The 72,089-nt window shown below is 38.6% G+C and overlaps 1 protein-coding gene across 2 annotated transcripts; it reads left to right on the forward strand.

The window, feature by feature from the left end:
- Window positions 1-10,628: 10,628 nt before the first annotated feature.
- Window positions 10,629-44,168, forward strand: TIPARP (TCDD inducible poly(ADP-ribose) polymerase). 2 transcript variants are annotated; one of them, XM_003830647.8, is made up of 6 exons: window positions 10,629-12,248; window positions 15,107-16,064; window positions 31,445-31,613; window positions 33,280-33,440; window positions 40,827-41,105; window positions 42,083-44,168. In XM_003830647.8, exons 2-6 carry the CDS (start codon window positions 15,148-15,150, stop codon window positions 42,528-42,530), a joined length of 1,974 nt encoding a protein of 657 aa, XP_003830695.1. In that variant the 5' UTR covers window positions 10,629-12,248; window positions 15,107-15,147; the 3' UTR covers window positions 42,531-44,168. The 2 variants fall into 2 exon arrangements, with proteins under 2 accessions (XP_003830695.1, XP_054966589.1); XM_055110614.3 differs by having other exon boundaries at window positions 12,042-12,841.
- The last annotated feature ends 27,921 nt before the right edge of the window (window positions 44,169-72,089 follow it).

The following is a 72,089-nucleotide window of genomic DNA, read 5'->3' on the forward strand; positions in this document are numbered from 1 at the left end:
TATCACACTCAAGAAATTTAACATTGATACCACAATATATCTAATATTCAGTACATCTGCAAATTTCTTCAATTGCCTAAATAACATCCTTTATAGCATTTTAAAATATCCTGTATCTATATTAGGTTTAGGCATAGCTTTTACTTTCCTTTCATCTAGAATAGTTCCATTGCCTTTTTTTCCCCTCTCATGACATTGATAGTTTTTAAAGAGTTCTGTAGAATGTCTTACTATTTGGATTTGTCTAATGCTTAGGTTTAGATTAAATATTTTGGCAACAACACTACATAGATGATGGTTTGTCCTCCCTTATTCATTAATATCAGAAGGCTCGTAATGTTCATTAGTACCATCAGTATTCATTTTTAAGTTTGATCATTTGGTTAATGTGATATATGTTGGATTTCTCTATTGTCAGATTATCTCTTTGTGTTATTAATGAGTAATGTATAAGGAGATACTTGGAAACTATGACTATTTTCCAACCTCTCACCTATTGGCATTAGTATACATTGATAATCCTTTCATTGTCAATGAAGAGCCATCCCTGGCTCTTCAGTTTACCTCGTATACCATTATTATTACTTTTGTGATTCAAAATGGTGATTTTCCAATTCTATCAATCTGTCCACATTTATTAGCTAGCATTCTTCTATAAAGAAAAGCTTTCCCTCTTTTTTTGTATCCCCTCCCTCTCCCTTTTTTTTTTGTTTTGTTTTTGAGAAAGAGTCAGGAGTGCAGTGGCTGCGATCTCAGCTCACTGCAACCTCTGACCCCAGGGTTCAAGCGATTCTCCTGTCTCAGCCTCCCAAGTGGCTGGAATTACAGGTGCACGCCACTATGCCTACCTGATTTTTGTGTTTTAATAGAGACAGGGTTTCACCATATTGGCCAGGCTGGTCTCAACTCCCAGCCTCAAGTGATCCACCCACCTTGGCTTCCCAAAGTGCTGGGATTACAGGCATGAGCCACCATGCCAGGCCCCCCAACTTTTTTTGAGTATTTTTATAGACTCATGGATTTTCTTTTTATTCACTATTTTTTAATGAATTACCATCATTATTCTTTTTATCATTTAAATTGCCCTATTTTGGCCTGTAGGAGGACCTTCAATTTGCTTTCTTTGTCCTTTGACTTGTCCCACCAGTTTGTGAATGCTTTCTTGGTTATTTTTTATGAATGCTAGATATTGCATTTGGATCATTGTAAAAATAGTTTTAGACCAAGAAGAATGTTATCTTTCTTCAAGGAATTTTTATAGGTGCTTCTGGTAAGAGATTAAGGCCAGTAGCAATCCTACATCACCTTAATTCAATCCAGTTGGAAGGCCTCAGAGAATATGAAGTGGGTGGTTCAACCCTCCAGGAGGGTTGGCCTATTTCTATGTTACCCTTACTCTCATGTAGTCCTTTGGGTCCCAACCCAAAACCTGACATCACTCCCCTTTACCTTCCTTGAACTTCAGTTTTATCTCCCTATCCTTGTTAGTCTGTTAAAATTTCTATTCAGCTTCTCAGACTCCTCTTCGGAAAAGTGGTTCTAAATGCTCTACTCACCTCTCCGAGTTTCTTTCTCCCAGATATTATCCCAGATGTTGTCATGTTAACTCTCAGAGTAATTTTCAAAATATTTTGTCCAACTTTTGTGGTTTTACTTGGTAAGAGTGTTAGCCGAATTGCCTAATTCATTACTGGAAGTGAAAGTTCCCCTCATTACAGCTTTACTTTTAAAAATTAAAATATAATCATGTCATTTTCCTAATTAAAGCACTTCAATGACATCCATTTTTCTTCAGAATTCTTACTTAGGAGGCCTGAAGGTCTACATTCCCAAATAATCTCCAGCCACTCTCCTTCTCACTTTCTATTTTGCAGACACAGTGGCTCTCTTTGGCATGCCACAACTTCACAATTCTGGCTTTGCACTTAACATTCTGTCCCCTGACCACCATTAGCTGCTCCCACCCATATCCTTTTGACCTAGTTCATGCTTACTCCATCATCAGAGCCAACCAAATGTTTCTTCACCAGGAAAGACTTCTTCCAAAGCACTTATTAAAGTTTACGGTTGTAAGTTGATTTGAGTGGTTATTTGAGTTAATACATCTTCTTCCATATGCAACACGAAGGCAGAGATCATGTCCGTTTTTTTCACTACTTGCGTGCCCAGCAACTACTTGTAGCAGACATTCAACAAAATAGAGGAATAAATAAAAATCATGTCAACCAACAAGTTCTTTTCTGGGTCACTTATCTGTGTAACCATACTATTTATTTTCACCAACTCCCTGTACCTAGGGTTCTGTCAATGCAGCTAACATTTCCTGCCTTTCAACTTGAGGTCTGATAAAAAGTTTTGGTTTCCATTTCTCTAATGCTGACATTTATTTCATTTCAATAGAGAGTTATTTTTAACCAAAGTAACATTGTTTTTTGGTGACTTTGCAAAACTTTCAAACCAAGAGGTTATCTTTGTTTCAATGTAAACACACTGATAATTGAAAAAAAGCCATTCAGAGCCTTGATGTCTAATTTAGCTAACTCTTCAGAAAGTGAAAAATAAAAACCAAAGAGTCTCAGGCAGGTGATGAAGTAAAAATAATGCATACACTAAATAATGCTGCAAGTGTTTTATTTGGCTTAGTATAGATTTCCCTGGTACCATAAATTTCCATCTGTTTTGCATTTGAAAATAAATGACAGCTGCTTCTTTAAAGTCTGTAGGCAAGAAGCCAATAAATAATAGGAATGCTAATTGATACTATAAGTTTTTGTTTTAAGGCCAAATTTAGGCTTACATTACTAGAAGCTTGCATGAGCCTGTATCGATTTTTTATTTTCATATGCTTGGCCTGACTATTTTTTCTTTCTTTAGTCACATAACATACAAATATCAACTGTTTGATTTCTTTAGCCTCAAAGTCATTTCTTAGTCAGCTTCCCAGAATGGGGTCATGAGGTCACAATTGGGTAATGGGAACTTTAAATTCGCTCATGTTTATAGGGATTACAGCTTCCTTCTGCTAGAGAAATGTGATATGAGTGGACACACTACTGGGCAACACTTCACTCCCAGACTTTGTGAAAATAAATCTCCCTCCTCTGCAAATGCAGAATATGGCCCACTGCTCCTCTTTTAAAAAACACACTTTTAAGACCTCCTAATTAACCTACATGTAAAATGGATGAATAAACATGTTTGCTATGTAAGTTTGACAGTGAGGACTTTCTTAGGTATGGTAGCAAGTGGCTCCAGCGTCTCCCCTAAACTTTAGATTTAATTATGCAATATCCTACTAACTTTCTCACTTAAATATCTAATATGTGTCAATCTTAACAAGTCCAAAACTACATTATTGTTTCTCCCTGTTCCCCAAAACATGTTCTTCCTACAATCTTCACCATCTAAGTGAAGGACAGATCCATTCTTCTAGTTGCTCAAGCCAAAAACTGAGGACTTATTTCTGGCTCTTCAGTTTCCCTCATACACCAAATCCGCTCAGCTTTACCCTCAGCATGTGTCCAGAATCTAACCACCTCTCTCCATTATCATGATCCAGGCCACCATCATCTCTTGCTTGGTCTATTAACTAATCTTCCTGTGTTCACTCTTTCCATCCTCTCCACACAACACCAGAGTGATCCTTTTAAAAAGTAAATTATATAGATTTCTGTCTCAGGGTAAAATCCAAAGTCCTTACTATGGGCCAAGCCTAAAAGATTTTATGAAATCTGGCCTCTGGTCATCCCTTTGACCTCATCAACAGTGTTCTTGTTCATTCCACTCCCATCAGACTGGCTTCTGTGATTTCCCTCTAACATGCCAAGCTTGTCCCTACACATACTATTCCATCTACCTGGAATGCTCTTTCCCTAATAGCTGTGTGACTTATGCCTTCGTTTTCCTCAGGCTTCTGCTTAAATGTTTTCTTTTTGGGGAGGCCTTCTAGTAACAGCACATCATATTTTTTAAAAACACTTCATTTCCTTTTCCACAGCACTCTCTAACACCTTATGTAGAGTGACCACACATCTTGGTTTTTCCATGACAGTCCTGATTTCAGCTGTACTATATTGACATAATTGTGAATAATTATTCTCAAAGTGTCCTTTTTTGATAAAGTATGTGGTTGTCCTACCCTTACCATGTCTTATTTTATTTTTACAGCTTTCATCGCCACCTGATACCACCTGTCTTCCTCTTATTAGAATGTTAAGAATTGACCATTTATTTTATTCTCTACTGTATTCCTAGCACTTAGAAGTACCTAGAACACAAATGCTCAAGAGTATGTGTTGAATGAATAAGTGAAGTCATTGATTACCTGATGTATGTCCAGTGCTCTACTGGGAACCAAAGAGGAGAAGACAAATACAACACAGTCCCTATTCAATGCATAAGGCCCATGAAATTTAAATATATATATTTATATATAATAAATATATATTTATTTATATAATAAATAACTATATTTATTAGTTATATAAATAAATATATTTATTATACAATATATATTATTTATATATATTTATTTAAAGTGGCTCAAGTGATTCTCATGTGCAGGCCAGTTTAAAAACCCAGGAGCTATCTGCCTAATGGAGGAGTCAGAGATGAAAGGCAGGTGAGCATCAGAATGATCTCTCTTTAGTGAATGGCTAGGATGTCCAGTCTGCCAAAATCACCGTATTGAATTTGGACATCCACATGAAAATGTATGCTGTGTACAAGAGACTGCACAGTGAGGCTGCCAAGGGATATTAATGAATTCAGTTCCTAAATTCTATTACTGTGCTGGGGAAAACAAAAACAAAAACCAAAAAAAAAAAAACAAAAACCTTCTTTACTATAAAAACAGAGTATTGGCTTTTCAGTGCCTGAATAGCAAAAGTGGGAACTCTTCATGGCCCAGAATGTCTTTGACAGTATAAGAAGTGGGGAGAAGAAAGCTTTCCCACAGAGAACTGTGTCTGGGGCTGGATTAAAATGAGCACTCAGTCACAATTTATTTGTTGTAGGAAAGAGATTTGTAACCAAACCCATGCACATAAACTCTAATTATTTCCTCAGGATAAATTCATACAAGTAGAAGTGCTGTTAACTCAGATGATCTCTGCACACGATTATCAACATCTTTTAGTTGGGAATCCACTTGTTTTTTTTAAGTAGAGGTTTTAAATTTTTTTTCTATTGGATTTTAGATGTACCCCAAGTAAAAAACAGCTGAGTCTCTTAACATTCTAAAGAATAATACTTCCAGCTACTTTAAGAAATCTGCTGATGGTAATCCTCTTCTCTGACAATATAGTTAGGCTTAATTCATCATCTCTATGCAACTGTTCCTCAGGGACATGGTTCCAGGAACCCCCAAGATACCAAAATCCGTGGATGCTCAAGTCCCCCATAGAAAATGGCATAGTATTTGCATACTATGCACATCCTTCTATCTACTTCAAGTAATCTCTAGGTTACCTATACTACTTAATAAAATGCTATGTAAATAGTTATTATATTGTACTTTTATTTGCATTAATTTTTTATTGTTTTCTTTCCTAAATATTTTTGATCTATGGTTGGATGAATCTGTGGATGTGGAGTGTGCAGATGCTGAGGGCTGACTGTATTTGGCCTTGCATGTAAATCTCTATTATGGCACTTACCGTGCTAGTGTGCTTGTTTTCCTACTTGGCCACACCCATAAGCCACCTCCTCCCCACCCCCAAGTGTTTTAAAAGACTATGAGCTCTTAAAGCAGTAGTGCCTAGAGAATTTCTGCAAAGTGCAGATACTCCTGACCTGTTCTCTGAGATTCAGGAGGACTACGGTGGGACTGGGGCATCTGCAGCAGGCTTTCCCAAGTGATTCTGGGTGGTCAGTACACAGACTTCCCTACAAGAAACTAACAAGTGGAGACTGTCTTAGTCACCATTGCATAACTACCGCTAGATAAATGTGTGTTGAATCAATTGATTGAATGATCAGGAAAACATCTGGGGATTTCTCTGAGGAAATCATCACATACAGACCTAAAGCCAGTTAGATCAGACAGTACTTTCAGTATGTGCTGTAAGAATTACTCAACAGGTCCAAAACTGAAGGGGATTCAAGAGAATACTTGACTGTTAGGGATCTTGAGAAAACAAAACAGTCAAGCAGATGATTAGGCAATTTACAAATGCAAATCTTAGATAATCAGAATAGTTTGTGATCTTGCTTAAGCATTTTAGAACTTGTCCTATTCACACTTTTATCTGTTTCATTTTCTACTAGGCCTTTTAACCCTCACCTTTCCTAAACAGAAGCACTCTGGTGCCTCGTCAGAGGCAGAGAAAAAAGCGAGTTTCAAGAGGGAGGAAACTATAACTGAGAGATATTTTTAAAACTTGGAAATGGTCTGCAAGGTGCATGTTCCATCACCTTATGAAAATATGAATTTTAAGTTTACATTTATCAAAGCATGTTCATGACAGGCTCTAAACCAACCTACCTTTGAGGTTACCTTTAATTCATTAATTCACGTTTGTTAACTTCCCTACCTTGTTGCTTGACATATTCCCTAGGAGCATTTTCTAATCTTCTCTCGCCAACATCATATTTGAAGTAAATAAATTACACCCAAATCTTATCTTGTTCTAGAATCCCACGAGTGCAGAACTCCTTCTCAGGGAAATAGGAAATCTTCCTTTGTGTAAGTTCCAGGAGTTGGTTCATTATAACAACATCAAGACAGTATTTTTAATAATAAATTTTATAGGTTTAAAAACAACAGTACTTCAGTTGCCTAGAGAATAATAGTTTCATTTTATTTATTTATTTATTTATTTACTTATTTATTTAGACAGGGTCTTGCTCTGCAGCCCAGGCTGGATTGCAGTAATGCGACTGCTTATTTATTTATTTATTGAGGCAAGGTCTTGCTCTGTTGCCCAGGCTAGATTGCAGTAATGTGGCCATGGCTCACCGCCACCTCCTTGGCTCATGTGATCCTCCTGCCTCAATTGCCTAGTAGCTGGGACTATAGGTGCATGCCACCCTGCCTGGCAAATTTCTTTTTAAAAATTTTTGGTAGCCAGGCGCGGTGGCTCACGTCTGTAATCCCAGCACCCTGGGAGGCTGAGGTGGGCGGATCACGGGGTCAAGAGATCAAGACCATCCTGGCTAACACGGTGAAACCCTATCTCTACTAAAAAATACAAAAAATTCACTGGGTGTGGTGGCAGGCACCTGTAGTCCCAGATACTCAGGAGGCTGAGGCAGGAGAATGGCGTGACCCCGGGAGGCAGAGCTTGCAGTGAGCAGAGATCATGCCACTGCACTCCAGCCTGGGCAACAGAGCAAGACTCCGTCCCTGCAAAAAAAAAAAATTTGGTACAGATGGGGTCCCACTGTTTTCCAGGCTGGTCATAAACTCCTAGCCTCAAGCAATCCTCCTTCCTTGGCCTCCCAAAGCACTGGGATTATAGGTGTGAGCCACTGCATCCAGCCTCTTTCACTTTAGATATATGAGATTCATGCACATACGCAACTTTGAGTTAAAGAATAAATTACTCTTACATATACACTCATAGAAAATGTTATAGCTTGGACTTAGCTCTCTTAGATAAGGAGTTGTCAGTCTGCCATTTATACAAGTTGGCTGTATTTCCCATATACAGCATGGGGAATACTGTCTTTTAGAACAGCAAAGCTACTAAAGCCTTTGTTTTCAAATCTCAGGTTTTTCATTCTGCTCTGAGTCATGTTATTCACAGTTTCCTTATGTGGTAACCAAAAATGATTATCTTTCCACAAGAAGGATGTTAGGAAATTAACTAACAATTATGAAAACAGAAAGCAATAGAATATTGGTATTTACATTTGATAGCACTTACTGTTAATGAAAATGAAAACCGGAGGCCTTGGGTCACTTGAAATTCAAGTAAGAAGGAATGGCTTTTATATTAATAAACTGTTCATTGTAAGTACTCTACTGATAACTGATCAGTAATGCTAAAGGGAAATCCAGCAGATAAGAATGACAGAAATTATCAATAAAAGGAATTGGAAATTAAAATATTTCCATTCTATAAGCATATTTAAAGATAATTTGGCCAGGCACAGTGGCTCATGCCTGTAGTCTAGCACTTTGGGAGGTCCAGGCAGGTGGATTGCTTGAAGCCAGGAGTTTGAGACCAGCCTGGCCAACATGGTGAAACCCTGTCTCTATTAAAAATACAAAAATCAGCTGAGCACAGTGGCCCACACATGTAATCCAAGCTACTCAGGTGGCTGACGCAGGAGAATCACTTGAACCTGGAAGCGGAAGTTGCAGTCAAGATTACGCCACTGCACTCCAGCCTAGGGGACAGAGTGAGATCCTGTCTCAAAAAAAAGAAATTAAAAAAATAAAGATAATTAAATAGCTTATTAAATAGCTTAGAGTCACATATAAAAAGTATACACACGCATATGCCATATATACATATATATTGCATGTACATGTGTCTTTTGTAGTTTTGAAGAGTGCTCAGGGACGAGCCACATCTTATTCATCTATGTGTACTTATAATATTTAGTCCAGTTACTAGAATGTAGTAGATACGCAGTGAATAAGTTATGAAAAAAAGTGAACTAACATGTGCAATTAGAATGAACTAAATAAGCAAAAAATACTATAATTACTTGGAATATTGAACAGCTATTTGTTTAAAAGACAATATTAACATAGAAAGCTGTTTATGACATGTTAAGTAAAATAATATAGAAAAATACCTTGAATAAATAAGACAGATTATAACTATATCAAAGTGTTAAAATGAGATTTAGACAGGGTCCTGTTCTGTTGTCCAGGCTGGAGTGCAATAGTGTGACCATAGCTCACCGCAGCCTTGACCTCTTGGCCTCAAGCAATCCTCCTGCCTCAGCTTCCGAGTAGCAGGGACTAGAGATGCATGCCACCGTGCCCAGCTAATTAAAATTTTTTTTTCCGTAGAGATAGGGGTCTCACCATGCTGGCCAGGCTGCTCTTAAACTCCTGCTCTCAACTGATCCTCCTGCCTTAGCCTCCCGAAGTGCTGGGATTACAGGCATGAGCCACTGCGTGGCCAAAATGAGACTTTAAAAGGTTCAACTATGGGCATCGTTATTTCTTCTACTTCCTGTTTTTAATTAACATGTTTCTTAATCTTACAATGATTTGGTATATTTACAGAATTATCAGGAAATGTTATAGGAGTTGTTATAGGAGTTGTATTGCTTTGTGACAGCTCTTGTATTTCTGACATACCAACTCACATTACTATCTAACTGGTAGAGCCTAGAAGACTAGTTAGGAGACATGATAGTTTATTAGCTAAGAATGTGTTCATATATACATAACAGATAACAGTTTAATAAAATTGGGATTTACTTTCTAAACATATTAAGTCTAGAGGCAGCCAGTCTAGGATGGCTGCAGCAGTTTCAAGATGTCATGAGTAACCCAGGTTCCCATCTTTCTGCCCCAGCATCCTTAGCTTGTTGCTTCCATCTTTGTATTTTCCACATCATATTCACCTTCATTTTTGTCATGAAACTCCATCTCCATCCTGTTATTATTCTAGAAGAAAGAACAAAAGGAAGAAATTCAAGGGGTGACTCTGTATTAGGAAAGGAAACGCTTTTCTAGAAATCTTAAGCATGTGTCTAGAAGCGTATCCCATGGCCATCCATAACCCCATGGGCTCTAGGGAAATGAATTTTTCAGCTAGGCACATTGTCATCCCTCCTTCAAAAAACGATGGGCCACATCCGAGGTAGAGATTGTAGAGGATACCTTTTATGGAGCAGTAAAACTTCAACAGTCTGAGGGGCCTAAATCCAAGATTTTGAGTCGAGAATTTGGTGCCATTTTTCCCTTCGAGGCAATTAACATTCAGAAAGCAGTAATGGAGAGAGGCTGAGAAACTAGCCAGAGTTTTCAACTGCCTCAAGGGGAGTGGGTGTGGGATTGGGTGGGTAAAAATATTGAGTTCAGGACCTAAGGAGGAAAGATTTTAAGTTGGAACTGGGCTATACCCTGAAAGTAACTTTTAATTATTCTCTGATTGGATTAAGGTGGTCTGTCCCTAGTCTAAATCACTACCAATATGTCACACCTCCCAATATTCACAATCTTGTGTAGTTCCTTCCCACACTGACGCTGAGCTTGGCCATGAGACTTGCTTTGGTCAGTGACACATTAGTAAGCATGATAAAAGTAAAGGCTTGCACATTGAGGCCTGTCTTTTTGGAATGTCCCCTCTTGCAATCCTAAGATTATGATGCTGTGAGGAAGCCTAAATTAGCCATATGGAGAAGCCATGTAGAGAAAAACCAAGGTATGTAGCTAACAGCCTTCTTTCTGTTCCAGCATCCTTAGCTCGTGGCTTCCATGTCCATATTTTCCACATCATGTTCACTTCATTTTTGTCATGAAACTCCATCTCCATCCTTAAGTCCCAAGACTTACGACCCTAGTTAAGCCATTCCAGCCAGGCCCCAGTATGCCCACGCTAATTGAAGCCCCAGACATCATGGAGCAGAAATGAGCCACCTGTACTATGCCCTGACTGAATTCCTGTGCCAGAGAATTCAGAATCATGAGTAAATAAAAGAGCCATTGTTTTACGTCATTATATTTTGGGGGTGGTTTGAACACAGCAATAAATAACTGAAATACTACTAAAAGCATAAAGAATGTATAACAACCTAATTGTTACAAGGGAGTGGAATTAATAATCTACAAGAAGGCACAAAAGGACAGAAAAGAAACAGAACAAACGAGAAAAATAGAAAGCCAACAGTAATATGGTAAACTCAAATATTAGCTTCTAGGCAATTCTATGTATGAGTAGACACTGACCAAGATCTTGTCTCAATAAGACTTTAAATGTAAAGATTTTCATCTTTTACCTATTGTCCTCTGAATTCCGCCCATATCATTCTCACCTTAGTTTAATGGCCCTGCCTTGATGCAATTTGAAATAAGCTGCTAAGGAGATAACACCCTTAATCTATTCATTGCTGGTGCGCTTACCCAGTCTGGTTTAGAACAGTTTAACAAAGGCTTAGAATCATAATGTCTATGATTATTACCTCTTAGGTCCTAGTTTTACTGACTTCCATGTCTGGAATTACCAGCACTTTTTTTTTTCGTACATATGGATTATATGAACTAAATGTATTGTTTCTTCCCTCACCACTGAAAATCTATTCAATATATGGAGTTACAATTCAAAGTATTTTACAACCCAGAAAATATGGCCATTCCGTATGTGGTGTGTATTTCAGAGGTGCTCTGCAAGCTCCATGAGGACAGGCATGAAGTTCAGGCTACATGCCTGGTACGTAATAGACGCTCTGACAGACATTTGCTGAATGAATAAGTTAGTCACTACGGCGTTTGTGGGCTTTAAAACACAAGTAAATGCGCTTCTATCGCCAAAACCTCACAGCTAGGTTTCCCTTCTGCAAGGTGGCGTACAAGGCCCACGAAATAGTCGGCCGCCGCAGGTGCGCAGCCCGTCCAGCCTGTCCGGCTCGGAGCAGGCGACCTCGTCTGGTGGCAGTGGGGGAGGCAGCCGTTTGCTTCCTCACAGGGTGTGCCGGAATCAGAGGCTGGAGGCGTCAGGGGAGGAGGCAAATAAACAAAGCCAACCGCACCGAAACGGGTCGTTCCGTTTCACATCCTCCCTCGGGTGCCTGGGTCTTCTCGGAACAAAGTGACCCTCCATCTGTCCGCAGGCAGGTGGAGCCCGTCCCACGCGGCACGCGCCTTCCTTCCTCACAGCCGCGTGTAGACGCGGACCCTCAGGGACACTGCGGGCGCGAGAAAGGACACGCCCCCTCGCGGGAGCACAAGTCCACCGCACAGAACTCGCGCACCTCCCCTCGAACGAACGCGCACGCGCGCGCAGGGGGCGGGTCTTCTTCCCGACACCCACTGAGCGCCCGGCCTCCTCACCCCACCCCACCGAACTCCGGCCGCCCAGGCTCCGCCTCCGCGACGGGCCGTCGGGAGGAGGCGACCGGAAGCCACTTAAAGCAGAGATCGAGGTGACAGGCGAGCTGGCTGGACTCGGAGCGCGGTCGAGGCTTTCTGCGTTCGCGGCGGCGGAATGGCCCGTGCGCGGCTCGCCGCGTCGCGGCTCTGTGGTCCCTAGACGTCGGCTCCCGCCCTCGGCGCTGATCTCCGGCGCGGACACTGCTTTCCACTCGGCTCCTGTCGTCCGTTCTCTCAGGCTCCCGTTCAGGTAAAGGGCTCCGGGAGGGCACTGAGGGGCTGAAGAACCCTAGCGGGGAGTGCGAGCGCCGGCCTCGCGGCTCCGGCTCCGGCCCCGGCCCCGCGCCGGCAGTGTGCGGGGCTCTCGCGGATCGGGGTGATAGATTTTGAGACTGCCCTTTGTACCGAATTCACTCAGGTCCCGTCAGCATGAAGATGGAATTGGTTTACACTTCTTAGGCACTTAGAGCCTGTGGCAGGTGTGTACATCAGACCGAGGCGCCGAAGGATTTAGTTGGGGTCGCCGGCGCCTGCCCCTTCCCCGTTCGTCAGGGTGGGGGCGCGTCTATGCGGCCTCCCCCGCGGGCGGACCCCGGGTGCTCTGAGGCGCCTAGGAGCCCTTCCCAGACCCCGGGGGAGGGCACGGCAGCTACGGGAGCCTTCCGGCTACCCCGCGTTTCGGGCTGCAGCACAGAAGTTTGGAAGATGTTTTCACATTAACTTTGAGAGCGCACAAGTCTTCGTCTTCCTCCCCGCCGCCGCGGGAAGCGCTCGCCGCCTTTCCCCCGCGCTTCGCGGCTCAGTTCTGCGAGCCCCCAAGACCCGTTGGACGCTCCTCGGGAGGTGAGCTGAGGGGGTAAAGAAGAATGAGAGAGAGAAGGCGCTGCGAGTAGTCTCTGGGATGCAGGGAGGCCGGGGCGGGTCGTTGGTCCGAAGGAGGCTGGACAGGGGTTGGGGGGCGCCCAGGCGCCTGCTGAGGGGAAGGCGGGGGCGGGGACGCCCGGGAACACCCGGAATTGCAGAGCCGGGCGGCGCCTCAGCTGCGCTGCGCGGATTTGGCGCGGCCCGGGACCAGGAGCTGAGCAAACCGCCGCGGCCAACAGGAGGCGTCGCTCGGACCCGGGCTCGGCGCCGGGGTGTCGCGCGGCGGCGGGCGGGCAGGCTTTGGAGCGGCGGTTTTTTCGGAAAGTGCTTTTGGCCGGGAGTGCCGCAGAACCCCGGCGTCACGAGGTGAGGGGTGTCGCGGTGTGTCGCCTGCCGCTGGAGACCGGAGGATGTGTTCTTCTCATCTTTATTTTTCTGTTATGAAAATTAATTGAGGAACTAGGTTCTAGTGGCTTTCCCCCTCCAGCCACTTCTCCAGTTCTCTGCTTCTTCCTCCGAGTTTTGTTTCCGAGTTTGATGAAAGGGCAATAATAGGAAAAGTTGCGCGCGCGCGCTTGCGTGTGTACGCGCAGACACACATATAAATAAAATCGATTTAGTGTCTATTTTACCTTGATTGGGTTTGATAGGAGTGGTTAGAGAGTGTGCGCGTGGGGAAAGCACAGGCCGGTTTGGTATGGTGGAGAGGGAATACCACAATCTGTGCCAATTGTGCCTTGAGGCAATAACACCAAATGATGAATAATAACGCCTGGCTTGGCTCCTTTCCAGTTGATTTATGTCTCATGTCAGATCCCTCCTTCTTCGTGAAGCTTTCCCTAACAATGCCAGCTTACAGTGAACTCTCCTTTTTCTGCCTTTTCCTTTTGTACTTATCATGTAAATTTAATACTTCGTTATAAACTGCTTTGTATTTTACTTTTCTGAATTTGATGGACTTCTTACACATAGATTTATGACTCTCCAATTAAATTTTTAATATTCACTTTTGGGGACACTCAGTTTTACCTTTTGTTGTTGACCCACAAACAACAAAGAACTAAGCATTTAATATGTGCTTTTCTTAACTAATTCAGCCAACAAAATATATATGGAACACCAGCTGTGTGCATTGTGGTAGCTAGGCACTTTATTGGGCACCTAGGATGCATATTTGATTAAGTCATGGGACCTTGCGTCACAGATCTCTTTCAGTTTATTGGACAAGAGAGAAGAGGATTAATTGCTCATCACCATTCCTTTCTCACCTGGCACAATCTCAGTAAATGTTTTCAAATTTCAGTTTTTTTCAAGGGGTCTGATTCTTGGAAGAAAGGACTTTTTCGTCTCTTTCAGTAGTTGATTAGGAATCTGAAATTTGGTGTGTGTTTTATATTGTTTTTTTATTTTTCTATAGTATGCCTTCATTTGCTCTTTAAAAATGTATATATGTAACTTTTCTGAAGGCAAGAACTAGGAGGCTTTTTCTGTGTTACCAAGTTGTGCTTGTCTTCTGACACATCGTGCAGTGGTTGTTGCTAATGGGGCTTCTGTTACTAAACACACCCTTGTATTCCATCAGAAGTGGTAATGTTTTTGGGGGTTGTAAAAGTAGACTCTTAACATTCTTGGATAGTATATTAGAGCTTTCTGAATATAGAAATGCTTAACAGACTCCTGGCTTTCTCCCATAGAACATTTCAATTGAGAGCCCCTGTTACTTGTGTATATTCTTATACCCTTAAATTGACTCACTGTTTTAAGTTTGAAGTTTATCTTTCATTTGATGAACTTTTAAAGAAACTTTTTGTCAACTCATGAGATAGGTGATACATAAACAACTATAAAGAGAACCGCAAAGCTGAGTGGAAATGTGGTTTCCCTGCTGTCATCATCTAGATACAGTTATTTCTACCTCCCATTTCCCACCCCACTCTAACCTTATAGTAGAAATTCTTAACCTAGCAGAATTGCAAACTCTTATGTATTCAGTCCACAAATGCATGCCAATGGCCTGTTGAAAGACTCTTCTACTTTTACCTGCTGTGTGCTTTTGAATAGCCTTGGGTGCTTTGGAGCCTTAATTTCTCAATAAAATTTAAAATTGACCTGTAAAAACTAAATATAGTATAAGAGGAATGGTTTCAGGGAATCAGTCAGGACAAAAACAAAACATTTTAATGAATGAATGAAATCCAGTTGCTGTCAGTTTGTAAATGATCATCTTCCTTCCTTTCCTCGTAGGATTTTTAGACTCTGAGGAGCAGTTGGAGCTAATCCACATTATGGAAATGGAAACCACCGAACCTGAGCCAGACTGTGTAGTGCAGCCTCCCTGTCCTCCTGATGACTTTTCATGCCAAATGAGACTCTCTGAGAAGATCACTCCATTGAAGACTTGTTTTAAGAAAAAGGATCAGAAAAGATTGGGAACTGGAACCCTGAGGTCTTTGAGGCCAATATTAAACACTCTTCTAGAATCTGGCTCACTTGATGGGGTTTTTAGATCTAGGAAGCAGAGTACAGATGAGAACAGCTTACATGAACCTATGATGAAGAAAGCCATGGAAATCAATTCATCATGCCCACCAGCAGAAAATAATATGTCTGTTCTGATTCCTGATAGGACAAATGTTGGGGACGAGATACCGGAAGCCCATCCTTCCACTGAAGCTCCAGAACGAGTGGTTCCAATCCAAGATCACAGCTTTCCATCAGAAACCCTCAGTGGGACGGTGGCAGATTCCACACCAGGTCACTTCCAGACTGATCTTTTGCACCCAGTTTCAAGTGATGTTCCTACTAGTCCTGACTGCTTAGACAAAGTCATAGATTATGTTCCAGGCATTTTCCAAGAAAACAGTTTTACAATCCAATACATTCTGGACACCAGTGATAAGCTGAGTACTGAGCTCTTTCAGGACAAAAGTGAAGAGGCTTCCCTTGACCTCGTGTTTGAGCTGGTGAACCAGTTGCAGTACCACACTCACCAAGAGAACGGAATTGAAATTTGCATGGACTTTCTGCAAGGCACTTGTATTTATGGCAGGGATTGTTTGAAGCACCACACTGTCTTGCCATATCATTGGCAGATCAAAAGGACAACTACTCAAAAGTGGCAGAGTGTATTCAATGATTCTCAGGAGCACTTGGAAAGATTTTACTGTAACCCAGAAAATGATAGAATGAGAATGAAGTATGGGTATGTATTTATAACAACTTGTAGAACTGTTGTTAAATGCTATAGAGAAGGTAAAGAAGCTAAAAGCTTAGTAGGGTGGTTTCTTTCAGTAGTAACAGGTTTTCTTTTTTTCCACTATTATTCTTTTGACTGTGCTATCCTGATTTTTCATGGTGGGTGAATGCAGGCTATTAACTCAACCGGACAATGAAAGTTTTATGATTTGAACAATTCATATGTCAGTTCAACGTGCGTGTGACTGAGAAGTTGCACATACATTAAATATTGTGAATCAAATACTGTTTTAATCACCCAAGGAAAGCTGGCTTTTGAAAGAAAGTCTGGCGAATCTTACTATAACATAAATAATGAATCTCCTAATTTATCTAATTTTAAAGCTCTGCACATTGAGTAGCTGTTATTTTTTAAAGAAAAATAGTATTGTCGAGAGATGTTTGTGACCCTCTTCATTTTGAATGGTATAAACATCTTTTCTGTGAATGATTCAGAAGTTCCTCCCATACTTCTGGATCTTTTATTAGTTTCCTTGGAACTTTTCACCATTAAGTTTATATTATAGATAAAATAAATTTTTCCAGAATTTAGGGTATTTTTTTTTTAACCTGGAAGAGTCCTTTAACAATCCGTGAAGGGATGAATTTATGGTAAGGTATGTTTAATACTCAAACAATTATCCTTGAGTTTTGGTACACAAGATGTGTGTATACACATAACTCAGTTCTTTTAGTATGGATGTCTAAGCAGCATTCACTGGCAGGGAACTGGTATTTCCACATCTGAATTCTTCTTTAAACTTTAAAATGAAGAAAATGATAGTTGCCTCATGTAAAGTTGCTAGTGCAAAAATGGCTATATAATAAGCATTAATATTTACATCTGTAAGTTATTTCTCCTGTAGCATAGAAGGAGCTAAAGTGTGTGGTGTTAATAGCTATTTGTGTATGACCAAGAGTAAGGATTAAAATTAAAAGGGAGAGAAGAACACTTCTGTCCATGCTCCCTGATTGGGGAGGCCATGAAGGCAACCTAACAGCTTCATACTAATGAATGGCCTGGTATAGTACTGAGATGACCCATATTGGAGGGGAAAATACACTGAATATACCATCCCAGAAGTCCAAGAGAAAACAATTCCTTGAGTCATCTTTGTTCACAGATATGTTGATTTACACTACCTATGTGTCTAGAGAGTCAGCAAATGGTTGCAGTAAACCATTTCCAAGTTGTCTGATTCTGGTAGTCTTCATGTCAACCTTCTGAATTCTGACTGGTGTCCACAGAGCTTGTTCGCATTCCAGAAACATGGTTTTTGTTTTGTTTTGTTTTTTTCATTTATCTCGTTCCCATTCAGTAATGGGTAAATGGTTGTCTTTTAATAATTTTAATATTTCAGTTATATAGTACATAAATCCATGTGTCTTTTTAGCCACTTAATTATCATGAGACTAGAACTTTGCATCTTGTGTTTCAAAAGGGAAGTGCCGAACAAGAAGAGAAACAGTATAAAGCCCACATTGAAAAGTATTACATAGAAGACCCTATGAGATAAAAGTAAGGTCACATCAAGAGTGTAGTTTTCCTGACTATAAATGTATTATCTTGATAATATATTACACTCAAGATTCCACCTTGCTTCAGTAGTGAAAATCTTATAATACAGCTAAGTACTTTTAACTTATTTTTTTAAGCCGGCATTGGAAGAGAAAAATGTTTTTCCATTTTATCTTAAAAATCTTTTTAATAAGGTATTTTCCAAAATCTCTGTTGCCCATGAGCTAGCAATTCTAATTGCTATGTCAAGGGTAATTAATTTTATATACTCTCAAAGCCACTCTAATCCTTCTATCTCCAGATTGCAAAACTTTGCAGAACAGTGGCTCCCACTTCACCTTCATGAAGCAAATTTCCAGTCTGCTGAGTACTTCAGCATCTTGGTACATTAAGTTTCTATCTGTTTGAATTGATCAGGAAGAAACTAGCAGGATTATTGGCCAACACATGACAGTCTGTTACCATGAGAACAAGGCAAGATAATCATTTTGATCCCAGAAAATCCAGGAATTCTTAGGTCAGGAGCATATAGGTGTTTTTTATCCTTTGGTAAGATTGTTTTGCTTAAGAATAGACATAGATATAGGCCCATAAGCCTGCATTGTTGTATTATGAGGTAGTTGCAATGGGTGCTTGATTTCCAAATCAGTTTTAATGAAGTAAACTAATGTTTATCTGACACTTGGGAGAAGAAAAGTGTGAGTGAAGTATTATAATTACCATTGCTCCTACTACATTGTTAGTGGTAATAAGTGGTCCTGTCCTAGGAAAATAGCAAAAAGTATTAACTGTTAAATTACTAGTAAAGTGAAGTTCTCTGAAGATTACAGGAAGAAATGTTGTAATATAGTAGATAGCTAAGTGTCAAAAATTAGGCTTTTGGGAAGTTGACTTGTGGTCATTGCAACCTGGTTTTCCTTGTATTCCAAAGCGATGTTGTGTTTCCTGGCAACAAGATGCAGATAACGGCATGTTGAGCCTTGCTGAGAGATTCACAAACAAGCTGGAGCAGCCCAGGTTCACATGGTTACCACATTATTTGGCTAAAGCTATTAATCTCTGTGGTCAGGCCTGTAAAGCTGGTCTATCTGTGCAGATTGCGCATAACCAGGAAGTGTGTGTTCAGCTGTGTATATGTCGAAGTTGGAACCAGCAGTCTTTGGATTCAGAAATAATGAATGGCAGTTGTTTATCCCACTGTTTTCAGTAGTTTATATGGCTTGGTAAATCATTATCATATTCTGTATCCATAACATCTTCATTGTGTGATACTTGGGGAAAGTTCATAGTTCTGGGTCTCTAGCAGAGATGAAAGTTCATAGTTTCAAACTGTACAGACAAAATTTTTTATTTAGCTTTGCAAATGTATTGGATTTAATACCTAAATCTAAATTATATGTATAGTGTTCATTTTGTTCTCAGGAATGAAATTGGAAAGGAAGTTGAACTAGATAAATTCACAGGACCTTTCCAATTTTTTAGTCAAGATGCTTAGATACTAAAAGCACATTAAAAAAGGATTTCAATAATACATGCTTATTTGTTCCTTGTAATGAAATTATGATGTAATCCCACTTTGCTTTCTCATTTTGCTTTTGTACATCTACAAACGTTCATTGCCAACATAAACTGCATACTAGTGTGTATGTACTTCCCAGATATAGATGCTGAGGCTTTTTTGCACACGAGATGAGCCTTGGAGAATTTCCAAATTCCAAATATACAGTTGAGAAACAACATTGAGTGTTGTGTTTTCGATTAAGAAAACAGAGTCTCGAACAGTGTAGGCACTCATCTTTAGTAGACGATGACATTGGATGGCAGAATTAAGCAGTTTTAAAAGAGCCTTGCACACTGTGGAGTACTGTTGTGGATAATTGAAATTATGGAGGTTGTGCAAATCTCTCTTTAGCAAACAAGATCACCACTAGTTTCATATTACATTCATTTTAAATCGAGCCAGAACAATTTTCTATTTATTTCCACCTGTCAAGAAGGGACACACTGCAAACCTTATTTTGGAGGCTACCTGCAGGTGCACACGTGACCAATGATTATTTCTAATTCTGAATTTATTGAAAGAGAGTGGAGGTGAAGAGGAAGAGGAAAGTTGCAAACCCTGAATCCATTATTAATTTTTTTCAGAGGACAGGGTTTTTTTCTTTTGGGATTAATGCTCACTGATAAAAGAGGGAGCTTTAGTTGCTTTAAGGCTTAAGGCTAGAGTATTGTCATAGTTTTAGTTGCTGAGTGATTTTGATTGCTAATTGCCCTTAGAAGTCTATTTTTAAACTCTGTCCAAGGGACAATACCATTAGATGACTTCACAGAAACTCTATATAAAAGAGAAATGTATATTAATGATCATAAAAAGCATATACTGTTACAGTCCCTATATGACTTGCATAGTGAATTAGCTAAACTAGAGCAAGCTCCTGACTGAACTCTACTGGAGTAGTTAAATTAGCCAAGTTAGCTCTGGCGTGCACAGCTGTGATGATGTATGAACTAACTCATTATGTGTTATTGATAACACTGGAGAGAGGAGAACAGCTGAAACTTACTATGCCTTGTGACTTTTTGGTAGTTCTTGAATATACACAGCTGGATGAGTTTAAATTTATTTTAAAAATTTCTGCCTAAGAGAAAGACAGCTCCATAAGCAAGAACTGTGTTTGAAGTGACTTTCAAAATGTGTGCCTTGTGCTTTAGGATAAAGCAATCCAATGAATTATTTTTTGTACTTCTTTATGCTACTATTTACATATGAAATAAAACTAATTGGCTTCTGTCTATACTAACCCAGAGAAGTTACTGGATCTGTGTAGAGCTATCATGGCAATCAATAGCAATCATTTATTTATTCCCTTTTTGGTTTTTCATCAATAAGCAGATTAGACTTTTTGAAGCAGCTGCCACCTGGCTTCAGGTTGGGGTCATTCTTTTCCTGATGTATTTATGATAATGAAAATGAACCTTGTCAAAATGATTTATAACTTTTAAATCAGACAGTTGGAGGAAATAGCTTGTAAGGTTATGTGGCATTCCCTAAAAATAATTGCATGATACATTATATATTTTATCATTGAGTTGAATCCAAAGCTCTTACTTTTTATTGTAAGTAAGAAAAAAAAGGAATACAAGTTGAATATCCCTTATCCAAAATTCTTGGAGACCAGAAGTGTTTCAGATTTTGGATTTTGGAATATTTGCATAGTACCCCAGTTAAGCATCTGAAATCCGAAATGCTCCAGTGAGCATTTGGGTATCATCTTGGTGCTCAGAACGTTTTGGGTTTGAAGCATTTCCGATTTTCAGATTTGGGGTGCTCAATTTATAGTAGTAACTCCATTCAGCATTTAAAATTTCATTCTGCACATAGTGGGCATGCAAAAAAAAAAATGCTGACTTTTGACTGATAACTCTGTTGTGTCCCTGTAAATCTATTTCCTATTATACTAGAATTATCCTATTATACTAGAATTTCTAGATCATAGATTTACAATCTACCATAAAGCAAAGATAAACTTCATAAGTTCTTCTGTGTATTTCTAATCATGGTCAGTGATCCTTAGTTTTATTCTGGGTTTGGGTGCTATTCCTAAAGGATAAAGCAGTATGTAGTCCATGCAAACCTTGACTACTCAAGGAATGCTACAGAAATACAGCCATTTGAGATTATGACTTTTTTCCCATGGTCTCTTTTATTTTTATCTCCTGATTTGAGACCACCAGATTCTGCATCCTTTGTCTGATGGTGATGATTCTGGATTGCATTTAAATTAGGACCTTAAGTCCTCTTAACCTTAGCCAACAACCTTTAATAATTATCAGTCTCCAATTTGTGAGTTGCAATTGTCTTTTTGTGGAAGGAAAACTTAGTACATGTGTATATCACTTTTTGCAAAGGAAAAAACAAATATATTTCAAATTGCAAGATAATTATTTTGGCACAACTTGTATGGCTAGTTCAAATTGGACACTGTAAAAGTTTTGAAAGAAACTCACTTTGTAAAAGTAGGAGAGTTTCTCTTTTATAATAAGATTGGGGTCTTAAGGTAAAGTGAGTTCGAGAGATTTTGTATCTTTGAAAAAGACCACAGTGCTGAAGGTTAAGCCATTTTCCCTTTGATTCTGGGTTTGAAATAGGTGATAGCCTGAGATCTTGATTTTACCTCTACTTTGCAACACCTTAAACAGAAACTGTACAAGGAATAAAATACTTCTGAAGTTCACCATTTCTAGGAGCAAACAAGCCACATTTTAGATGTGAAGGAATTCCTTTTTTTTGAGACCCAAGTTTCAGGCTGGAGTGCAGTGGCATAATCTCGGCTCCCGCAACCTCCGCCTTCTGGGTTCAAGCAATTCTCCTGCCTCAGCCTTCCTGAGTAGCTGAGATTACAGGCATGCGCCACCATGCCCAGCTAATTTTGTGTTTTAGTAGAGACAGGGTTTCTCTATGTTGGTCAGGCTCGTCTCGAACTCCCGACCTCAGATGATCCACCTGCCTCGGCCTCACAAAGTGCTAGGATTACAGGCGTGAGCCACTGCGCCCAGTGATGTGAAGGAATTTCTTTAACAAAACTAAATAGGGCTTATTTTTATATTTATAGATTGTTTATGACAGTGCTTTCTAGGGACTGAGAATTATACTGTATACAGACTCACCCCAATTTAAAATTTCTTCCTTCAAACGTTAAACCTAATCCACCCCAATCCCTGACACAGTAACTGAAAGCTTCAAATTTTTGAGATTAATTCACTTGTTAATAGTGAATTTGAAATTACAAGTGGTAGGTTCTGAAATACATTTTGAAATTTTTGAAAATTAAGGATTTTATGTACAATAAATTCTGTTTGTAAAGATTTATATTCAGTCTGTGAAGAGGACAGTATTGCAGACTTGAGCTAAATATAATCAATTCTGTGATTAGGAACTCAAATTTTAGAAGTTGATGACATTAGTAAACTTCTAATTGTCATTTGTGAAACTTCCAATTTTCCTTGCTGACTTAGCTAGTTACTGTTACTAAGGCAAGCATAGAAGAGAGTTAACTAAGCATTCCTATTTGCCGTTTCCACACAACAAAATGTGTCTGTCTCCTGGATCTTTCTCTGCTCTATGCTGTTTACTTACTGGTAACACCCACTTGACAAGTAAAGAACCTTTGCATGGTCATCACAATGAAAGGATAAGTTCTTACAAGAGTGAGAATGCTAGAGCAACTATTCCTTTTCACCTTCTACAGAAACCAGTGACTTTCGAGTATGTGTATCACAAAAAGTTGTGTAAGGAGTGTATTGAGAATCTCCCATGACTAAGTTGTCTGAGGAAGAGTTCAGTAAATTTGTATTCTTCATGCAAATTGAAGTCCTCTGTTTTGGTGCTATTGCCTCTGAGTATAAGGAAGGATTTGTGAGTAATCTTACGTTGAAACATAGTACTTCTGGTAATGATTAGAAAATATGTTTAGACCACACTTACAAGAATTTCTCCTTATTACATTAGCTTTTCTTTTTGAATTAATTGAAGAATTCTTAAATTGTCCCACTTATACGACATAGCCAAAGAGTTTGGATGATCATCTTTGGTCTAAATTTTCACTAGCACTTGAACAGTCAGTGAAGAATGGCAAGGGTGAGGACCAAAGGGTGAACTTTGCTTGCAGTAGTGCATGTGCTTTCAGAATCTTGCATGCACCCTGTGATCTTCACAGTTCCTGCAGCTGATCAAGGTGTAGAGAGGGCAAATGGCACAAAATACTCTAAATAATTTCCTGCTGTGGTTGGTCTTTGGTTTCTGACTGTCACCTGGTTTAGCTCTTTCATTACCAGGCATTTAGAGAGTAAAAATTAGCACAGGATAAACACTGGGTTTGCCTTCTAAGGTTTAATTACTCATCCTAATAAAAGAAAGACATCCTTGAATCTGGGCAGAGTATGTGAAACAGAGTCAGGGTAAAGTATGTGAAACAGAAGGAACTTTGCTTGCTTGCTTTCTGACATTTGGATTATCCAAATGCTGGCAGACATCAGAAGCATTATGTAAAGTGTTCTACAAATTTGTTACTCAGAAATAATTTCGACTCTCTTAACTAACTGATAAAATTGAATCTATCATAGAAACTTGGCTTTGTAGAATCCAACTCCCTCAGAAAAAGTTACCAATTTAAGACGATGTTTGAAAGGTTTTGTTATAGCTTATAAAACCTAGACAATAAAAAGACTCTTTGTCTTTTCTCTAGGAAGTCTTTTTCTCTAGCAATTTGTTTAAAGAACTATCAGAGTGATGAATTCTCTATATATAGTTTGCTTGTATGCATTCAGATCTCTAGTCTGCTGAAAGCTGTTTACTCTTCTCTGGGTTCTTAGCATCAAATACGTAATAAGTCACCAATGAGTATATTTCTGATTCTTTCATTGATCAGTTAGTTCATCTGGACTAATTGGGGAAAAAGCCAAAGCTAAATAATAGAAAATTCTGAGTAAAAACCTTTTTATGGGTATCATTTGTAATTTAAAAGTCAAAGCAGAAATAAATTAAGCTAATAGTTTATATCTTACTAGGCCTTATTAGAAAATATTTTTATGATAACTATAACTAGTAGTTATGTGTAAATGAGTGCTGAATTGTATTTGAAAGCAACTTATTTTTAAGTAATTTTATCATTTACATATAGTATTATATTTATGTAGAAAAAATTATAAAAACGTTTATTTTATCCCTTTTTAAGGGATGTCAAAGTCTATATTCAAAAAATTGAATTAACCACTATTTGTGCCTTGAATATATGGGAGGCATTTTTTATTGTTTACTTTGAGATAAGATAGAAACCTCTCAGTTTTAAAAATATTTTTCTTAACAGAGGGGATATCTACTCTTTATAAAAATCAGTGATTGCATAATTTAAGGTAGTATAAGGCATGCTACCAATTTATAAAAACTAACCTGTGCCTTCTATCCCAGCTGTTCTTACAGAAATTAAGTTTCACTTTCTCATCAGGCCATGGTTGAGAAGTATGTCTCACTTATAGTGCCTTCTGTGATCTTAGGACATGTGACTAAACTTGAATAAAAGTTAAGGCTGTATGACATTTCTGGTACCTTCATGATGCAAAATTTAATCCCACACTACCATAAATAGATGGCAATGAGATCTTCTGATCTCATAAGTGTAATTTTTATTTATGAAAGATTTTAGACTTATCCACATTTTATTGGAAAGTGTTTTTGTGTTCTTTGCTTTGATCTGTAGTTGTGTAATAGAAAACAAACAACAAAAAAGCCAGCATAACAATATTTTAGTAGGTTCTTTTCCTTAAGTAGATACTGTAATTTGCTTTTAGTGGTTGCATTGGGGCCGGTGGACTTCATTGTATGGTATTATTTATTAGGGGTTTAGCAAACATCTAGATGTATTCAAATGGCTATGTCTTAGTATCAGTGTGTTTTGAGAATAAACTGTGTTATGTTTGTTTAGCTCCCCACATGCTTTTGGAGAATATACAATTAAAAAGCTTAAAAACAGATAATCTTTTTCATTTAGGAAACTTACCTGCCTCTCTTCATTTCACTGGGTTTACTTCTAGAATGACTTTTAAGACTACAGATGTCTAACGATTTATGAATCAGACATGAGGTTTGGCACACAGATAAATGTGATTTCAGACAGCATCCTTCTCACTAACTTGCTGCCTTCTTGGAATAAGAATTTCCAAGATGTCTCAGGAGGTACCAAGGGAGCAGCAACAAAGCCTAATGATCACTTCTGCAGGAATTTATCCCAAGAAATGCATTGTATCTTAAGGTGGGGAACACTTTTACCTACTCAAAAATCTATTGAGGTATTCAGATAAATCCATGATCTGAGTTTTATGTTAATAGTTTTACAGTGTCATAGTGTGGTAATTAAGTGTAGAATTTTAACCTCTGAGGCTGGGCGCAGTGGCTCACGCCTGTAATCTTAGCATTTTGGAAGGCTGAGGCAGAAGAATTGCTTGAGACCAGCCCAGGCAACGTGGCGAAACCTTGTCTCTACAGAAAAATACAAAAATTAGCTGAGTGTGGTGGATCATGCCTATAGTCACAGCTACTGGGGATGCTGAGGTGGGAGGGTAGTTTAAGCAAGGGAGTTTGAGGTGGCAGTGAGCCTAGTTGGCACTATTGTACTCCAGCCTGGGTGACAGAAGACCCTATCTCAAAAAAAAAAAAAAAAAACTGAAAGAAAAATAAATTTAATCTCTGGTGAGTATTAAAAGATGTTGCTTTGGATGTAAGCATTTATGAATAAGTTTTATTGCCGCCCCCCCCCCCAATAAGTAGCCCTGTGCTACTTATTTGAGGCAGTGTTAGCAAAAATCTTAAGTAGCAACAGAATAAACAATAGTTTTGCTTCTAAAGAAGAAAGTTACGAATACATATCTGAAGTTTAATAACTACACTGTTTTCACAAAATGTGTTGGTATTGTGTATGCCATGGCTTTGATTCTCATCACCTTGTAACATATTTGAAGGGATATAAGCTGCCAGATATTCCAGCATTGCTAAATGAGTCCTGGAAATATCAAAGCCAGGTATCAAAAGCCAGCTATATTTTGTTCGCCAGTGAAATTTCTTTAGCAGCGGCAAACATATCCCATCTGCTGTGCCTGTCTCAAGCCAGTAGCGGAACCTCAAGTACTCTCCACATTGCATTTAATCTTTATCTTTCTATCATTATGACACTCCGTGTTGGGAGATATTTTCACTTTACATCATAATAATAAAATAAAAGGACACTACTAATTGTGTATGGTGAGTCTAGCTGATTAGGGTGTGTGTTAATTAGTTTGAGGTCACAGGCTTATCCTTGGAGAAACCAGTTAACTCTTACAGGCAGGAAGCCAAGGTTCTGAAGTCTAACTGATCTGGTTAAAACTGTACAGAGTAGGATTCAGAAAACTTTGTATTTAATCAACCTATGCCAAAGTCTGAGTTCTATGTTTTATTTCTATCACCTTCCCACTTAAACCTGCTGTACGTCTTGTAATTTGTCTTGTTAATAGCACCATTATCCAACCACCCAGACCAGAAACATGGGACACATCCTAGACTCTTTTCACTCTCTTCTGCCCCACGTGTAATTATCCTTCATGCAGTTAAATTCTAACTCTTAAATACTTCAGCTCATTCCTACATTGCCTCCTTAGTCCTCTTTCATCATATGTCTCTTGGGCAGTTCTAATAACTATAGATGGCTGTTCATAGAATAATATTGATAAATATCCTAATATTTAGCAGATGAATGGTTTTTCTCTACCTGTCCACTGCCAAAAATAAATAAGTAAATCATTCTTCTATACCACTACAACTGGAGTGACCTTTATAAAGGCAAGTCTGGACTTTGTTGTAAATTCACTGGTGTTTCCTACTGCCCATAGAATCAAGACCTAACTTCTTAACACAGTAAACAAAGCTCTTCATTATCTGGCCCAAGCCAACTTATCCAGTCCAGTTTTATCCCTTATCTCTCATAGATACATATACCCTAACCTCCCACATGAACTGGGTGTGCCTCTTGCACACTATTCTTGTGTGCCTTGTTTGGTTAGCTTCTACACATGGAGTCACTCTGCATGTGGTGTCCTGCCTCCCATTGTTTGCCTGGTAGCTGGACCTGGCTCACATTTTATCCACTCTGGAACAACTCCCTTGACCACCTTCCTTGACACCTTTTCCAGCAGAGGTAAGCCATCTGCTTCTGACCACCTTTGTGCCACACTTCACACTATGCTGCAAGGTTTCCTTTTCCCACTAGATTGGTGCTCTGTGTCATTTTGCCTTTTTCATTTTCTTATGGCCAAAGCAGAGCCCAGTACCAAATTAATGTGTCTACTTTAAATTACTTTGCTTTTTTTTTTGGTCTCATTTTCTTCTTGGTTACAAACACTTTATAAACAGAGAAACTGCCTAAAATGGTTACACGCTTTACTGAGCTCCCAAATGTATAAACCCAAGAGCTATTTATCTGAGAAAGAAGTCGTGTTCTTACTATTTTCTGTTTCATTTAGCATCTTTTTCTTTTTTAGTTTTGGTTTGCATTCCAACTGTTTATTATTCATGTCATAGGTCCTTTTTACTTTCTTTTCAGGATCTTAAATACTAAGATATTAGTATACTTATTAAAGAAATGTGTGCGGCATACTTTCTGACTTAATGTGGGTGTTGGTGCTCTATGCATTGGTAATGTATGTCGGAAGATGTTGGCTTAATTGGTATGTGTAGATATTTGTTGAATAAGAGGAGAACCATTGTTATAAAGCATCTAAATTATGAGAATGGGCGTCCTTTTCAGCATTTTAAATTAGTGTTGTATATGGATTCTTATAGTGGGATGTGTGGTGGTGAGATGCGGAAAAACAGAATTGTTAATATTTCAGCGGTTCAAGTTCATTCTTCCCTTAATAGCAAAAATCAGCAGTCTGTTCACAAGGTTTTGTTTTCTTCTGGTTCATGATAGGGCTGTATCTTAGATAAAACAATACTGATGGATTTAGCCATCTGATACAAATAGCAAGATATAAATCCTACTGTACAGTGGCTATCACCCATACTCTTTTTTGGCTGTCCCTCAGTAGAGATGCCTTTAGACCAGATGGGGTTTTCATCCACAAGGATTATTGCACCTTGCTTTTACAGAGACACCCCCAATCTCTAGCACTGTCTCTCTTGCTCAGTTTCCAACATCCTGTATTTACTGCTTTGACTTCAACTTCATCTGCTCAATACTGTAAATTCCTAACCTTATATCTTAAGGCTCTGACACCCTGGACTTAAACGTCCACAGTTTGTTGCCTGAAGTCTCTCACATTGCTTGTTTTACCCCCTTATAGGAATTTACAGGTTCCCATTTCCTCATCTCTCAGATACTCCTGTTTAGAAGGTCTCCTTTTCCAACTACTTGTACCAATCCTGTCTCCACCCGTCTTTCAAGAAGCAAAGTGCTTGGAGACCTCTTTTTCCTTGTTCTTACAGCTCTTTACTTACAGTGATATTTCCTGTTATTTAAACTGCTTCTAAGATTCTTCTTCTTGCAGAAAGCTATCTCGGATTGATAAAGTAAAACCTCTTAATTTTCCTGACCTTTATCCATTACTGGATGCCAATAACCACCTCCTCTCCCATATTGCTGCATGTTTATTCTTTGTCTCTTATTTCCTGAATGTACTTGCCACTGATGAATTTAGATAGGCAGATGTACTGCTTCTTTGGCTTACATTTTGTTAGTTATTCCTTTCTTAACGCCCCTGGAAGACAGGGACTACATCTATTTAATTCTTCGTGTATTGCCCAGTAGAGCCCACCATCACGATTATCATACATAGATGACTCATAATTGCTTTCTGATAATAGGAAACAGTAGTTTGATAAAGAAGAATGTGGTGGCTGTTGAACATTTGGCATCCATATTGCACACATTTATGCTGATGCAGATTGTGGAGAAAAAAACCTCTTGGCTTTAGATTTTTAAAGCATTCCCTGTTTAAGGGAGAGCAGGTGGTAAAATTAATCTTACAAAAAGATAATTTAATGTTTTTCAAATTTATGATTTTTGTCTCTATCAAGTTTAGAAAAAGCATATTGAAAATCAAATAGAGCTAAAACAGTACTTTGATACATCAATCCAAAGAACAGTTGATTGTAGTAAATTAGGATTTGTCGTAGAAACTTCATAATGCCCAAAGGACTGACATGCACAGAGAATGTAGCAAAAGCTGCAGTTGTAGATGTCTTTCTCATGCAAATCATTATCTATGAAGTCTCAGTAATACAGGCTTAAACAGAAATTGCTAGAGTGATGTCCAGAATAAAATCTGACACTAAACAGCAAAAAGCATTGGCTGTTTATATTATAATGCATGTTAACATAATGACTGCTGTTCTAAGAACTCCTTAAAGGAAATACTGAGGATTTGTGACTCATAATTGGGAACAGTTGCTGGGCGATAAGCTTAAAGGGGGAAAAATATGTTTAGAAACTTGAAACAGTCTTAACAGGGAGAAAGTTTTTTATCTCACTTCCCAATCATAACATCAGATTCTCCTAAAGTTAATGAAAATTGCTTAAGGCAACTTGATATGAAGTTTAATTTAGGCATAGGAGTTCCAGTTTACAGGACTTTTTTTGTTTTTTTGTATTGTCGTGTTTGTTTCACTTTTTAGGATTTCCCAGAAACATTTTTCTATTTGAATTAAATATTCCCACTTACCATAAATCATTTTAAAACAGTGGCCAAATATTATTTTAAACTACATTATATTATCTTATTTCATACTTAATTAATATTATATGTTGTTTTTGAGACCATATCCAACTAGTTAGTACTCTTACTAAGCAAGAAGTTTGGGGTTTATTGGCAAGATCTTTAGGAATTTTAAAGGAGTATACTGCTTTTTTGTAAGTTCCATACTTTTTGGCTTCATCAGTTGGTTATATGATTGTTTTTTCAGTGTAGAACCTGATTCATAAATTGTGAACATTGGGATAGAGGATGGCAAGTATTTGTATAATCTGTTTTTCAAATATTTGACTGCAGAATCTTTTGTGCACAGAATACCTGTTAATAGTTTTTGAAACAAGTATTCTAAGAGCAGATTTTGGAAAATGTGCTAGCTAGCAAAACCCATAGATCAAAAATTTTTTTTTAGACAGTTTCACTCTTTTTGCCTAGGCTGGAGTGCAGTGGTGCAACCACAGATCAAATTTAATATCCTTTTCAAAATCCTAATTTACAGCAAGGAAATAATTATTGGGAAAATCTGTCTCAACACCTAGACTTCACTTGTACCAGTCTTTCTGAATGCCTGTAGATCTAGAGTATTTCCTGTGTTGTAGACATCCATTTAGAAATCTGTGGTACACTATGCTACAATATCTGTGCTGTTATCATATATTTAATTTTTTATATTTTCTTATAGTAACTTTCAAACATACACAAAAAAGAGAGAAGAGTATAATGACCATTATGCCAGTTATTTGAAATAATGGTTCAAATGTTTCAAACTCTAGGTGAAGTTCCATAAAAGAGGAAACACAAATGTTTTTATTGGACTACCTTTTATAAATTATTAAATGAGTCTGATTCATATAGTGGGACTTCCCTCCAACAGTATGGAGACATTTGTAAAGGAATGATTCAGCAGCAGTCGACCAGATAATAAGATGACCAAAATATTCTCAAAGCTAAACCTCATAATAATCCAAACTTTTTTTTTCTTCATGTTTTGCCAACATTTTTCAACCCACAGGATAAAAGATAATATTGATGTTGGGTGGATTAATACTGGCTTTATCCGGATTCATTTTATTTTTCCCTTCTTTTATTCTGTCTTTGATCAGGCAATACTGTGTATTCCAGTATTGGCTCAAGTAAACTGATGGCCTCTGAAAAAAAGGTCAAGCTTGAAGAGAAATTTTCTGTTTATGTTTAATTTCTACATATAGCATCATAGTAAAACTGACTCCCTGATTGGCTGAGGCCAGCCCACTGTAGAGTGGAGGGTGGGCTTATTTTGATTGGGTTAGGCCAGTGGTGCTGTGGGGTTAAATCAATCTTACTATAATTCCATGGCCTAGAAATTTTGGTCTTGATTAGAAAGGGCATGTAGGAAATGGATGCTGTGGAAACAACCGGCAATAAATATGCTTTTACTCCAAGTAAAGCAAGTTTTGAAAATTCTACAACAGGCTATGCTATGTATTTTTAATGTCCAATGATATTTTTAGATATTTCTGTTTTACAAATTTATTAACAGGTTTTTGGTTTGTTTTTGTTTTTGTTTTTTTTAGAGGACAAGAATTTTGGGCAGATTTGAATGCCATGAACGTGTATGAAACAACTGAATTTGACCAACTACGAAGGCTGTCCACACCACCCTCTAGCAATGTCAACTCTGTTTACCACACAGTCTGGAAATTCTTCTGTAGGGACCACTTTGGATGGAGAGAGTATCCCGAGGTATTTACAGATTCTTTGTTGACAAGTACATTTTTCAAATTTATTTTTTTCTTCCTCTATTCTTTTATTCTTTCTTTACAACAATGACTAGGCAGAACTATGCATATAATCAAACAGCTTATGAATATAAAATTGAGTCTTATTGATACAAGAAAACTTTTCTCTTTTTCTTAAAATTTATTTCTTTCCATTAATTTGAAATCCAAAGATAGCATACCACTATTATCAGATAAACAAAATGCTTTCCACAGAATCTTGCATTATAGAGATGAAATACTTTGACCTGTTGCCACCTGTGGAGTAATTTTCACGACATGAGAATTGGTATAACTTTTGATTATATCTGGCTCCTGGGCTTATGGAGATTGGATCAAGTGTTACACTTAGCATTTTAGAAGCCCAATGGAAACAATCACTCATGTCTCTGGAAGAAGTACTTGAAAATGTTTATTGAGCTGTGGTCAGGGAAATCAGTTATTTACAATTTTCTCCTATGTGCACTTGCATCCTTAGTCTGAGACAGTGATAATAGCCCTTCAGTCTCAAAGCAAGGTTTTAAAATGATGATGGTTTACTTTGCTTCTGAATGACAATTCTGAGTCATTTAAACACCCTCAAATGGACTTTAGAGATTAATTTCACATTCCAAAGATCTGACTTTTTCAATTTAAGTTTGTTTCCAGCATTACAAAAGGGGGGAACAACTTATCTACCTTACTTTTATTTTTAAAGACAATAGCAAAAGAAGAAAACCTAGTATGTTAATTATTGTTAAACACAATATTAAACTAAGTAAGTTTAAGTAATCACTAGTATCTACCTTCCAAAGAGAATACAAGGCTGTTTAAAATGTACTCTCAGAATACTTGGTAATCACTAGTTATCTACCTTCCAAATAGAATACAAGGCTGTTTAAAATGTACTCTCAGAATACTCAGACTGTTCCTGTGTTTTTCCTCTGAGAAGTTTTTTGGGTTTAGAGCTTGAACTTTATATACCACCACCTTTTCAAATTTTATTTATTTATTTATTTTGAGAGAGAGGTCTTGCTCTGTTGCCCAGGCTGGAGTACAGTGGCACAATCATAGCTCACTATAATCTTGAACTCCTGGGCTCAAGCAGTGCTCCTGCCTCAGCCTCCCAAATAGCTGGGACTACAGGTGCATGCCACCATACTCAACTAATTTTTATTTTTTATTTTTTGTGGAGACAGGATCTTGCCATGTTGCCCAGTCTAGTCTCGAACTCCTGGCCTCAAATAATCCTCCTTCCTCTGCCTCCCAAAGCGTGGGGAGTGGCTCACAGGTGTGAGCCACTGATACTGGCCAACATCACTATCTTTAATTCCTCTTTTGAAAACTCCCTTAAGAAATATGAACGAAAACTCTCTATGATATTATTAAGGCTCAAAATAGAATAAAATAGTTCCCTGGGCCCCACATGTTTTGTAAGGTGGAAATCCATGCCTTATGAACAGGGAGCATCTTTCCACCCTACATACTTGGAAGGGAAAAAAAATCTTAGCATATAAAGGGAGTTATTTAGACTCACTGTACTTTATTGAAATTCCTGTGAGGTTAACTTTTGCCTTTGGTTAATTTTCATTTTTAACCATGATTATTAACTTTCCTTTTTTTTTTTTTTTGTTCTGTTTTCTCCTCCATAGTCTGTCATTCGATTGATTGAAGAAGCCAACTCTCGGGGTCTGAAAGAGGTTCGATTTATGATGTGGAATAACCACTACATCCTCCACAATTCATTCTTCAGGAGAGAGATAAAAAGGAGACCCCTCTTCCGCTCCTGTTTTATACTGCTTCCATATTTACAGTAAGTGTCAAGTATAAAGTTGCAATATTTACTCTCATTTTATGTAAATGCATTCCTGAATACTAGAGATAAAAAATAAATTAAGAGTCTACCTTGGTTAGTACCCCTAGAATGTGAAATTCCAAATTAGTCTTTGGATTTTAATTCCTCAACAAATTGAGTGTAAATAAGCTACAATAAATCCAGTTACACTAGAAGAATGAGTAACTTATTGGATTTTTTAGAGTTAACATTTTTCCACAACTAAATATAATTGTGTCTGGAATGAGTCACAGAACTTGCATTTACCTCCTTCATGGAAGATTTTTTCCTTCCATGAAACTACTTTCAAGATGAGACCCTTCTATGTTACAGGACAACTTAGCCAAACTGCCGGGGCAAGTGAGGAGAGTCCTACAAGGTGATTTCTTGTTTTCCTTTTACTTGAGGGAATTTGAATGGGGAAAGTTCACCTTTTCAAATAATTTACATTCTCATTTGCTAGGTAAGCCACCTCTTCTTGTGATACTCACTAAAATTACTTGTCATACTTACTAAGAATACAGTTTCTTAATGTAAGGTTAGGACTGAACTCACTCTTCTGAATTGTAGGTGAGCTTTTCTTCCATTTTGCCAAGAGTTGTTTCTTCCTTTGGTCTCCAGACAACCCAGTGGCACATCTTTATAGATACCAAAAGGTGGGGCACATTACCATTCACATGGCCACCTTTGAAAATTAGTATCTCTAGGGAAATCATTATCTACTCCAGTCAGATATGCTATTTTTAGAGACTGATTTTGAAAATGGTATAGGTTTACTTGGTTTTATGAACTTTAGAAGTCTAGCGTAATGGTTGGTTTTTTTGTGCTGATCTTTGAGGAAAAGATACCATTTTTATATTCCTACTGTTTTTATTTTAGCTCAAACTGTTTTCCCTAAGTTGTTATGAGAAAATCTTAGTGATTCTAATCCCATGTTTGGAAGGGGAACAGTAAAAACAAAATACAAATAAAAATCCCTGAAATGATCAGTATCCAAAAGAAATTTGTAGTAAGATTAATCTTAGAAATATATATTGGATTGGGTTAAGTGTGTTCTTTCTTCTAAGTGCCAGTTAGAAAAATTTTACCTTGTAGGGTTTCTTAAAAAATTAGAACTAGTAAAAATGCCATTTCTGTGATTTTACTAGCACAGCTGGAGATAGTGTCAGTGTCCAGTAGTTAGGAATATATTGTCCTCCTGGTGAGATAGTAGAACCCATTAGTGAGACCAGCAGCTTGGCATGCTGAGCCAATCAAGCAAGATAGAACTTCTGTGTGAGGGTAAGAATGCAAGTTCTGCATTGTTGGAAAGTTTCAGTGAATGGTGAAAATGCATCTGTTTTTATCTCATGATAAGTAATTATGGAATATGCCCTCTTTTTTTTTTTTTTTGAAACTTAGGCTTGTTTTGTAAAAGTATGAACTATAAAGATAATATAAGCAGCAATACAATTAATGCCACAAATATGCCTTCATTATACAGGAATATCTTGTTTTATGGTGCTTTGCTTTATTGTACTTCCCAGATAATTGTGTTTTTTACAAATTGAAGGTCTGTGGCAGCACTAGGTCAAGCCAAATCTATTAGTGCTGTATTTTCAACAGCATGCGCTCATTTTGTGTCTCTGAATCACATTTCGGGTATTCTTCGGATATTTCAGGTGTTTCATTATTATTGTATCTGTTATGGTGATCTGACCGGTGATCTTTATGTTACATTTGTTTTGGGGTGCCAAGAACAGCACCCACATAAGATGGCAGAGTGTTCAAGTGAAAGGAAGAGTTACACATCTCTAAGTCAAAAGCCAGAAATGATTAAGCTTAGTGGGGAAGGCATGTGGAAAGCTGAGATAAGCCAAAAGCTAGGCCTCTTGTGCCTTAACATTAGCCAAGTTGTGAATACAAAGGAAAAGTTCTTGAAGGAAATTAAAAGTGCTACTCTAGTAAGCACACGAATTATAAGAAAGTAAAACAAGCTTCTTGCTAATATAGAGAAAGTTTTAGTGATCTGGATAAAAGATCAAACCAGCTACGACATTCCCTTAAGCCAAAGCCTAATCCGGAGCAAGGCCATAACTTTTTTCAGTTCTTTCAAGGCCGAGAGAGGTGAGGAAGCTGCAGAAGAAAAGTTTAAACCTAACAGAGGTTGGTTCATGAGGTTTAAGAGCCCATCTCTCTAATGTAGAAGTGCAAGGTGAAGCAGGGAGTGTTGATGTAGAAGCTGTAGCAAGTTATCCAGCAGTCTAGCTGAGATCATTGATGACAGTGGCTAAACTAAACAAGAGATTTTCAGTGTAGACAAAACAAACTTATATTAGAAGAAGATGCCATCTAGGACTTCATAGGTAGAGAGAAGTTGATGCTTGGCTTTCAAGGACAGGGCTATCTTGTCAAGGGCTAATGCAACTGGTGACTTTTAAGTTGAAGCCTAGGGCCCTTGAAAATTGTGCTAAATCTACTCTGCCTGTGCTCTATAAATGGAAAAAGTGTGGATGACAGCACATCTGTTTATAGCATGGTTTACTGAATATTTTAAGCCCACTATTGAGACCTGCTCAAGAAAAAAAGATTTATTTCAAACTATTACTGCTCATTGACAATGCACCTGGTTACCCAAGAGCTCTAATGGAGATGTACAGATTAGTGTTTTCATGCCTGCTATACAACATCCATTCTGCAGCCCACTTATCAAGTAGTCATTCTGACTTTCAAGACCTCCTATTTTAACAGTATATTTTGTAAGGCTATAGCTGCCATACATAGTGGTTCCTTTAATGCATCTGGGCAAAGTAAATTGGAAAACTTTTGGGAAGGATTTACCATTTTAGATGCCATTAAGAACATCGTGATTCATGGGAGGGGGTTAACATACCAACATTAACAGAAATTTGGAAGAAGTTTATTTCAGCCCACATGGATGATTTTGAAGGGTTAAAGACTTCAGTGGAGGAAGTCACTGCAGATGTGGTGGCAATAGCAAGAGAGGTAGAAGTAGAAGTGTAGCCTGAAGATGTGACTGAATTGCTACTATCTCATGATAAAACTTGGATGCATGAGGAGTTGCTTCTTTTGGATGAGTAAAGAAAGTGGTTTCTTGAGATGGAATCTACTGGTGAAGATGCTGTAAAGATTTTTGAAATAATAAAGGGTTTGGAATATTACATCAACTTAGTTGATAAAGCAACAACAAGGTTTGGGAGGATTGACTGCAACTTTGAAAGAAGTTCTGTGGGTAAAATGCTTTCAGATGGTACTGCATGCAACAGAAATCTTTCATGAAAGGAAGGGTCAATTAATGTGGCAAATTTCATTGTCTTATTTTAATAAATTGCCACTGCCACCTCAACCTTCAGCAATCACCACCCTGATCAGTCAGGCCATCATCAAGGCAAAACCCTCCCACCAGTAAAATTACTATGACTCACCAAAGGCTCAGATGATTGTTAGTGTTTTTTAGCAATGAAGTATTTTTAAATTAAGGTATAAATATTGTTTTTTTAAAGAATGAATGCTATTATGTACTGAATAGACTATGGTATAGTGTAAACATAACTTTTATATGCACTGGGATACTAAAAAATTGTATTACTCACTTTATTGTGATATTTGCTTTATTGCAGTGGTCTGGAATAGAACGCTCAATATCTACTAGGTAGTCATATATTGATAATATGGGCTTACAAGAGAACAAAAATAGTTACTCTTTATTTTCCTTTTTCTTTTAAAAATTTTCTATTTTAATCTTTCTGTCTAAAACTGATAATCAAGTATAAAGTAAGAGATCAGCAAATCAAAGAAATATTAGGCAGATAAACTTCAGTGAGAAAAGAGCAGAGAAATAGCCAGTCCACCAGGGTGGGATGGGTAAATGCAGTGATCCTATCTACCCTAGAGTGTGGGGCTGAAGGACCTAGTAGGGAGAAAGATGAGGGGAATTGGTTCCAAAAAGCATATTTTAGAAGTAGATTCCAGAGGCTATGATCTTAGCCAGGGAAAATGTTTCTTTTTTAAGTGGTTTTTGTTTTGTTAAATTTTTAAAACTTTTTTATTTTTTATTTTTTTTATTTTTTAAAACTTTTTTAGAGACAATTTCCTCTGTCGCCCAGGGTGGAGTGCAGTGGTATGATCATCATAGCTCACTGTAACCTCGCACTCCTGGGTTCAAGTGATCCTCCTGCTTTAGCCTCCCAAGTAGCTGGGACTTACAGGTGGATGCTGCCATCCCCAGCTAATATTTTCTTTTTTTTTCTTTGGTGTAGAGACAAGGTCTCACTATGTTGCTGGGGCTGGTCTTGAACTCCTGTCCTCAAGCAGTCCTCCTGCCTCAGCCTCCCAAGTAGCTGGGATTACAGGCATGATGTTTTGTTTTTAAGTGTTATCAAATGCAAAGGATAAAAAAAAAATAGGTGTTAAAGAGGCCACAATTCTCAGGGAATCAGATGCCTAAGAGTAGAAGGGGTGGGGTAGGAAGTTGACTTAATTAATGAATTTTCTACAAATTCAGCTGTTTTTAAAAGGTTTCTCCTGCTTTTTAATGGGGCTGATAAACAGGAGTTTATTCTTTAATAATCTTAGAATACTTGAACTGAGACTGCATAAGCAAACAAAGCTTAGGGGTTTGGTGGTTCAGTGCTTTCAGCTGAAAGAACATTTATCCCATGCAGTCACCTCATGGTCATGAGAATGCCTGGCACAGTTTCTTTAATCCCCCCTGAAAAGGATAAAATGAATTAATTTGTATTTCATCGCTGAAACTGATTTAGTAAACATCTTTCAAAATGGTAAGGGGAAGGAGGGAAAGTAATAAAAGGTGAGTTTGGATTCTGAAATTTCATTCTTCAGAGATCCTTGTGTAGAAGCTCAATTCCCTTTGACTCCCTCTCTAGAGAAGGCTGGTGTCGGTCTGTGAAACATGCAGTATATCTTTGGAATACCATGCAGTGAATACAAACTCATTCTCAGAAAATAAAGGCACATTTGTAACTGCGCTTGAAACATATTTTTTTAACCCATGGCTATTAGAGTGTTGAAGCCCATCAGACAGATGTGTATATGCATTTTTATGTTTTAGGCAAGTTAGGATGTTGGCTTGTTAAAAGTAAGCATCTATGGGTTGGAATGGATGTTAACCATATACATAGTCCAGTTTAATATCTTAGAATGGATAGGATTTATTTATCTCGGCTCATCTTCAAGCATATGTTAGTAATAATGGACCTCCATCCCCTGCAAAAAAGGAAAAGCTATATTTGAAGTTTTCATTTTATGGAACGGGTCCATAGTAGTGATATCAGAAAGAAAAGGGGCAGAATCTCTTCTGTTGTCATGGCTAGGTTTGCTGTACAGGCTGACAGTCTAAAACCTCTAGAGGAGAGTGTTTGCAGAGAATCTTACCTTTTTCTTTCAAACCAGAAGCCTGTGTTGGTAACTTCAACCCCTGATAATAATAGAAAACCTGGTGGGCTGGGGACTTACCCTTTTCTTTGCAAAGCTGGATAGCGGGAGGAGCTATTAAATAAAAATAAGGGGCTTATATTCTTTGTTTCCCCACCATTCCTCCAGATTAGTGATGGCTTTTTAAGGAGTTATAGATATTTGAGAATCTGATTAAAGCAGTCAGACCTCTCTTCAGGAAAGTGTACCAGTGAAAAATGTACCATTGTACCAGAAAAATGTATCAGTACTGAGGATCCAAAGGAATCTGTGTGGGCTCTGAGAAAATGCTACAGAGGACAAGGACTGTTGTGCCTTTTGTTGTGAAGGTTGGAGAAACCAGCAGCACTTTAAATCTCCCCCTGTACTTAAAAGCACCTCGGAGATTCAGTAAGCCCTGGATCCACCCATCCATCCAGGACTCTGTCTCACAAAGGACTTTGAGGCACATTAAATTGAAGGCACAGTCACTTGTAGAAGGTGGGGGTTAGAGACGGCAGTCATGCTTCCATTGTTTTAGCTTCTTGAAAGTCATCTCCTAAAAGACTGTGTGTTGATGATAATGCGGTGGTGGTGGTGGTGGTGGTGGTGGTGGTGGTGGTGATGGTGGTGTCAGGCAAAACTAGGTTGGAATCCTAGTATCCTGTCGATCACTTTCTAGCCTTGTTTTAAAAAATATATATATAAATTGTGAAACATATGGAACTGAAAAGAGTATGAAATTAGAAACTATCTAGATGGGCCTGGCCTAGATTCAAATTCTGTCTTCGCTCTTTGCTAGCTATACTCGGGCAAATTATTTAATCTCTCTAAACCTCAGTTTCTTCATTTGAAAAGTGGGAATAACCAAGTCATCTTACAGGGTTATTGTGACAATTAGTGATATTGTATGTAAAATGGCTGGCACATAGTATTAATTGGTTATGATTATGATGAGAGAGATGGTCAGCTATGCTCTTTGGAGATGAGACACACAAAGTTGTAGTCTCTGTGTCACAAAGCTCTTATGAAAATTTCAGTTTCCTAATACATTTTGGCACACATTATTACTTCCTTGTGACCAGTGTGTGCCAATGAGTGTTATAGCACCTGGCCCTGAACTAGGTCTCAGGGTCAGGATTTCCTTGCTCTCTTCCACTTCTCTTTTTCTCCATTTCGAAATGGCCAAGGAATATGATTTAAATTTAAGCATTTAACTAGGCAGGAATAAGTAACTTACCAAAGCTGCTGCTTGTCTAAAATCATTGCTCAAAGTAACAGACATGAATTTAAAGGCTCACGGATATGCATTCTGGTATCTAGAGTTTATAGTAATTAGCTCCATCTTAAGCACACTCAAAGCTATAAAAGTTGAATAGTATTGGTGGTTTTGTTTCTATATGTGATCTTAGAAAACGAAGCAAATGTCAAATATTAGCATTCAGGTCCTGCTCCATGATTTTTGTTTGTTTTTATACAGAAATTAAAGTAGCTTTTTTTTCTCCCTATAAGCTCCCTCCTTGCTGCACGCCTTACTTTGTCTCCCACCCACACATCCTTTAGTAATGAAATCTTTTCTGCTTAGTATCAGCACATTTGGAAGAAAACATATAACAAAGTTTCTTTAGCTATAGGTAATAAAGAGGAGTCTAGGATTCAAAAGTAAAGGTATTTGTGAATTGGCTCTTGCTTGTTTGCCTTGTAGCTGTACATTCCAGAGTTTTCTTCACAGGAAGGAGGCCCAGAGAAGGCTAATAATAGGTTATTCATGTACAGGCGATGTTTGCTCCAAGACTTTTTTTTTAATTAAATAGATAGCATTTTTTACTTTTAAAATAAGCACTTAAGCTATACAGATTATAATATTAAGTAGACACTGATATAGATCACTATAATGTGAGGTGTACTTATTTCTTAATGTTTTACATTGATGTTTCTTCCTCTCCATTTTAGGACACTTGGTGGGGTTCCCACACAAGCTCCTCCACCTCTTGAAGCAACTTCATCATCACAAATTATCTGCCCAGATGGGGTCACTTCAGCAAACTTTTACCCTGAAACTTGGGTTTATATGCATCCATCTCAGGACTTCATCCAAGTGCCTGTTTCTGCAGAGGATAAAAGTTATCGGATCATTTACAATCTTTTTCATAAGACTGTGCCTGAGTTTAAATACAGAATTTTGCAGATATTGAGAGTCCAAAACCAGTTTCTTTGGGAGAAATATAAAAGGTGAGTCAGATGTATGAAAAGTTCAAGACGGCCGGGCGCAGTGGCTCAAGCCTGTAATCCCAGCACTTTGGGAGGCCGAGGCGGGCAGATCACGAGGTCAGGAGATCGAGACCATCCTAGCTAACACGGTGAAACCCCGTCTCTACTAAAAATAAAAAAAATTAGCTGGGTGTGGTGGCGGGCACCTGTAGTCCCAGCTACTCGGGAGTCTGAGGCAGGAGAATGGTGTGAACCTGGGAGGCGGAGCTTGCAGTGAGCCGAGATTGTGCCACTCCAGCCTGGGCGACAGAGCCAGACTCCGTCTCAAAAAAAAAAAAAAAAGTTCAAGAATCAAGAGAGCTTTATTGTAGCCAGTGTCAAATGAGGAACATAATAGTAAACATTTGCACAGAATTTATGTTCATATTTTCTGTGTATTGACTGACATATAATCCTCATAACAGACATAAGTAGGATTATTACAATTTATATCCTACAGAGAAGAAGAAACTGAGTCACAGAAAGCTTACTTTGCTGCAGGTCATGCGGCTATTATGATATGGTGCTGGAATTTGAACCCAGGCCGTCTGGCACCAGAGGCCTTGCTCTTAATCCCTTTACTGTGGTGCCTCTCAAGTCAACAAACTAATGTAGGACAAATGGAGGGAATACATTTAGATTTCAGGAATCTCAGAATCTAAGAGACCCTCAGATTGGAGGAATTAGGCAAGGAGGGCATCCTGAGGAAGGAAAACGTAGGAGAACTCTTAATAGATTTAAGATGAAAGAGAAAGCAAGTGAATGATTGGTGGAGAAAGAAGGAAAAGGCCTTTTCTACAGTGGAAAGATAAGTTTCAACTTTTAATAGGATCTTTGATGGCATTTTGCCCTTGATAACTCCTCATTAAAACCATAAAGAGAAGTTTATGACTACATCATGCCTGTTAAATTGACCTGTATTTCATCCTTCTGAATTCTCTGTCTGTTCTTTCCATTAGGAAAAAGGAATATATGAACAGGAAAATGTTTGGCCGTGACAGGATAATAAATGAGAGACATTTATTTCATGGAACATCCCAGGATGTGGTAGATGGAATCTGCAAACACAACTTTGACCCTCGAGTCTGTGGAAAGCATGCTACAATGTTTGGACAAGGCAGTTATTTTGCAAAGAAGGCAAGCTACTCTCATAACTTTTCTAAGAAGTCCTCCAAAGGAGTCCACTTCATGTTTCTGGCCAAAGTGCTGACGGGCAGATACATAACGGGCAGTCATGGCATGAGAAGGCCCCCGCCAGTCAATCCTGGCAGTGTCACCAGTGACCTTTATGACTCTTGTGTGGATAATTTCTTTGAGCCTCAGATTTTTGTCATTTTTAATGATGACCAGAGTTACCCTTATTTTGTTATCCAATATGAAGAAGTCAGTAACACTGTTTCCATTTGAAAAATCTTGGTACTGCTAAATTATTTGATATGAACTCAATCCAGCATTTGTAGCAGGTTTTGAATGGGTGGGACTGGGTGGGGAACAGCATTGGACATTAATAGGGCACTTTTCAGACCCATTTTTTAAAGTGCTAGAAAATGCTTTTTTGAAAAAAAAAAATACAAGTTTTAAAATGACCACTTACTCTTTAATTATTTACTAATTGTTAGTGTACTCAGTGTGGAAAAGACAGATTACACACTCTTTTCATTCACACTTGTACATATAGACAGCAATGTTATTAGGAGCATTAAATTAAAAAACTGAACAGCCTAATTTAAATGTGGCTTAGGCCTGGTAGAAGTTTGACCAAATGGAATGGAGGCTGTGAGCAATGTGAGGATTCTATTTATTTATTTACGTTTGATAAAACTTACTGGAACTAGTACTACCATGCATATTCCCTGTCCAAAGCATCACTGCTTTGGTATAGTATAAGTTCATGAAATTCTGGTGGGTAGAAAGAAATTTTTATTTCTATCAGCAGTACTAAAATATATCAGCCAACCAGAGAACATCAGTGACTTTAACTTCTGCAGAGTTTGCCCCAGAATTCAGAGTTCTATTTAGAGGAAGTTAAAACAACAACAACAAAAAACAACCATTTGAAAAATTTTTGTCACCAGCAAAACTTTTCACTAATTAGTGATATGAAATGTGATTTTTGTGTTGTTAAACTTCAGCTTTGGAAAACTCAGTCTCTTTCATTATCATCCATTCCAATTTGAAGGAGTTGGGCAGCTAATTTGGTTAAAGGCAGTCTTGAGGGTTAGAAGTATTACTTCCTTTTCGGGTTCCAGACCTAGCTTGTGACTGAAAGTTTTAGAAAAAGGAAGTACATCTATAGCTGAATTGATAAGGTTATTACTGTGTTTTGCACAAAGTATATTAGCAAAAGTATTTGCTGGAATTATTGGTAGATGGCAGTCCCACTCCTACACCTGCTTTGTCAGATACAGCTGGGTTCCCTGGCTGACTGTACCTTATTTACACTACTTACTTAATAGAAACACAAACTTGGAAATTGTGCCAGTGGTCCAGCTGGAGCACAACGTTTGGTGAATATGCTGTTTCCTCAGTTGAGAGAGGTAGCAACTAGGTAAACTCCTTATAAAAAGCAAATACCTGGATTTACAAAAGTGAAAGTAGTTGTTCACAAAAGAATTCGCCATGGAATTCTTTCAGTTACCAAGCTCTCCTGGTAATGTTTGTGGTTATATCATTTACACAAAACTTTTCAGGAACTTCTGTGTTGTTTAAGCAAGATGTATCTGTACTGATGTCTCAGTGAATCAGTCTGTTTATTAAGCACTTATCAGGGCTTCCACACAGTTATTTATTTTGCCCTAGTTAATCCTGTTGTTTGCTGCCATTGGCATGAAATGGCCAACTGTGGCTGTTACAGTTCTTTCATTCAATTATAACTTGTAAACCAGTGACTCCTAATCTTTTCCAAGTTAAGACACCTTACCATTGCTTATTTGGTTTTATGAGACTTGTTCCTTTTTTTCTCCCTAAGGAAAAAGAAAGCTTTATGACATATTTATTTTTTTAATAAAACTAAGCAAAAATAAAACTTATGGTAATTCTTTAAAATTTGTTGTTGTTTTGGTTCCATTTAAGATCACTGGATTAATACATAGTTGGTGATCTGTAAATGTTGATTGGTTGGTTAAATGTATGATTGAGTGACTGAATGAACAGACCTAACCAGAACTTGCTGCTTAAACTTTTCTGCAGTGTGAATCTACAGAAAGTACATTATCTAGCAGCCCGCTATCATTTACAAGAGAAGAATCAATATTTTACTTTGCAGGTAATACTTGAAGGAAATGGAAAAGTTTTTTTTTTTTTTTTTTTTTTTTTTTGAGGCGGAGTCTTGCTTTGTCGCCAGGCTGGAGTGCAGTGGTGTGATCTTGGCTCACTGCAACCTCCACCTCCCAGGTTCAAGCGATTCTCCTGCCTCAGCCTCCTGAGTAGCTGGGATTAAGGCGACCGCCTCTGTGCCCAGCTGATTTTTTTTTAATTATTACTTTTAATAGAGACAGGGTTTCATCGTGTTGGCCAGGCTGGTCTCAAACTCCTGACCTCAGGTGATCTGCCCACCTTGGCCTCCCAGAGTGCTGGGATTACAGGTGTGAGCCACTGCACCTGGCCTCCAAAACTTTTTGAGCATCAACATGATACTGAAAGAAAATGCTCATTGGAACATACCAGATTCTGGATTTTCAGATTAGGAATGTTCAACTGGGAAATACACAAATACTTAAAAACCTGAAATCCGAAACACTTCTAGTCCCAGGTGTTTCCCATAAGGGAAACTCAATCTGTATCAGCAGACAGCTGCAGAGAAAAACATAAGCAGGTTGTCCCTTTCACTGGGTGTGAAGGAAATATAAAAAGGATTTGTATGGCCAGGCATGGTGGTTCATGCCTATAATCCCATCACTTTCGGAGGCTAAGGCAGGCGGATTGCTTGAGCTCAGGAGTTTGAGACCAGCCTGGGCAGCATGGCGAAACCCCGTCTCTACAAAAATAGAGAAATTAGCCGGGTGCAGTTATGTGTGCCTGTGGTCCCAGCTACTCAGTAGGCTGAGGCTTAAGCCCAGGATGCGGAGGTACAGTGAGCCGAGATTGTGCCACTGACTTCCAGCCTGGGCAACAGAGTGTAACTGTCTCAAGAAAAAAAAAGTGGGGGAATGGAATTGTAGAAGTCTCATCAGCTCTCAAAGCCCCTTAGATTTCAGCCAGCTAGCAAAGTCATCTGATGAGTATACATAAGCATTTCTAACAGTGCTTTTAGCCCCAGTGTAATGATTTTTATATCCCTGTAATAGCATCGTATGTTGTTTTAACTAAGTAATAACTACCAAGTCAGTCTAAATTTTGTAATGGTTCTATGGATTTAAAACATACTAAAAGGCATTCAGTAACTTCTACCAGCACAGCTGTAATTTACACCATTTCAAGAAGCTGGAACTTGCTCTTAAACTATGGTTAAGATTTCCAGGAAAAGAGAGTCTACAAACTCCCTGAGATTCCAGTCATACAATCCTATAGACGGGAAGATTTTGTATGTGTGCAAAGTTTATAAATATTGGATCCTTGGTATTATGAATCTAATACCCATCTCTGCACCTTGTTACAAACCTGTTTGTTTTAGTAAACAATTAGTTGGTTATAAAAAGTCACTAGGGCCTGAAATACTTGTAAAGAAATTTTATTATATAAGGTCTGAAAATGACTAAATAGAAATCCAATACCATACTGTCAGTTTAAAGAGAGGTTTTTTCCTCCTTCATTTAAGGAAAGATTACTGCAAGATGTTTCTAGATTTCCTTAGTTTGAATCTAACAGTCAAAACACATTTTAGAAAATCCTACATAGTACTTTTCTGGAATCTAATCCATACCACATATGTTGTTGCTATTACCATGCGGTTTTAAAAAAATAACTTAACTCTTCTATTGTAACTAAACTATACAGCCTTGAACAAATCACTTAACCTTACCACATGGTTAGTTTTCTCATCTTTCTCGTCTTTGACTTTTTTAAATGACTATAAATGATGAGACTATCTAACTTTAAAACACTACAATGCAAAAATTTTTTGTAAAGTGCTATACAACCAACTTATAGCATGTACTTACAAATTAAAAGCCAGATACATTTTCCATTAAAAGATAGTTTTAAAAACAGTCCCATCTAGTTTGTTGATTTAAGTACTCTTATTATGGCCAAGTTAAAGAAATTAAACAGTGCTTTTTACCTTCTTTAACTTTCTAATCTTATTTGTAAGCCATCATTATAGAAAGAAAAAGATGCTATTGAAAGATTTCATCAGCATTAATTAGTTGGTCTTATTTTATTGCTTAACTCATTTCTTCACGTATCTTTTGGAAGACAACTCCTGCATAGAACAGTCAGATGGCAGCTCTTTTGAAGCTTTAATCTTACGTGAATGGAAGTGTTTGTGTGGTAGAAGTGTTTCATGAACACTTGCCAAATTCTTCAAGCTAGAGGAGCAGTGCCCAGCCATTTTAAATATGTCAATTTCATCGATTATCATAGTAATTCTTAATTACCTAATGATTTCTAAAATGCAGAATGACCAAAAGCTACCAGGAATTCAATGATTTTTTTTTAAATCAAACTTGGATTACTCGTCACAAATATATATATCTACATTTGATATGTGTGATATACTTAGTCTATAGACATATATGATGCTTAAATGGATTAATGGTTCCTTATGATAATTCCAATATGCTGCTGGTGTTCATAGTTAACAGGCTAGAACCACTGGGCTAGACTATTTCTATATTCATGTTTAAATAATTTCCTTTTTTAACTAGGTGCATGTCCTTAATTATATCCAATCTTAAAATAGCCTTAAATCAGATAGCTAATAGGTTCAACCCAGTTCAAGAGCCTCTAACCCTTCTAATGCTTAGCAAGTCTTAGGTGCCGAATTGTCCATTTGGTGGGCCTCATGTTAGATACATCACGCTGCTCTTCAAAGTGTATCACAGTATATTAAGGATCTTATTTAACAGATTTGAGTGGCAAGAGTACACTAAACAGGTGCTACACAACTACATGATAATATAGTACTCGTCAATAAGAATAAGAAATTCTTGTGCAACCATCAGTTTATAAATTGTTTTTTGAACAGCAGTGATAGATTTGGGGCATTAACCTACACTTTTTTTGTCAAAGGTCTCACTTGAAGGTCATGCATTTTATAGTATTTTGGATAAGGGTTTAAGTCATAGTTTCTAAACTGGGTGTAATTAACTATTCCCTATAGAAGTAGCAATCATGAATCTAATTAGCATTAGTCTCAGTGGTCTAAGCTAATTGAATCCAGTATCTATAAGCATCAGTTCCAACCACTCATAAATGTAGCTGGATTTCTAAATGCCAGTTTCTATCCATTACTATAGATTTATGACTATATTTTTCTAAGCTACAAGTTTGCAGTCTTATTTATAATTATTAATAACATAGGCACATACAAGTCAGTGCTAGACAGGAGTGGGAATGCAGATTTTGTGGGTCATTGTTAGGGGAATTCAATTTTGTGATAAATTAGTGTCATTTACTTATCAGAAAGCAATGGCTTAGTCACAAGCCTGCCCAAGAAAGTTATTTGCACAATTTGAATATGTGGCTTGTTGGCTGAGATAAAGAATGTAAAGCAGAAGAGTGCCTGGCTCTTGATATACAATCAAATTTTAATGAGTGGTAGTAAGAATAGCAGTAGTAGCAGCAGAAGGAATAGTAAGTACTGTGGTAGGCTGAATAATGGCCCACAAAAGTGTCCAAGTCCTAATCCCAAGAACCTGTCAATATGTAACCTTATATGGCAAAAAAAGCACTAGTGATTAGGAATCCCGACTCCTGAGATAGGTTATCTTCTAGTGGGCCTAGTGTAATCACAAGGGTCCTTATAAGGAGACAAGAAAGAGATGGAAAGATGCTCTGCACTGCTGGCTTTGAAGATGGAGGCTGAGACCATGAGCCAATGAATGCAGATGGCCTTTAGGAGCTACAAAACATAAGAAAACACCTTCTCACCCAGAGCTTCCAGAATGAATGCAGCTCTGCCAACACCTTGATTTTGGGACTCTGACCTCCAGAACTGTAAGTATAAATTTGTGTTGTTTAAAGTTGCTAAGTTGTAATTTGTAATAGCTGCAATAGAAAACTAATACAAATAGTAAAAATAATAGTAATGATATTGGAGAATCATCAGAGAACTGTTCCAATATAAATTAATAATTAAAACGAGCTCTACAAATGTGAAAAATTCAAAAGCCTGTTGAAAGTGTTAAAATTTGTGTGAAATTCCAAGAGTAGACTACCAGTGGCTTTCCGAAAGTGGTATATCTACATGCTAAAGATAAACCCATTTAAAGTAAGGTTTCTTCAAAGGAGCAGTTAAATACTGAATAATGGCAAGCACTACAGTTAGTCAGATAGCCCAGTAAAACAGATCTCTTGTGGAAGATGGGGAAGAATGGAAATTGGTTAGTGAAAAAGATGTAGGATGGAAAATCTTAGCATTGAGATTGTCTAATAGTAAATTTACTTTGCAGATTCAAGCGTCCTTTAAGCGTTCTTCATATGTGGGGAAGAGAACCAAGCTACTTAGAAATTATTTATTAACTAGCTCAGAGCCCAGGAAATTCCTTTCTCCAGGATATAAAGTAGCTTTCTTAAGCTTAGCAAGGTACAGAGTTTTCTTTAACCCCTTGTTCATAAAGAATATTATCTTTCATAAAGACGTTGTTAAGGTCTCAAACCTTATTAAGAATAATCCCAGCTCTAATCAGCTTTTTATTGTTCATAATCAGGAGCTTCTTACCAGAGGACCTCATTTGAAGCTTTGCTTTGAAGGATGGGACATCCACTTAACTTTGTTCTCTATTGTACCTTTCTCCAAAGAGTCATGTGGAGAGGGTCAAGGTGATCAGATTGTTTCAGTAAAGACACATAAAAGTATCTTAAATTATAATATAATGAATTCCATATGTCTCCTAACAGAAATCTAGAACAGATTAATTCAAGATTGATTAATTCAAAGGTGCAACATTTCCAAGGAATCTGTGATTCTCTTGGCTCTTCCCTCATGACTGCAAGGACTGCTCTGGCTTCAAATACCACATCTCATTTGCAACATCCAAATGTAGAAAGGGATGATCCTCATGAAGTGCCTTTGTGTGTGTGTGTGTGTGTGTGTGTGTGTGTGTGTGTGTGTGTGTGTCTTTTAAGAGTTAGAAAAACCTTACAGTAACACTCTAGTGGACTTTCAGTTATGTCTTACTATTCCGGGTTGCATCACAAGACCATGCCTAAACCAATCCCTGGCAAGGGGGACAGATTGACTATGAATGCTTTGAACTAACCAACATTCACTCCCTGGGGAATAGGAGTTATCCATTAAGCAAGTGGTCACCCATACCTGAACAAGCTGAACAAGATTGGGCTTCTGTTTGTAAGGGAAAAAGAAAATACAGTTTGGCCTACAAGCCATAATTTGCCAACTCCTATGCTAGTGCAACATTTTACAACTTCCCTGAGCCTTCTTATCACCACCTGGGAGTGTGAAAACTAGATTCTGGACCCTTTCTCAAACCTCCTGAATTTTGATAAGCATATTGGATGATGCTTAGACAAGGCAAGTTAAGGACCCTGTGCTCTGTGAGGCCTTCTCCCTCAGATTGTGTGATGGAAAAGATAGAGGAGCCCTCCACACTAAAGTAGATGCATCGGCTCTTTCTTATCCAGACATGGGCTCACAAGAACATTAATGCTATGATTGTGTCTGAAAAAGCCAAGTGACATATAACTGAAACAACTTTTGGGATAATAGAACTCATAGGTGCCAGACACTGTTCTAAGCACTGTTCATTCATTAACCATTTTAAGCCTCATAACTTTGTGAGGTAGGTACTGTTATTATTCCCATTTTACTGATGGACAAATTAAGGCCTCAAGAGGTTAAGTAACTTAACCAAGGTCACATAACAAGTAAGCAGAGGAACTAAGTTTAAACTCAAGCAGTTTGGTTCTGGAATTTGTGCTTATAGTCACTGTAGCCTGCTTCCACCTATACTATATACCACTTTCATTCAATCCGGATAATCAAACCAAAAGTTAGTTTTTGATTTGTTACTTGAGATGTTCAGGTACTGTTTCAACTTTTTGCTTCTAGCTCCTACTATAGAAGTGCTTCTAACTACAGGGAAAGCATTATTATTTTTTTATTTTGTTTTTGAGACAATCTTTTTCTATTGCCCAGTTTGGAGTGCAGTGGCGCAATCATGGCTCACTGCAGCCTTGACCTCCCGAGTCAAGCACGCCTCCTACTTCACCCTCTTGAGTAGCTAGGACTACAGATGTATGCCACCACACCAGGCTAATTTTTAAATTTTATTTTGTAAAGATGAGGTCTCACTATGTTGCCCAGGCTGGTCTCCAACTCCTGGGCTCAAGCAGTCCTCCTATCTTGGCCTCTTAAAGTGTTGGGATTACAAGCATGAGCCACCATGCCCAGTCTACTTTTTAAAATCTGATTCCCATTCCCTCTCTGTTCTGTATTAGACCATATTCAGTTTAAAAAGAAAATGGAAAGCCTTTAGGAAGGCTGTGCCTTCATGGCCAATGTTGTTTGTGAAGGCATATGCCACAATGCTTATATTTTCTACTCAGGGATCAGTGATGGATCCTGAAGCTATTGCAAGAAGGCTTCCACCATTGCACTGACACATCCTCCAAGTGAAGGCATTCCCAACCCTGCTGTTCTTGTTCAACAGAAATCTCCCATTTCTGGAGGGTGAGAAACCAACTGGCTCCAAGAGTGGCAGATGTTCAATCTCTTACTGGGGTGCCAAGTGGATTGAAAATTTTTCTGACTTTAGAGTTTTCTGTCACAGGATAACCAAGGACCTGAGGGAGCCGATAAAGGCAAGGGGTCACTTGTAATTACCATTACCCCTTTTCACGAGTTAGAGTTGTCTGGATGGCGCTAGGTCCAGGAAATAGAACAGGGAGTTTTCTCTAGAGACAAAAGGAAACAATAGGATGAAAAGGGTAGAAACAAAAATACGGAAGCTTGGTTACGTGCTTAACAAAGCTCAGGATCAATCCCAAACCTGAAGATGCCAATGTCAGAGCCTACAGTTGGGCTGGGTGGAAGCAAGAGATCAGGACTTGGACATGAGTTTTGTTCTATCCTTTTCTCTAGAAATGGGGGGAAAGGGTATCTGGCTAGTACACAAAGTCAGAAGCAGACAGCTGGCAGACATGCCTATAGAATTCCCAGGATAAAGAACTTTAGAGAGCTTTGGCAGCTTTTCAGACAATTGCCACAGGGCCTCAGAAAAGCCAAGTAGGTAGTGATGGCTGTAGTGATAGTGATCATTATTGTTGGGGTGATGATAGTGGTCCTTCATGTTGATGGTGATTGTGATGTTCATGATAGTAGTGATGGTGATACAGTTGACTCTTGAAAAACATGGGAGTTACGGACACCCCCCACCCAGTAGAAAATCCACATATAACTTTTGACTCCCCCAAAATTTAACTACTAATAGCCTACTGTTCACCAGAAGTCTTACTGATAGTGTAAAGTTGATTAAACATATATTTTGTATATGTATTATATACTGTATTCTTAGAATAAGCCATAGAAAAAATGTTATGAAGAAAATTATAAGAGGAGAAAATATATTCACTATTTATTAACTGGAACTGGATCATCATTCAGTAAATGTCCATCAGTAAAATGGGAATAATAACAGTACCTACCTCACAAAGTTATGAGGCTCATCATCTTCACGTTGAGTAGGCTGAGGAGGAGGAGGAAGGGGGGGTTGGTCTTGCTGTTTCAGGGGTGGCAGAAGCATAAGAAATCTATACGTAAGTGAACCTGCACAATTCAAACCTGTGTCTTTCAAGAGTCAGCTGTATAGTGGTGACTGAGATGGTTATGGTGGTAGCGGAGGTGGTGATGTTCATGGTCAAGGCGATCATGCAGGTCATGATGATGGTGATGGTAATCATAGTATTGTTGCTATTGGCAGCGGTGGTGGTGAAAAGGGGAGGAAATCTAGACACACAGGAGTTGATTGAGAAAGGGGTTTAATAAATGTTTTATTGACCCAGTTCCAGCACAGAGACTTGTAGAAGGGAAGTACAAAAATGTTGACCTTGATCTCTGCCTAATAATTCAATCTAATAACTTTGGAGTCAAAAGCTTTTATTTATTGTTTGTTTGGGGAGAGATAGCGACCTGTAGTGAATGGCATTTTTATTTAATGTACTCTTAGCTAATGGGCTTCTTGATTTTGAAAGTGAAGTTTTCGCATTCACCCCATTCTTGATGGAAAGAGGCAGGGCTATCTTACTGTACAACTCCAGGGAGCATTCATTATTCAGTTGTCAGTGTGAATGGCACCCCCGGAGAAGTTTAGTGCCCAGACTGCAGCTGTACTCATGGCCTTGGCATAATAGAGTAGCCTGCAGTAGTCTGAGAAACTGGGGGCTGGGCTCTGAATTCAGGAAACATTTAGAAAGGCAGAAAGTTTTCTGAAAGGAAAAGAATAGTACCAACAACAGGGAAACAGGCCAGGCTCAACACTGGACAGAATTATTAAGACATTCCCAGCAATGGGCAGCAGTGCATGAATTTAGGAAGGGCATTGTTTGATGCCTAGATTGTAAATTCTTTCCAGTTCTTAACTGTATTTACCCTGTGTTATCCACAAGTCTTAAGGAAAGTCTTATAATAGTTACTCTTGGAGTCATGTAGATTAGGAATAGATAAGCCTGCAGGTGATAGAGAACTGAGCCAAGAGAGGGACATTAGGCAACCAGAAAAAATCTAACATAGCAGAAGAATTCAAGTACTGCTCTAGGCTGAATGTTTGTGTCTTCCCAAAATTCGTATGTTGAAATCAATCCCCAGTATGATGGTATTTGGAGGTGGGGCCTTGGGGAGGTGATTAGGTCATGATAGAGCACTCAGTGGGATTAGTGTCTTTATAAAAGAGACCCCAAAGAGCTCCCTCTTCCCTTCTGCCATGTGAAAACACAGCGAGATGATACCTGTCTTATGAACTAAGAAGTGGGCCCTCACCAAATCTGCCAGCACCTCAATCTTGGACTTTCCAGACTTCAAACTGTGAGAAATAAATTTCTGTTGTTTATAATTTCCCAGTTTATGGTAACTTGTTATAGCACTCTCAATGTACTCAGACAGGACTTTCTACAAAAAAATCAGGGGCATATAGTAGCTTTCCCATAAGTGGGATGGGAGGAGTTGAATTATTTTATTGAAATATTAAAGAAAAGGGTGACCCTGGAAAGCTGGAGAACTTGGAGATATATAGGTACAATAATTATATTTACTGATATTTATTGAACATTTACTATGTGCTAGGCTTTGTATTAAGGGCCTTATGTGCCTTATCTCAATTTACCATTAAGAAAATAAAACATACAATAAATTATTTTAATCAAGAGAATGTAGCCAATATGTGACAGAGCCCTATTTAAGCCTAAATCTACTAAATTTCAAGTTCGCACTACAAATTATTGATCACTAAATATTTTGACTATAAATTTCTATCACTGAAAACTTTGGGAGCATCCACTCCAATCTATGTATATTTATATATTCATAAATTATATATGTATTTTCTCCATTAATAAATTAAATACATTATAAAACAAATACAAAAATAGAAATAAATTAACAAATAGATTAATAAGTAATATAAAATAAAAGATAAAAAGATTTTTTAAAAAGAAATGTTAGTATTTTTATATTTATTAAATATGCACAAAATACTTTTTTGTTCTCACTAAAAAATATTAATAGTAGCTGGAAAAAGAATATCCCAAAGACACATCTGAATGGAAGAAGCCCATCACTGGCTGAGCTTACTAAATCATAATACCACTTTTTCATTCTTAATCTCCTTAAGCAAAAATTTCTGTTGAAAATCAGCTAGGAAATATTCATAGTTCTAGATGTCAATCAGTTGTTCTTGCAAACTAATAGAAAAACGTATTTTTATATTTTTAACATATCTCTTCAAATTGTACTGAAACTCTTCATTTAGATAGCATTTAAATGAAAATTCTGCTTCCAAGTGTTTCTAAGAATGCAGATGTGGACATTTTTATGTGATAATACTTTTTAAGAAACAATTACATAAAATGGAAACATATCAAAATTTTATTTTTCAGAATTTTTCATAGTAGGTTTCTTGTGAAATTACATATGTTTTTCTCACTATTTAAAAATGTCCTTTTACCTTGAAAAGACAGTTTAAATTTTGAGTCTTTTTTTATTTTTCCCCAAAATATCTTCTAGGTCACTAGAATCAGCTACTTGTCGTCAGGGGAAAAAAAAAAAGGTCAGCAACTTTGAGATATGTGTTCTCATAAAATAAAAATATCGTGAGATAACCTGGGTGTAATGTAAAGATTTTCATGGGTACAATTCTCCTTCCCACTCTCATCACCCCCCTCCCCCACAGTCTTATAACATTTTGCAAAAGTGGAACTATTTAGGACAAGGTTTGGCAAATGTTTTCTGTAATGGGTTTGATAGTAAATCTTTTAGGTTTTGTGGGACATATGGTCTCTGTCACAACTACTAAACTCTGCCATTGTCTGAAAGCAGCCATAGACAATATGCAAAAGAATGAGCATGCTGTGCTCCAGTAAAACTTCATTTGCAAAGATAGGCAGCAGGCCAGATTTGGTTCAGGGAACATAGTTGGCCGACCCCTAATTTAAATTATATAATCCTAAACCCACTTAACCAAGAACCAACAAAATGCAATATGTTACAACACCTTGAAAGGGAAAAAAGGGTGGATACCTCCCTCTGCTCCAGGAACCTCTCATTCTTTCTGGAGGGTACTATGCCTACTGTACATGATATGTGCTCATTCAACAGACAGCCCCAATGAGAGTGTTAAAATATGAGGAAACAGCATTTTTTCATTTTTTAAAGATAAAAATAAATATAAACATGTTATAATATTTGTGTCTTTCATCTCAATTGATCATTATATGCACCCCACTTTCAAGATACTGGCTTAAAGCTACTGCACATTTGCCTGCAAAAGCAGGTCATTGAGGTAAAAATGGTAAAGGTACACAGGACCTTTACTGTCTTTTATCCAACTTTCAGATGTGAGGCACCAGTGTGATAGCTTGGTGCCTTCAAGGATGAAGTTCAAGTGTTTCAGAGATGAAACAATGGATGAAGAAACAGAACAGGGCTGTGTCTCTTGGACAAACTTGTTAATCACCATCCAGACAAGGTCTATCTAGACAAGGTCTAGAAACCAGATGTGTCAAACACTGAATAAATAATTTTTCCTTAGTGAATGACTGCAGAGACCACAGCGAGGTGCAGAAAATTTGGGACCCATTCTTTAGGAATAAGTTTAACTTTAGATGAACTAAGACAGACACATCAAAATATACTCTATGTCTGCCAGAGTGTCACTGTGCATCACAGACCCACTCCCAAGTAAAGGAGGGAGGAAATCACTCTGACTCAGCAGAATGGTGTATTTCACCATCTCTAGGAGATGTGTTACCTGAGAAGATATAAGATAAGGCACCAGATTTTTTAAATTGTGTTCTTTCACAGATAGCCACAGTGGCAATAATTTAGTTGATTTGATCAAGATAGACTGCCAAACTGGAAAATTCTGGTAAAACATGATCTACTTGATGTAAAATGATGTGGTTTGTTTAGACTTATTGAACTGGAAAATGCCAAATTTCTTTTTCCTTGGCACCACATGAGTATTGTCTGCAATTACTAAGTGCAGAATCCCAGACCAAATCAAGACATCACTGAGCTGACGGTGCATTGTCCTTAAGCAGCCATGGCTTCCCCTGAAGACAAAGGGGAACTCTATCTTCTCTATTTCATAAGTTTGAGCTGGAGTCAGTTTCTATGTGTCAAGTATTTGTAAATCTGGACATTATTTGTCAATGAAGATTCCTCTGATCACATTAAGTTTTGTAGGCCCTTGTAGGTCCCCACCCCTAACCCCCTCTGGAAATTCCTGCTGAATCAACATATTCTGTTCTCTTTGGGACAGAGAAATGGACCACACAATTTGACACAAAATGAATAGAAATGTGAATAGAATGTGAAAGCAGGAAAGTAATGTTACTTTTCAAGTAGCAAAGGACTCTGCCTAGAGAAAGCTTGAATTCTAGTCTCAGCTTTTCTGAGAGCTTTGACCAAATAACTTAACCCCTCTAGGTCTCAGTTTCCTTATCTTTAAAATAGTGGGGCAGATCTTTACTGTCCTTTCCAACTCAATTTCTCTTACAAGAAATTGTAAATCTGTAGCTTAAATCATTAGTAGTAAAGACTTTGACCTTAGAGACATAATAAGCTTCATAGGGAATGTCATCTGATTTCAACTGAGTGACTCCAAAGAGGGATGTCAAAAATAGAAGGTGGAAAATACAAGTCAAAATTCAAGATTATTCGTAATTGTCACGTAGATCTCCACAGGACTCTCAAGGCATATTTGCTGCCTGTATTAGAGCAGTCCCTCCTTGGGATGGAGCTCCTTTCAGAGTCTTGAGTTCTAGAATTCTTTCTGAATTATTCTTTCTCTGTCTCTCTCAGGTTTTTCTCTCTCCACCTCTGCTATCTAGTGCCCACATGGCATCACTTTCCCTCCCTCCCACAAGAATACTAGAGGGTGTGTGTTGTTAAGAGCCACAAAAATAAAAGCCTTCCCTGAAACCTGATCATGAGGACAAGGAACCCTGATGTGGAGCTAGCCCAGCCTTCTCTAGTGACCCACTTTTTGATAACTTCCTCCCCTACGACCAGGTTCTGTCAGCACACATAACAGGCCTGAGTTTGGAAAGGCCTGCACTGGGAAAGGCCTGCACTTGGAAAGACCTCTTGCAATACTGACTCTGGCTTTCTCCCCTGGGGCTTGTGACGCAGTGGAAGACCAATGGCCAATAAGCTGGTGTTCAGAAAGACCTTTCATCTGCACCCTACTTCACAGAGTGGGTAGACTCTGCCACCAACTGATAGCATTCATTTCTTGAATGGAGTATTCAAAGATTCTGCCAACAAGATGATGAGCAGTTTCTGTCCTCTTTTCCCCTTCTTGGTCAGGTTGTGCTCTCTGACTCAGCTCCAAATGCAGCTGCTCTCTGGGGTGTTACCATGGCTTTTTGTAATGAGCCATTTCTCCTTCCTGCAGCCCCAATGGGACTCAAACTGTAGGCCACTCTGCCAATTCTCCAAGCTCTGCCCCTGTGCAAATTCTCACATCCAGCTTGTAGTAGATGGAAATTTTTACAAGTGACTTAATTTCTCACAATTCCACTAGATACATATTTAATGCATTTTTAAAATAGATAATGTCATTTCCATGGCTCTTTCAGATTATCGATGGGACATTTTCAAATAAAACTTGTGTGTGCTTAAGTGCTTTATTTAATAGGAGACAGATTTTATTTCCACAAGAAGCAGAGATTGTAAGTATTATTTGGTGTCCTTCCCTGGCATAGCATTGTAGGAAGCAACAGAGATTGTGCTCAAAATACAGACAGCTAAAAAACATTTGATTTCCATCGTGTTTCTTAAAATTTTACTGGTAGCTAAAGGCTCTTATCAATCCGTAATTTTAAGTGGTCCAGAACATAAATTAGCTGTGAGAACTGAGAAAAACATTTCTGCTGGAGCAAGTTCATTCTTAGAAACCAAGGCCTATCCTACCTTAGAAGAGGAAAAATTATATATGCGTTGGAAAGTTTTTCAGAAAAAAATCAACTTTTTCCAATTCTCTATCAGAATATTGGTCAAGTTAGTTATTCAGATCTTTCAATGGATCAGAAATGAGTGCACTATCTTCCAAAGAGGATATCTATCCTACAAGAAAATGCCTTTCCTGAAATGTTTCCTAAGCTCAATCTTACAAAGACCATCATACTCAAGCCCAGGCTGAGAAATGCCTATATATTGGGCCAGCCAAGAAGGTAACTACACAACTGATTTTAGGAGCTTTTCCCCTTTTAACATTTAAAATTTATTCCAGCTGAAAATGTGATGTGTAAATACACATGGAAAGAACTTTGGATAAAATATATCTGTAATTATTTATACTGCAATGCTTTATTTTGCAAAACATCTATTTATTTAAATAGCTAATATATGCACAAGTAAAAACAATGTGAAAGTTACAGAAGGACATACAGAGGTTATAAGTATTGTTTGATGTCCTTCTAATTCTAATTCTCCCCTAACCCCTGCTGAGGCAAAAACTGTTATCAGTTTTTTTAAATATATCCTCCCAAATATTATAGCATATTAAACAAAACACATAGTTCTTGCACCTTGCTCTTTTTCACTTAACAATTTATCTTGGACCCCAACCTCATTCTGTTTAATGGCTAAAAAGTGTTCTCTCATATGGATGTTCCATAATTTACTTAACCAGCCCCTGACTTGCATATGTACCATTCTTTCTATAGATTTAATTCCTAGAAGTGGGATTGTTGGATCAAAGGATAATGCATTTTAATTTTGGATAGATACCGCAGTGTTGCCCACCTTAGAGACTGAACCAATTTACCAGCATTCCCTGAATACGTCTGTCCACCAAAAAAAAAAAAAGAAAAAATATATAGTATGAGAGGACAATGGTCTCCTAATCAGTCTCTTTGTTCTATTTGACTTTATATCCTTGTGGATTTGCTTTAAAAATAGAAAAGTAAATGTAACAGAATGTGATACAATTAGCATAATATTATCATTCAGGTCTCAAAATGCTACACCCTCAGCAAAGCTTCCGCGACCACCTCAACACTCACATCCTCAGTCACTCTCTGGGCCATTATCCTTTGTGCTGTCTTAATATTGCTTGCCACTATCAAAGCAATTACTTTGCTTCTTTGTTGATTTGCTTATTTTTCCCCCTACCAGCCACCCACCACTAGAAGTCTTGGGAAAGCAGGAAGCATTCATATTGTTTGCCCAGCATTTTGAACAGTACCCTGGCACTAATCAACACTCAATAAATGTATATTGAATGAAACACTGGGTCCAAAGATAATGGTACCAAAAGATGTAAGTTTGCTCTGGAATGATTTTCCAGAGCCCTCCAAGAAAGACACAGGCTTCAGGCTCAGAAGAGTTTCTAATACATCCTGAGTATATTCTACAGGGTTTGGGGGAGGAAAAAGAGGTTCCCATCAATTTCAAGGAAAACAAATGGTGCTGCTAGAAAGTATCCAGTCCTTTGATTAGGACCTGAAGAAAAATAAACTGCATTATTCTTGGTTCTGAGCAAACTATGAGTGAAAATGAAATATACATTAATATTTGTAAAGTGGTTTGAAGAACAACATTTTAAAATGAAAAAGCAGAGGTCTTTGACTTTTAGTCTATGAAGCACTGTGTTTTGAGGAAGTTCCATCAGGCAGTATCTGCAGCAGAGTGATTCACAGAATACAGGTAGTAATAAATGAGTGTTTGTCGAAGGGGTGTTTCTAAATCCTGGAAAGGTTATTCAGCTGGGTCCTGGGTGTGGCTGACAGGTTTAGCTAGGCCTAATTAATTGGATTCAGCCCTGTGGGAAACTTTAGTAATGACTGTTGGTATAAACATTTCACATCACCCATTCACTGGCTTGGCACCAGGAAGACATGAAAATGTCATTTGAGCTTTTTAGACGTTATATATCCTGAAAGATAGAGGAGACTCCATGTGAATTTTCCCGCTGGAAAATATTTCTTAGTTTTGATTAATTAAATACCTGAAGCAGGTTCCTCTTAATTGCCGAAAAATGTGAATTTCTCAGAATAGTGAGAGAGTCTGCTGCTCAGTTTCTTATGTAAAAATTGCATCTAGGCTTTTAGGCATCAGTCCCGTGCCAAGGGGTGGCTTTGGGACTTTAGGCCCACTTTATCACCATTGGGCCACCTTCCCCAATTCTTTATATGAACAATTGGTGTTTTCTTAAGCTTATATGAAGTGCTACGAAAGCATGGCTTCAGGGTCCAGCTGGCACCCACTTCCAGCTGAAATGCTGTTCCTAATCATCCCTATAGAGAAGACACTCCTGGGCATGGTCATCCAGACTTGAAGACAAAGGAGAAAGCAGCCATCCCTGCACTGTCTAAAGACAGCCTCCTTTGTCAGGTTCTTCTGACAAATGAGCTGCTTCTTCTAGTCAGACGTACCACCTCCAGGAAATTTATTCTTAGTAGCCTTTCATAGAGTTTTCTGCTATAATCTCAGTGAGCCCAGCCATCTAAGTGAACTTCTGACTTTGTGGAAGAATGTGGTGGGACTGGGTGATCCTGTGTAGGACAAACCAGCAGCACTTGGTTTAGGAGAACTCCTCCAAGTCTGCCAAGTGGTTTCTTCTCAGGCTCAGGCTCTACAAGTAGAAACTTCCAAATATTAATATTTAACACTTAGCAAAAGGGCCTGATTGTCACACAGGACCCTCACTCTAAGGGCTGTACCAAGTTCTGACCCCTCTAGACCTGGGCACTTGAACAGCTGCCCTCTCCAAAGCTGGGAAGAAAAGACAATGTAGAATTGGGAGTGACCAGAGGCATTTGGGGTTTGTTTGAATCACCTGATTTCTAAGATATAAGGACCAAAGTTGATCCAAAGGGTTGATACTTTTTCACTTAGTATATTTTCCCTAGCTCTTTTGTAAAATACCCTTCACAGAAAAATGAGCTACACATTTGGATTTAAGAAATGTACAAGACTCTGAAAAGAGGTAATGCTAGAATTCTGCCCTAAGTAAGATTCCCCAATATATTTCCATGGAAGTTGTCAAATATCTATCTGCCTGCCTTAGATTTTCTATCCAGAAAATAAGAATTTTCCTACAATTAAGTTTCCTGAAGAAAGAGGAGGAGAGAAACACATACTTCCTAGCATGTGAAATGGGGAGCACTGTTAGATTCCCACTCATATGAACCACCAAGATTGTTTCTGAAACAAAATACCCTCTAATTGAGTTGCCCCTTACAAATGCTCATTTTGCCAAGACTGGCTTAGTCTTCACAATGTCTGCCCTTCAAATGATATCTCATAGCAACCTGTGTGTCGACTCAGTTTTCCAGGGCTGACGGCACAATGGTAAGGATAGGGCTTTCTCTGTAGTTTCTAAATCTTCTGCATAACTGTTCAGTCCAGGACCTGTGGACAGCCAGCGTGGCTATAGCTATAGCCTAACCCTGAGGCAAAACTGTATTTTAAAACCCAGTGTGGGGTATCAAGTCAGGAGATCTGAGATTTTGTCCTAGCTGAGGGAGTGTGAACAAATCATCTGACCTCTATATATTTGTACTTTGTCTGTGGCACAGAGGCCATTCTATGAATAGCTATAAATAGGCTTGTGACTGACTGTCTCTGAAGAAATCACAGATGATCAGATCTTCTGTGATTTCTTCAGAGACAGTCAGTCACAAGCCTTCTTAAATGTCCTTTCTCACTGAGGTGGGTAAGAGGAGTGCAGGGTTCTCAGGGGTACCAACCAGGCAAGGCCCAGCTGTTATCCCCAGTGGCTAACATAATGTAGTCAAGGTTCATTCATCACTCATCTAGTACTTATTGAGTCCCTACTGACCTGAGCCATGCACGGGTCTAGGCCCTGGGGATAGAGCAGCCAAGAAAACATCATCATTTCCTGCCTTCACGAAGCTTCATTTGCATATGGCACGAAAGGCTGGCCCACAGTCGTTCTGATACAGAGCTAGAGCCTTTAGAGAGCTAAGGGGCTAGCCCTCAACCAGTGCTTCATTTTTCATATGTATATTAATGTTTTCTCCCTGTCAAGCTTGCAAGATACCCCAAGAGTATGTGTTGTCCAGAGGCAGTAGAGCCACCCAGGGTGGGAGCAGATGAATGTGAGCCTAACCTCAAGAGTAGCACTTGATCCTGTTGCTGAGACACTCGTTGTGCACCCCTGGACCAGCAGCTCCCACTTTGGCCCATTTCTTTGTTGACAAAGTAGGGATGATGCTATGTGCTTGTCTCCTAGGGATGCCTGTGAATCATTCACCAGTCACTATTGGAAAAGTCCATTTCAGACGTAAGGGCAAGTCAATGAAATGAGCTTTGCAACTTGCCTCCGCACAGCTAACTTGCTGCTAGCCTTTCAGGAGACCCACGTGTAAACACAGGACCGTGTAATTAACCTGATGTCAACACCAGCTGTACAAAGGCACAAGGCTAAGGGGAGTCAGGTGGCCCAGGAGAGAGACAATCAGCAAACTTTGGGAGAGAAAGAACCCTCTTCTCTGGCTTTTTATTCACATCCCTTTAAGGGAGGAATGACCTACCAAATGTGTGTAAACAGTTTCCGGGACTGGTGAGTTTCATTCACACAGAAAGAACAGAAAGTTACCCTGGAAGGCATTTATTTTCTGAGAGGCCATGGGCAGCCAGCAGCTGTGGGCACTTATCCAGGTTCTTCAGGTGGAAGCCTGAATTGCCCCCAGCAAATAATTTGAGATGGTGGTGTCTGTTGTGCTAAGTAGGGCATGGAAGATGCACTGTGTTTGGTCCTGGCGGCTGCTGACAGAGTTGGGGGAGAGGTGGAATTTAATGGTTAAATTTCTATCCCCCATTTTTCCCAATGTTTTTCTTCACATGGGAAAAACCTAGATATTTTGATGAGATGATTTATAGTGAATAAAGCAACTTGAAAATTGAAGGAGTGAAAGAAAGCCATGTTGTTATTATAGCAACAAAAATTGTAAAAGTGAATTCAACATGAGGCTAAAACATAAAGAGCTTTGAAGAATGTCAGGGCAAGACGTGGCATTGCTAAGGGATTCTTGTTTCCACAGTTTAAAGGAAAACTTTTTAAATCAACTTGTTATCCCTCCTCCCCTCAGAAATAATGTAAAGCTCATCTTAAGAAAGGTAGAGCATCCTAGCAAAGGAGGAAATGTTTTGGGTTTAAGCTAATATAAATTAGGAGCCAGACATCTTGCTTATCTGTGACTAGTAGCCAACTGCCCACCAACCCTTCCTGCCTTCATTCCTTTTCTTCTTTTTCTTCTTGTCCTTACTCCCTTCTCTCCCCCTCTTCTAATCAGGATTAACAGGTTTTAGTAGTTGAAGTAAAAATGGACACCTTTTTGACCTCTCTGTCCTCTAAGATGTTCAAAGTGCATCACATGCCTAGCGTGACTGAAAAGTAACAAGACAGAGTTCCAGATCTGGCTCTGGGAGATCAGTCCCATCACTTTGTGGTCACAGGGCACTGTTTGGGGGATTATCAGCGTCCAGAGAGGGAGTTGGGCAGGCAGGCAAGTGACCCGGCAGGAATGTGAGTATGTGGCAAGCAGTGCTCTGAGTTAGTTTCACAGTAAGCTGCCCTCATTGCCTTCACTATGGGAAAGCCATCCCTTTAGAGCACCTGGAAGGCACAGGGACATGGCAGAGGGACCAGGTGCTGCACAACCTTCTCAGGACAAGGTGTCTGGCTGCAAGGTTTCCTGGCAAATTCCACACAGTAAGAACAAGACAACAAAACCAATCACTGCTCCCATGGACTTGAGCCCTTGTGCCTTCTTTCTCTCAATCCCAGACTTCCTGAGACTTCAGTGGGTGCCTCAGAACCTGCTGCAACGTGCCATTCCTAACAGCACACTCCCCTCCAGAGGAGCCATCTTTTGCCCTGGATTCATAGAATAAGAACTAGATGATGATGAATCCTGACTTCAATTCTGAACAGTCAGCAGAGATGAACTCTGAACTACATTGGTGGTTGTGTGTTTTTTCCCTTCCTTTTCAAATTTTGTTTGTTTGGGCTCTGGTCATTCTTTGTGAAACTGATCCATTTTTTATTCAACAGTTAACTTATGAACAAACAAACGTTGGGAGCTGTAAGTTCTCACTGGGGTTGTTAGTATATTAGAGTGATGATTTAAGAGCAATGAGCCTTAGAAACGGCCAAACACAAGGACCACATGTCAGCTTGTCAACGTGCTAACACCTGCAAGGTCTTTTGGGAATGGAGAAGTCACAAATGAATGTGCTTCATACTCTCAAATGGAAAACTTCTGACCCAGCACACCAGGCCCAGGATTTCAGCCTCACAGTGCTTTCTTCACTCCGACAGGAGCTTCTTGGACACGTAGGTTTCTGCACATGATGTGCAATGGCTAGAAGGACGTGTTTTTCCTGTGTGGTTTTTCCAGTATCACACTGTGCCTATGCTCAGACCAGCAAGGTTCCTTTGCTTTTCGTGAAAACACATCTGTTGGACTTAACCTTCCAATGCCACTGATAGCATGTTACCACAGCCGTTAGGAACTATCTGGCCCAGGCAGTGGACTTGTTTGTAGATACACCACACAGACCTATGGAACTGCATTGGGATGAATTTTGTACAGTTAGAACTTTGGGAAAAAGTCATTACTGCTTATCCATTTGTCAGGGATAAGTGCTGACTTACACGGGGTTTTCCTAGTGTATTTTTTTTCCTTCCCCAAAAAGGTGGCATTATCTTTTAGAAGGTTTAAAAAATACTAAGCATAGGTTACCATAGAAATTATTATATTTCTTACCACTTAAAAAAATTAAACAGAATTACAAGAAGGCAGAGCAATGTGTTGATAATTGTAGGAGCTAGGGAATAGCTATGAGGAGGGCTATTATGCTATTTTCTATATTTTTGTGTATGTTTGAAAGCATTTAAATAAAAATTTTTTAAAGACTCTGAACACCCAATTGAAATGATATAAAGACAATTTTTTTCTTTATTCAACTCAACTACTATTAAGAATTATCAGGCCGGGCACAATAGCCTGTACCTCTAGTCCTAACTTTTCAGGAGGCTGAGGTAGGGAGACCATTTGAGGCCAGGAGTTTAAGACTGTATTTTGCTATGATTGTGCCTGTGAAGAGCCACTGCACTCCAACCTGGGCAATATAGAAAGACCACATCTCTTTAAAAAAGAAAATTAAAGGATTATTAACTGAACGTTTGGAGGATATTCTATGTGCCAGGCTTTTATATGCATGATTTCTAAGCCTCACAACAACCCTGCAAAAACTGGATAATTGATCCAATTTACAGGTGACATTCATGGGAGCTAAATGATTAGCTCAAGCCACTTGTCTAGTAACAGAGTCAAAAATTAAACTCAGATCTTTCCATAAGAAGAACAACTTTCCACAACTCCATTCTGCCTTTAGCTTTGTGTGAATGCAGAGTAGGTGATCACCTAGACCAGTGATTTCCAAGCTCAGCTGGTCACAAGAATGGTGCAGAACACAGACTTTTAGGTCCCTCTCCTAAAGAGCAAAGGTCAAGAGTAAGGCTGGGGAAAGTTGAGTTTTACCCTCAGGTGATTCTCATGGGGAGAATTTAGGAAATGACTATACTCCAGTTCTTCTTGATTGCTGAGTCTTGTATTCCTCCCTCCCCTAGAGCCAAAAAAGAAACTTGCTCCCTTCAAAGTGTCTTTAGAAGTTGTCTTTTAAAATGTATTGCTTCTGGGCAGCATAGACCATTACAACACAGTCTACTTCATTTCCTTTGAATTAATTCATTACATAGCTGCTTTTCCCCTGTTGGGAGAGGATGTAACATCCTAAGAGCATGGAACATCTCCTGCAGGGGAATTATTAAAAGATGATAAAAGGTTGCAAAACAGAGGGTGTGGAAAATCCAAGGTCCTTTCCTTTGCAATTTCATCTAAGACCAGCCAGCACCACATGCTTATGGGTGTACATTTGATCACTGTACATTGTAAAGTCTGAAAATAAAAGAAATCTCATTGAAAGAGAGCATCGTGCCCCCAATTTCTATGGAATATTTGAATCCAGTAATCAGTTCTGTTTTGCAAAGGCCAATTTTGATATCTGAATTTTCTTCCTCATTGCCTATTCTTGACTAGTGTAGTATTTGCTGAACGGATGCAAGGGTCAGTCCCAGGCCAGAAAGAACAGTGGATGTATTAGAATTGCCAAGGGTCAGAAAGAGAAGCATTTCACATAATAGGTCTGAGTTCCAGAAAACCATGAAATTCCTGAGCTCTTTGGAGACACTGGCATTCAAAGAGGGATGGATTATCACAGCTTCTTTTCATGTCTCAGGGGACTGCATTGGGTTGTGAAAATCTGCAAGAACGAACACACGCACGCACACACACGCACACACACACACACACCACCTAAGAAAACCACGTAATCTCAGTGACTCCTGACAGTCTTTGACAAAGGTTTATCCCTCTCAATATCATATTCACCCCCAGTGAGAGCGATCCAGAGGGCTTTTTAACACACCACTGTGAGAGATGAAAACATACACAGGCTTTTTTTCCTATTTGTTTGCTTCTCAAGGCTAAGAAAACATTCAAGCTGATGGTTTCTTCTCTCAGCCAGCTGAATCAAGGGCAGAGGGATAGTGAATAAGGTCTGCACTGACCTCAAGTCCAAAGATGGCAGCCTTCTTCAAAGAAAGACTTCCTTGAATGTGTCTGTGTAATCTTGAAACAGGGGATGAGGGTGGTTTAGGTCTGTGGGCACCCAGAGTAGGAATGGATCTTGTATCCTTCCAACCAGCATGCTAGGTTGGCTGGGGAAATGACTCAGACACATCACAGAGATGCTGGGGTTCACTATCAGCGATCACTCTGAGAAGAGACTGTATGGCCAACTGCTGTCAGAGTCTTCTCCTCTTGGGCCCTGTAGGCATCCAACGGGGACAGTGGCTGTTCCAATAGACAATCTCCTCAGAACCATTTATATCTTTATACGACCTTAGAGGCCCAGGCCTCCATGCATATAAAATCTTCGGCCTGGAAAGCCCCCTGGAGCCACCTCACTGTTGTGCCTGCTCATAGGAAAAGACAGATTTCGTAAGTGAACTTTCCACTTATCCCTTTAAGCTCTAAAATGTCTCTGGTAAGCTATTTTGAAGGAAACATTTCTAATCTAGGTTATCTACTATCCTGTTTGATTAAATAGATGTTAAACATAACTCAACAGTTTCTTAATAACTTGATGTCACCCTTAAGCTTGAGTTTTCCCATCTGTAAAAATGGATAAAACAATAGCCCTGACTTTATAGAGTTATTGTCAGGATTGAGTGAGACATGACATATAAAGTGCTCAGTCCAGAGCTGTACCCACCATCAGTGTTAAATAAATAGCAGCAAGAATCAGGACACCAGAAGTCCTAGCCAGAGCAATCAGAAAAGATAAATAAAGAAAAGGCATCCAGGTAGGAAAAGAAGTAAAACTCTGTTTGCTGACAATCTGCTTCTATACCTAGAAAACTCCAAAGACTCCACCAAAAGGCTGCTGGAATTGATGAATGACTTCAGTAAAGTTTAAGGATACAAAATCACTGTACAAAAATCAATAGCATTTCTATATATCAATAACATTCAAGCTGAGAGCCATATCAAGAATGTAATCTCATTTACAATAGCAACACATACAAAAAATAAAATACCTAGGAATATATCTAACCAAGAAGGTGAAAGATCTGTACAAGAACTGCAAAACACTGCTGAAAAAAAATTATAGATAACACAAACAAATGGAAAAACGTTACTGCTCATGGATTGGAAGAATCAATATTGTTGAAATGACCATACTGCCCAAAGCAATCTACAGATTCAATGTTATTCCTATCAAACTACCAATATCATTTTGCACGGAATTAGAAAAAAACTATTCTAAAATTCATATGGAACCAAAAAAAGTGAATAAACAAAGCAATTCTAAGCAAAAAGAACAAAGCCAGAGGCATCACATGACCTGACTTCAAACTATACTACAGTTACAGCTACAATAACTAAAACAGCATGGTGGTACTGGTACAAAAAGACACATAGACCAATGGAACAGAAAAGAGAACCCAGAAATAAAGCTGCACACTTAACCATCTGATCTTTGACAAAGTCAACAGAAATAAGCAAGGTGGAAAGGATGCCCTATTCAATACCTTTTCCATATACAAAAGTTAACTAAGTCATTGAATAAAGATTTCAATGCAAGACCTCAAACTATAAGAATCCTAGGAAAAAATCTAGGAAATACCCTTCTGCACCTTAGCCTTGGGAAAGAATTTATGGCTAAGTCCTCAAAAGCAACTGCAACAAAAGCAAAAATTGACAAGTGGGCCTGATTAAACTAAAGAGCTTCTGCATAGCAAAAGAAACTATCAATGGAGCAAACAGACAATCTAAAGAATGGAAGAAAATATTCACAAACTATCTATCTGACTAAGGTCTAATATTCAGAATCTATAACGAACTTAATTCAACAAGAAAAAAAACAACCCCATTAGAAAGTGGGCAAAAGACATGAAGAGACACTTCTCAAAAGAAGACATACAACAAGCCAACAAACATATGAAAAAATGCTCCACATCACTAATCATCAGAGAAATACAAATCAAAACCACAATGAGATACCATCTCACACCAGTCAGAAGGGCTACTATTAAAAAGTCAAAAATAACAGATGCCGGCTGGGCTGCAGAGAAAAAGGAATGCTTATACACTGTTGGTGGGAATGTAAATTAGTTCAGCCACTGTTGAAAGCAGCTTGGAGATTTCTCAAAAAACTTAAAACAGAACAACCATTCAACCTAGTGGCTCTATTACTGGGTATATATCCAAAAGAAAATAAATCATTCTACCAAAAAGACACGTTCACTCATGTTAATTACAGCATTATTCACAATAGAAAAGACATTAAATCAACTTAGGTGCCCATCAATAGTGGACTGGATAAAGAAATATGGTACATATACACCATGGAATACCGTGCAGCCATAAAAAGGAATGAAATCACATCCTTTGCAGCAACATGGATGCAGCTGAAGGCCATTATCCTAAACAACTTAATACAGGAACAGAAAACCAAATACCGCATGTTCTCACTTATAAGTGGGAGCTAAACATTGAGTACTCATGGATATAAAGATGGCAACAATAGACACTGGGGACTACTAGAGGGGGGAGGGAGGGCAGCAAGGGTTGCAAAATGAACTATTGGGTACCATGCTCCTATCTGGGTGACAGGATCATTTGTATCCCAAACCTCAGCATTACTCAATATACCCATATAACAAACCTGCACAGGTACCCCCTGAATCTAAAATAAAAGCTGAAATTATGTATATGTAAATTTTATATGTATACATGTATACATTATACACACACACACACACACACACACATATATATGTGAACCAGGATACCATCACAGTCATGGCAAACCAAACTATCAGATATCATCTCTGTTGGCAACACAGTGACTGTCTCTAACAGCTCCCGGCCACATTCTCATTCAGATTGTTGTTTCTTATTTGCTGCATACTGGGGAACCAGAAAAATCAAACACGTCCAGAACTATCTGTTTATATGATCAATTAGAATCAATGCAAGTCAAAGTGAATGCTTCGATATGTAGCTGTGTGTGTTATATTTGATCTGGAGAGACTTCCCCCAACCCAGGGATAGAGTCTGCATTTTGAAGGGTGGAATATATCATAAATTAGTTATCCATGGTCTAGTTATCCATGAGCTATTACTGTACTTATTACTCCCTGCATATACAAGGCCATATTTCTCTTTAATAAAGTAGTTTTAATCACATATCTTTGAGATCTTGTTTGAAGTTTGTGTTTTCACCTTCTGGCAGAGACATGCTAGAGAACACTGGAAGTGATGTCATCAATATAAAACAAAGCCATGGCTCCTTGGAGGACCATCCAGACATAGAGATACTAGATGAATATCAAGCCAGGAGAAATCTCTAGTCTTAACTGTGCAAAAACAAATCTCACAGAGGAATAAATTTACCTCTGACCCTGTAAGAAGGGTAATGGAAAATAATGATATGTTTCTGGGTTGGAAGTTTGGCATTGGCTGCATTCATCATAAGGGGGTCAGTGTAATATCATGTAAGTGTCCATTATGAAGCCAGATAGATATAGATGTGCTTTTGCAGTCAACTGTGGTTGATTATGCTAGCTTAGCACCATTCACTCTTCTTTTGCTAACAGCACTCCAGTCCAGAAATGGGTAAGTGACTGAAGCCTGGCCAATCAGAATAACCTATCTTAAAGGGCTCACAGTGATTGTTTCAGATATAAATATTCTAGCCAGTGAAAGCTTACTGGGATTTTATTGGTGCTAACAGAAAAGTCTCCTTTTAAACTGGAGATGCAAGCCTAAAGCTGCTTGTGGCCATCTTGCTGATCTGAGCATCAAACAGAACCCCATGTAAGCCCTTTTATCCAGCAATATCAACACTTTTCAATTATATATGCAAGTTCTCTTTTGATTTTTTTTTTGAGCTAGTTTGAGTTGGGTTTTGGTCACTTGCAACTGAGAGATTTCTAATAATACAGTCTGAACACTTCTCAAAAGAAGACATTTATGCAGCCAACAACAAGAACAAAAAAGCCCATCGTCACTGCTCGATAGAATGCACATCAAAACCACAATGAGATACCATCTCACGCCAGTTAGAATGGCGATCATTAAAAAGTCAGGAAACAACAGATGCTGGAGAAGATGTGGAGAAATAGGAACGCTTTTACACTGTTGGTGGGAGTGTAAATTAATTCAACCATTGTGGAATACAGTGTGGCGATTCCTCAAGGATCTAGAACCAGAAATACCATTTGACCCAGCAATCCCATTACTGGGTATATACCCAAAGGATTATAATTATTCTACTATAAAGACACATGCACACATATGTTTATTGTGGCACTGCTCACAATAGCAAAGACTTGGAACCAACCAAAATGCCCATCAATGATAGACTGGATAAAGAAAATGTGGCACATATACACCATGGAATACTATGCAGCCATAAAAAATGATGAGTTCATGTCCTTTGCAGGGACATGGATGAAGCTGGAAACCATCATTCTCAGCAAACTAACACAGGAACAGAAAACCAAACACCACATGTTCTCACTCATAAGTGGGAGTTGAACAATGAGAACATATGGACACAGGGAGGGAAATATCACACACCGGGGCCTGTTGGGGGTTGGGGGGCTAGGGGAGAGATAGCATTAGGAGAAATACCTAATGTATATGACGGGTTAACGGGTGCAGCAAACCACCATGGCACATGTATACCTATGTAACAAACCTGCAAGTTCTGCACACATATCCCAGAACTTAAAGTATAATAAATTTTTTAAAAAGGCATTCTTATAGTACATTTAAGATGAAAAAAATACAGTCTGAAAATTTACAGCTCTTATCTCTGTGTGTCCTCATGGTAGCCAGCCTCCAAGATGGCCCCCAAAATGAACTTTGATTACTACCATTCATATGCCTGAGTAGTCCCCTCCCACACTGACTTATGGCTGGGCTGTGTTACAATTGAAGACAGCAGAAGTAATACTGTGTGACTTCCAAATGTAGGTAAAAAAAAAATGCACTGCAACTTCTCCCTTGACTATTTGAATTGCTCATCCTGGGGGAAGTTAGCCACAGTACTGGAAGAACACACACACACACACACACACACACACACACACACCATGTGAAGAAGTTCATGTTGAGGAAATTAAGACCTCCTACTAATAGCCAATATCAGTTAGTCAGCCATATCAGTGAGCCACATTGGAAGCGGATCCTTCAGCCCCAGTCAACCTTTGCAAACAACCTTGCAGTCGTGACCATATCCTCATGAGGGATCCTGAACTAGAACCCCCGCCCACCAATTAGAGTTCAAATTCTTAACCCACCACTGTGAGAGATAATAAGTAATTGTTGCTGTTTTAGGTCACTATATTTCGGAGGGATTTGTTACACAGCATTAGATAACACAGACTTCTGCTACTTCTCATCCCCTACCCCTGATGGGAAAAACAAGACTGTCGTAATGTGTACTTCCCAGGCTTTTGTCCCTCCAAGTCTCACTCCGTTTCTGAGAGTTCCCAGAAGGGAGGTGACTGCCACAGTGAA

Source organism: Pan paniscus, chromosome 2 (assembly GCF_029289425.2).
Source record: "Pan paniscus chromosome 2, NHGRI_mPanPan1-v2.0_pri, whole genome shotgun sequence".
Taxonomy (NCBI): Eukaryota; Metazoa; Chordata; class Mammalia; order Primates; family Hominidae; genus Pan; species Pan paniscus.

Bases quoted from the DNA above. Each gene is read 5' to 3' on its own strand.
- TIPARP (XM_003830647.8), top strand. From the start codon at position 15,148: ATGGAAATGGAAACCACCGAACCTGAGCCAGACTGTGTAGTGCAGCCT. The intron at 31,614-33,279 runs GTATTTACAGAT...TCTCCTCCATAG, and splicing joins GATGGAGAGAGTATCCCGAG to TCTGTCATTCGATTGATTGA. The intron at 33,441-40,826 runs GTAAGTGTCAAG...TCTCCATTTTAG, and splicing joins ATACTGCTTCCATATTTACA to GACACTTGGTGGGGTTCCCA.